This window comes from Marmota marmota, unplaced genomic scaffold (genome assembly GCF_001458135.2).
Source record: "Marmota marmota marmota unplaced genomic scaffold, marMar, whole genome shotgun sequence".
Lineage (NCBI taxonomy): Eukaryota > Metazoa > Chordata > Mammalia > Rodentia > Sciuridae > Marmota > Marmota marmota.
Window position 1 is genome coordinate 3,863,166 of NW_025999925.1, and position 72,089 is coordinate 3,935,254.

Here is a 72,089-nt window from a genome sequence, read left to right on the forward strand (position 1 = left end):
ATGGCCCAGGGCTGAACTAGATTTTTGTTCAGGGTAGAGTGAAAACTCTTATTTCGTTATTATGATTTATACTTTTATCCCTTCCAAGCCCCTGGCATTTCCTATGTAGAAAGATTTTTTTTTTTTAATGCCAGTTTGGCCTTGTGATGATCACTAATTCCTCTCCCATGTGACTGTCCTAAAAATATTTGAAGCAGCTGTTTGATGCCCTTAAGCATTCTTCAGTTCAGGCTAGATGAGTCCAGTTCTTCATAGGCCATGGTTGTAAGTGCTCTTCTTGTCCTGGACTCCCCCCACTGGGTGAGATTTCAGTGTATAAAGTCTGTTCTAACGGCAGGATACTGGGAGCAGAACATGGGACTCCATTGTGGTCTGTCCTTGCAGAATCCAGCAAGAATTGTCACACCGTTTAGTCAGCCTACCATGGCTCTTTAAAGACAGCTGAAGTCTTGTCAGTTATTTTTGGAGACCACATCAGATCATTGGCTCATTTTGAACCTGGAGTCTATTAAAACCACAGGACTTTTTCACACATGCTCCTGCTAAGCCACCGTGTGTATATAGAGCTGTATATAGTTATTATCTGCTGAGTGCTTATTATGGACAAGGCAATGTGCTAAATACTTTGCATCTTTTGCATCTCATTTAATCCTGACATCAACCCAATAAAGCAGCAAGTATCCTTAGTTCCATATTGTGGATAGGCAGAGGCTCAAACAAGTAGAGACTTGCCTAAGAGGTCTGAGCCCCAAACTAGAACTCTTGAACTTGATGTCATTCTGTCTTCTGTACTGACATGATGTCTTTGTTGCTGACCTTTCTCTAGAGGGGATGCAGAGGACCCAACATCAAAGAGAAGAACTATTAAATATAAATTGGGTTATACCTGTTTATCATTTTAGCCTGCTGAAATCTTTTTGGATCCTTGTTTCCAAATATACTTCCTGTCCCTTTAAAGCTTCATGTCACATGGATTTCATAAACCTTCATTACTATTCCCTTCAAATCATTACTTCAAAAAATAGTATCAGGTATGTGACAGAAACTGCACAGTCCACACCAGAACCTCCATTATGGTTGGCATTGATCACCACTCAGATAAGTCACAAATCTGTGGCACTGGGACTTGCCCTCATTTTCTCCTTCTCATATATTATGCAAAATCTATTGCCAAAATTTAAGTGCTGAATTCCTAAAGCATGCTTCTATTCAGTCTGGTATCATTGCTACAGAGGACAAAAGAAGTCCAGTCTGGCAAGATTTATGCATAGTGAGCCAGTGTTGGTTTTAACTGATCATTTCCTATGCTAAGGGAGCATGGACCAGCCCTAACTCTCCAGTCTAGGACCGATCAAGATCACTTGTTTCTAGTTCACAGCATTGACCATCTCCTCCTTTTTGAACATTTATTCTACATATGACTATGTTTATTTTTTTCTGAAACCTTTCTCATCTTTTGCAATTCTTGTAAGACCAGTCACAGTGGTTGGCTTTTCTCATGGACAGGATATTTTTGTGTTGGAAGGTATATATTTTTTTTCTTGGCAAGGAGATTTGAACATATTGAATACATATTACCATATTTGTCAAGACTTTTCTGGGCTATATAACAATTTTATTTCATAAAAGAGACAGAATTAAAATGAGAGTTAAGTAAATCTGTAGGGTTTTTCATTTGATGCATTTTATTCCATTTCCTTTTAAACTGTTGAGATAGATCCCTTTGCTCGATCAGTAAAGCCTGTGACATCATTACATCTCAGTTTGGGATCTCTTTAAAAACAGTATTCCAAGGTGTGCAGACACCCTTCTGATGTGATTTTAAAAGAATAAGATATTGATGTGGTACATATTACTTGTATTCTTGGAAAATAACAGATTAGGAGGTGGACCTCCTACTACACTGGATATTTGCCAGCTCTAACATATGGTACAGCTAAATGAAGAGAATAGAGCTTCTTCAATTTTTGTATAATGAATTCTTCTTTGATTTTTGTCTACCACACTGTCGCAATATTTGAGTCTGATACAATTTAAATGGTCTCTAAAGGAATTAGTGTCATTTAAATAAAAACGATCAGTCTCTGAAGCTTGTTTCAGGCTTTTCCCCTCAAGTTATCATCCAGTGGAGGTTGGGGAGGGATTTATGTATCATCATCACATTGTGCAAAAATGGCCTCTGACTGATTCTGTTTGTACTAGCTCATTCCTGATGGACCGCTAAAGTTATGGCCTGAAAAACTGGATTTGGGGTTTCCAAGTGTTTCTGTGGCTGCCAAAGTTCCTCTATATTACCAGTACTTGTGATCCATTCTCTTGACCTCACCTTTGATAACTCAACTATAAGCTCTCACAGGAGGTGACCCAGCATTTCTATGAGTTCTAAAGTCAGACATCTGAACTGGTGGTTCATCCCAGGCTTTCCTCCAAGGTCAGTTTGTCCCACACTCCTGGAATCCAACATGCAAAGGAACTTATACTGTTTGAATGTTTCCACCAAAACTGATATTGAAATTTAATTCCCACTGGGAGATATTAAGTTGCTTGAAACTTAATCCAACTATGTCATTTGAAGGAAGGAACTTTGGAAGGTGATTAAAAGTAAATAAGACCATAAATGTGGGACCCTAATTCAATGGGATTGTGGCTGTATAAGAAGAGAAAGAGGCCTGAGATGGGATGCTTTCCATTTAATATCCTGCATCTATGTGGGACCCAGCAGAGATCCCAATAGCAAGAAAGACCTCATTACATTTTGCTATTAGAATTTGAACTTTCCAGCCTTCAAAACTGTAAGTGTAAAAACCTCCTGTGTGTGTGTGTGTGTCTGATTTTATTTATTTATTTTTATTTGTTCCTTTTAGATATACATGACAGTAGAGTATATTTTAACATATTATGCATACATGGAGTATAACTTCCCATTCTTGTGGTTGTGCATGATGTGAAGTTACACTGGTTGTGTATTCATATATGAACATAGGAAAGTTATGTCTGATTCATTCTTTTGTCTTTCCCATTCACATCCCCCCTTCCTTCCCTTCATTCTTCTTTGTCTAATCCAATGAACTTCTCTCCCCCTGACCCCTAACTGTGAGTCAGTATCTGCACATCAGACAGACCACTCAGCCTTTGGTTTTTTGGGATTGGCTTACTTCACTTAGCATGAGTCTCCAGTTCCATCCATTTACCAGCAAGTGCCATAATTTCATTTTTCTTTATGGCTGAATAATATCCCATTGGGTATATATATTTTCTTTATCCATTCATCTATTGAAGGGCACCTAGGTTGGCTTCATAGCTTAGCTATTGTAAACTGAGCTGCTATAAACATTGATGTGACAGTGTCACTGTAGCTGATTTTAACTCCTTTAGGTATATACCAAGGAGTGAGATAACTAGGTCAAATGGTGGTTCCATTCCAAGTTTTCTGAGGAATCTCCATACTGCTTTCCATAGTGGTTGCACCAACTTGCATTCGAAATCTCATTTCTTTAAAATGCTCCAGTTTATATTATTCAGTTACAGCAGATGACTGACACAGGAACCAAGGGAAATGACCTTGCCTTTGGTTCTCCCCTTGATATATCTAATATCCCCATTCTTCAGGTCAGTGGATAGAGAGAAAAGGCTGTTGACCCCTGTGACTTGTCTCACTTCTTCTCTGTCCCCTTGCCAATTTCTACAAGGCAGGAGAAAAGAGCTGGCATTTCTTTGATTTCCCCAGCATTATGACCTACTTATTTGTCTCTCCAGCTAAACTCTTGTAATGGGAGTGAGAGTCTTTCTATGTTGCATCCGTTCTTTCTCTCTGAGCTGAGTGCACAGAGTACAGATGCTGATAGACTCAGGGGAAGACAGAGAATTGGAATAGTTTTGTCCCAAGGCAATGAATGGCCTGACTTCCATGGTTATCCTTCTGGAGTTTATTGTCATGGGATATGAATGTCCTTCCTTACTGTGACTCTCTCTGCCTTCTGTAATGATGCATCTGGTCTCAGATGGGGTGCTTCGGTTATATCCTTCTCCATTTCTGAGAATTAACTTCATTTACTTATGGCGAGATACTCAAAATTACTGTTAGGCAAGGAAGCAGGAAATGTCAGTGTCTTTTCTTTGGATGATATAAATGTATTTTGCTATCATAATTATTTCTAGTGAGTCACTGTGCTAGTTGAGGAAAATGCATTTGAATTCCAAATGTTCACTTCCGTAATCCCTAACAAGGTACATGTGATTGAACAGGAAATGGCTGTGGTTGAAGGCAGGAGAACGGATTTGGAGTTAGGAGGACTAGATTCTAAAACCTTGGTAGTAACCTACTGGATTGACTTGTGCCAGGCACTTAATCACTGCCTGCCTTATTTCTCTGTGTCTGAAGGGAGACAAGAAATGCTTACATGGCAAACACTTGCAAAGTAAGCTGACACTAGGGAAAAAAGTGACTACGGGTTGCTGCCTACTCCTATCACTTTTGACCTCTTTTCCATGTATACTCGGCCAGTTGCCTCTAAAAATATAAATCCACTGGTTCCACAGTTTTAGAACCATGTGACTGTAATCCAACTCCTGGATGAAGCAGAGAAAGGAAAAATATTCCCCTCACTGTTCTGTACCTCCTATCAGTGGGTAAGCAAGGCCAAGACAGAAAACTTCTAGGTGATAAAATCATCGCCACAAAATATTCTGAATATTTCTTCATAGTTTCTTTAAAAACAGAAATCTCCTATTTATTTATTTATTCATTCATTCATTTATTTATTCATTTATTTATTTAGAATTTGATACTGAACTCAGAGCCTTGCACATGCTAAGTATGTGTTTGATCACTGAGCTTCGCCCCCAACCCTATTTATTTATTTTTTAATTGTTAAAATTTGTATTTGACCTACATGTAAAAATAGAAATGTAGGAGATACCACCCACCCCCGCCCCATTATTTTCAACCTTTTGGGTGTGATGAACCACATCTCATCTGACAGTCTAGGTCACTGTTCTTGGGTCTCTTATAGCCCCTGGAACACCATCCTCATGAGACTGGGGGTTTTACCTCCAGATGGAAGTGTACAGAGCCCTGTGTTCTGTTGGCAGGACCCAACAACATCTAAATTTATCTTAGAACTGTCAAGGCCTGGAGTCAACTCCCAGGACACTTGCAACAGTCTAATCTTCTTGAGGAAATGAAGTCTGAGATGCAAGAACATCCATTTTTTTTTTTTTTTTTTTTTTGGTGGTACTCAGAATCGAACCCAGGGCTTTGTGCATGAGATGCAAGCACTCTACCAACTGAGCTACAACTGCATCCGAGGACATCCATGTTTTGCCTTGAAGTAAAATTTTAAATGTTGATCTCCAGGTTATTTGGGCTGAGACCAAATCTAAGGAGCACAATGTAGGTAGCAAAGATATTTCCTTCCTTTTAAGAAAGAAGGGACCTCCCCACTCTCACCTTTAGATGAAGTCAGTTACAAACCTTTCATCTCATGGCAGACTCAGATACCCTGAGTTGCTAACCTAGAGCACCTTACTAGTGGTTATTGGTGTAAGTCTGATCTTTTTTATGTCTCAATGCTCTATAGCTTTTGACTGATGGTAGAAGGGAGGAGGAAAATATTAGAGGTGTTGTTATATTTGGATATGAAATATCCCCTAAAGGCTCATGCAGGCTTGGTCCCCAATGCTGCATGCTCAGAGGTGGGGCTTTGGGGAAATGATTAGATTATGAGGGCTCTAACCTCATCAGTAGATCAATCAACAGGTAATCTATGGATGGATTAATAATTTGAAGGCATTATGGGAGGTGGTGGAAATTTTAGGAGGTGGGGCATCGTTGAAAATAAATCACTGCGGCTGTGCCCCAGGAGGATTTTTTTTTGTCCTCAACCCCTTTGCATGCACACACTATTCTCTCTCCTCACTCTCCCTGCTTCCTGGCTGCCCTGAGATGAGAATGTCACTCGACCATGCCCTTCTATCATGACGTGGAGCCTTACCTCAAGCCCAAATCAGTGAAGCCAGCTGACCATGTACTGAAACCGTGATCCCAAATATACTTTTCCTTCCTTAAGTTGTTTATGTCAAGTATTTTGGTCACCAGGACAAAAAGCTGACTAACACAGGTATATTTTTATATTTTCTCTTTCATGATCCTCTCTCTTGTCCTTATTCATATGGGGGTGATTATCCACTTCTTTGCTTTCACTCAAATCTCATTTATACAATTGAATGTCTTCATGAGGTCTTGCTTGACTACTGTGGCCAACAGTGAAATTTTGTTGATTTCTTAATTTCTCACTTATTCATTTACTTTTTTGATATTAAAATATTTATTGAAGTATAATTAAATATACTAAAATGCACAATTCTTAGATGTGTAGCTTTATGAGTTTTGACATATGTATATATCCAGACACCCAACACTTTAAACAAAATATAGAAAATTGCTACAATCCTTCCTAGATAATCTCTATAATTTATGGAAATTTCTTTTACCTGTTCTTACAGTATGAACTTGATTAGTTTGTTTTCTTTCATTCAATATAATTTTATGAGATTCATATTGTGTTTATCAGTAGTTCATTTATTTTTATTGCTAAGTATAATTATATAAATTTACTATAATTTATTTATTCATTCTTCCACTGAAAATATTGGAACCCTTTTTTATTCTTTGCAATATGAATGAAGTAGCAATAAATATTCTTATATTAGTCTTTTTTGTGAACATTTATTCTCATTTGCCATGGGTAGATATCTAGGAGTGAAATTTCTTGGTCATAACCAGGTATATGTTTAACTTTATGAGAAACTGCCACACTGTTTTCCAATATGTTTGTAGCATTTTACATTTCCACCAGCAGTGACCACTGGTATGGCCAGTCTTGTGAATTTAGTCATTGTAAAGAGTACGTAGTGGGTATAGTGGTATACCAATGTGGTTTTAATTTGCATTTTCATGCTAGCTAATGATGTTGAGCATCTTGTCATGCTTATTAGCCACTGTGTATTCTTTTTTGTAAATTAACTGTCCAAGTCTTTTGACATCTTTTAATGAGATTATTTGTCTTCTTATTACTGATATATAGTAATTCTTTTCATGTTTTGCATGTAAATCTTTGTGGGAGATATATATCCCCAATCAGGTAACTAATTGTTGATGAGCATAAGTCAAATTTATAAAGTTTTATCTGATGGTTATGTATTTATTTATTTTGACATTCTCCCAACAAATCTTTGATTATCTCATGTTGAGAATATATTTTCCTTTAGGAGGTCCCTAGTTTTAGCTTTTATGTTGGGGCCTACATTCCATCTGGAACAACTATTGGGTATAATGTGAGATGAGGATAAAGGCTATGATTTTTTTTTCTGAGTAGTATCTAATTGTTCTAACACTCATTGTTGAAAGCCTTTCCTTTTCCTCATTAAATCACATTGACATATTTTGTCAAAAATCATTTAACTATAGATGTGTGAGTCTATTTGTGAATTTCATATTGAGTTCAAGTAATCCATTTGTCTATATTTGTTTATACCCACACTTTAAGAGTCACCATAATTTTATGGTAAGTTTTAAAGTTTGTGAGTCTATGTTCTTTAATTTTGTTTTTTTTCTCAAGATTATTTTGTCTTTTCCAGGCCAATATAAATTTTAATCTCAGCTTGCAAATGTCTACAAAAAAAGCCTCCTAGGATTTTGATGGGAAATGCATTAAATTTGAGGATCAATTGGAGACAATTGACATTACAATATAGTCTTCTATCCCATGAGCATCTTTATACCTTGAGAGTTTGCTGATTTTTATTTATTCAAGCTAAGTCTTTCCGCCTTTGGGGATTCTTTGGGATATTCTTGTTATATAATCATATACTATATAAAGACTTCTAAATTTTTTCTTCTTTTTTATTTTTTATGCCTTTTATTTATTTTTCTTGCTTTATTGCCTTGGCAGTCAACTCCAGTACGATCCATATAAATGGTGAGAGCAAATATTCACACTTTGTTTTTAAACAGGAGGAAGGTGATTTAATATTTCACCATTATATGTAACATCATTTTTTAGGTTTCTTGCCTTGCTTTGCCTTGCTTCGCCTTTCTCTTCCCCTCCCTTTCCCTCCTTCCTTCCCTTCCTCCCTCCTTCCTCCCTCGTTTTATAAATGCTTTTTGGATATGTGGGTTGATTTAATTGATTTTGAAAAAAAATTGGCATTATTTCTCCAAATATTTTTCTGACCCAGTAATGTCTCTTTGGCAGTCTTCTTCCTCCAGCTGTTCTCAACTGTGTCCAACTCTTACCCCTAGGACACTGACACAATTCTCTGCTTAGTGATGAAATATTCTTCTTTGGCATTTCAGTTGATCAAGGCTTTCTTGCTTCAACTGTTTTCCAATAGTCCCATAGGAAAGTATGATTTGTAGTTAATCAGGGTTATCTTGCTATTCATAGGAGCAGAGACTTTTGTATCTAACTGACATGAAGGCAGACTTACACATATTCACTCCTTTACTAAAAGGAGTATACAGATTTGTGAAGGAGGTAACAAAACAATCTGGAGGAATTAGAAAGACTTCCAGGGTCATGATGATTGGTTGAGTGTTGATTTTTGTGTATAAGTAATTCAGATTGATTTGATGATTTCCAAGCAGAGGGACTGCATGGTTAAAAGCATAGCATATTAGGGGCATATGAGGCCAACAGCCTCCTAAAGTCCAGAACTCAAGTACAGGTAACACTCAGGGCCACTAAAAAGGAAAGTTGAAGAATTGTAGTCCAGATCGCTAACAAATGGGAAGAATAGTACCTATTCCATAGAGCTTTGCAATAATTAAATGATATAATACATATATAAATCTTGCTAATACCTGGTATGTACTGAGTATTTGTAAATAACAGCAATAGTTAGTTACAATTACTGATGGTATCTTGTAAGCCATGCTAGGAGGTTTATATTTAATTTTTGAAGGAAATAATTTTTGAAAAAAAATTATGATGGCAATGGAAGATAGAGTTTTTGTGTATGTTGAGTGTGGAGTGCGATTGGGATAAGAAAAAGGTAACAAATGATAATGATATAGGTTTGAGATGGAAGGAGTAGCATATTCTAGGCTGTGGAGATGCTATGTGAGATAGAGAATGAACTGTGCCCATTGGAATGGACAATTAGAATGTGATTTTAAAGGTCACATTTATTTCATAAGATACTCATAGACTTTGAGTCACTGTTAGTTCTATGGGCTGCATTGTTATCTAATGATGGTACAGTTATCCCTCAGTATCTGTGGGAGATTGGTTCCAGGACCTCCCATGGTTACCCAAATCTGAGGCTGCTCAAGTCTCTTATATAATAAAACGGTATAGTGTTTGCATACAACCTATATACATCCTCTTGGTACTCTTCACATAAGCTCTAGATTACTTATACTTTCTAATACAATATGAATGCTATGTAAATAGTTGTTACGATTAGGGAATAATGACAGGAAAAAGTCTATGTTTAGTATAGATGCAACTAAAAAATATTGTTAATCCATAGTTGGTTGAATACATGGATGTGGAACCCATGAATACAAAGGGGCTGTAAGTAATTATAGGTAGTAACTGCTTATAGTAGAGAATGCTCATTATTTGGTAGGCACTGGTCAAAGCTTTAAAATTGTATTATCTCATTTAATTTGCAAGAAGCCCTCACAAGGATCTTTTTCTGGATTTTATAGGTACACAGATAAGGCAAAACTCAACTAAGGCCAATCAGCAATGGCATAGTCAGGATTTGATCCCAGTCCCTTAGAGGGCTTATACTCTGGATTCCATGCATTTTCTTTTGGTCTTGCTCACATATTCACTACCTAAAAACCTTGTATTACACTTAGTAGCTCTTCAAATATTATTTGTATTTACTCAATACAAAGATTGAGGAAAGAGGACCTCTTCTTAAAATTATAAAATAAAAGGAAGAAAACAGGTAGAAAGCTCCATGATATGGATCTGGGTAATGATTTTTTGGGATAACCCCAAAACATAGACAATGAAATTAAAAATGGACAAATGGGATTATACCAAACTAAAAAAAAAAACAAAAACAAAAAACTGCCGCACAGCAAAGGAAACAATCAACAGACCGAAGAGAAAAATCTATAGAGTGGGAGAAAACATTTGCAAAGCATACAATTGATAATGGATTAGTATTTAAAATTATATATATAAAGAATTCATATAACTCCATAGCAGGCAAACAAAGAGTCTCATATATAAATGGGCAAAGGACCTGAATAAACCTTTCTCAAAGATGCAAATAGTCAACAGGTGTATATAAAAAATGCTCAACATCACTAGTCATCAAGGAAATGCAAATTAAAACCATAATGCAATATCACCTGATTTCTGTTAAAATGAACTATCAAAAGATGAAAGATACAGAGAAAGAAGAACCTTGTATACCATTAATGGGAATGTAAATTTGTAGTGCTCTTATGGAAAACAGTATAGTGGTTCCTTAAAAAACAGCAAAAAGCAAAAAGCAAAAACCAACTGTTATGTGTGTAGCAATCCCACTCCCAGATGCATATGAAAAGAAAAGAAAAAAAATCAATGTATTAAAGAGACATCTGCTTCCTGAGTCCATTGCAACACTATTCATAGTAGCCAAGAAATAGAAGCAACCTAGGTATCTATCATTGATGAAGGGATAAAGAAAATGTGCTACATACGCACAATGGAATACTATTCAGCCTTAAAATAAGAAGGAATTCCTGTCACTTGAGACAACATGGATGAACCTGGAGGATATTACATTAAGAGAAATAAGCCAGGCACAATAAGACAAAAACCAGATGAGCTTTCATAAATGTGGAATCTAGAAAGTTTGAACTCATAGGAGCAGAGAGTAGAGAGGTGGTCACCATGGGGGTTGGAGATAATTGGGGAGAAGTTGGTTAAAGGATACAACATTTCAGTTAGGAGGAAGAAGTTTCCAGGTTTATGGTACAACATGGAGACCATAGTAAATAACAATATATTGTATTTTTTTGTATTGTATTCTTGAAAATCCCTAAGAGAAGGCTTTAAGTGTTCTCATCCCCAAATCAACAAATATGAGGTAGTGCACATATTATTTGGCTCCATTTAGCCATTGGACAACATATGCATATTTGGAATTATTATTTTGTATATAGTAAATATGCAACTTTTACTTGTCAAAAAATAAAAGGAAGAAAACAGGTAGAAATTGCTTTCAAAATAATTTTCTTCAATGAATAAAGTTTGTGTGCTCAAACTTTAAAATTCACACTAATAATCCATCAATTTTTAAAATTAGGTATGATTTGACACTGACATATAAGTGAAAGATTTTTCTTGGGTGACATAACACCAGCACGTATTTCCTTGCTTATATCATCAACAAATATGTCCTTTGATCACCTTAACAGAAAAACTTAGACTCTGAAAGCAAAGGTAATTTTATTTTGTGGAAGCATGCACAGAGAATTCTGGAGCTCTCAGTGGCTTTTGTGGCTAGATGTGGTCAAGGTGACAAGAGGGTCTCTAGGACTCTTTAGGGATTAGTGCTCACTGGGCTGGTTCAGCAGTAGGTGCTGAGCTAAGGGACTTTGATTCCAACTATCCTTAAGTCTCCCTGGGGCAGAGTTCACCTCACTTACTCGAGCCCAGTTGATTTCTTGGATGAATGAAAGAAGGAAAAACTATTCATGTCATTGGACTGGAACCTGCCCATCCCCTTGCCCCTTGGACTCACTCTCCTCTCTCCCAATCAGAAGGCCCAATAACTTACTTAATCAAAACTGTAAAATAAATAAATAAATAAACAGGTGGATACCATCACTTAATGAATTCATGACAAAGGTTAAAGGGCTTTGCCACAGTGAAACACCTTGGTGACAATTTTGAAGCTTGAATCCTATTTACCAGCCATTTTCTATTCATGAGCAGCATTAGCAGGACTCACATACTAGGGATTAAAGATTCTTTACACTTACTTACCGGAACCTGAACTAGAAAATATTTGGTTCTAATGATGATGAAGTGGATCCAATAGGTTGCATTATGGTATAGATTTTCCTTTGTGGTGTCTTTTTTTAATTCACAAAAGAACTGTTTTAAACTTAAAAGTATTCACCAGCCATTTAGTATACTTAGACACATTGCATATTTAATGTTCCACTTTATTGCCTGCTGAAAGAAATAAATGCATAACAAAATGCTTTGAAAAAATGCTTAATTTTTCAACTGTTGATTTAATGTGTAACGGTTCAATAACGCGATGAATCGCCCTGGTCTACAACTACTGAAAAATAGAAAAATTACCCACACTGGTATGTTGAATCTGTGAATATTAAGTTTGTCAATGTAATTTATGACTCGGCAGGTAATATACCGGTAATTTGCATACTAATTGCTATGGTGGAAGCCAAATGACTTTAATTCAGTAAATTAGTCTGCCTAAGCAGAAGCCCACAATTGCCTCTCAGTGCTGGGGAGAGAGATGGAAGTTTGTTTAGGGTGAGAAAATGGAGCTCTGGCCAGGAGGCCTTTCAGAGCTGCAGAGGCCCCCTGCTGGCAGGCAAGCCACACAGCGACAAAGACACAGCCTTGCTGACAGCCCAGTCTCTGCTTTCCTTCAGATCCCAAGCCCAGTGGATTTTCTAAGCCATTCAAATTCAGAAAACAGAAGACTGAGGTCAAAGGAGTTCACTCTGGGCAAAAACAATGCATGTTTGTGTGTCCAGTAACAGACACAAATAGAAATCTGAAGGCAGAAAAATAATCCATTCCAGCTTCCTAAAAGAAGTGCTTTCAATATAGGCCTGTATTCTTTAATTCTTTCAAAAACAGGTTTGATTCTCTTTTTTGCACATAGAAGTTGGAGAGTGGGGTGGGGGCGGGGAATCGAGTGATGTTTTAAATGCCATGGGTGTAATATGTGTATGGAAAGATGTTCAACCTCCTCAGGAATAATGAAAGAAAAGCAAATCTAAACACCGAAGGATAATTTTCTAGCAGAAATTAAAGAGATTGAAAGCTGGTATTATTGTCAAGGGCATGGGGGAGTGAACTTCGTATAAACTGGCATATTTTTAGGAAAGAAATGTAGTAGTTGCCATCAGAAAAAAAAATGCATGTGTTCTTCTTTGTACCGATCCCCTTTTAAAAAGCACATCCTATAGAAATGTACAGCCTGGAGCCAATGAAATTACTGCTACTTGTTGGGTTTTGATATATAAAAACAGTAATTTCAAATGATTTAGCTCATTACAAGGGTGTTCATAGGAGAATTTTGTAATAATGACAGTTTGAGGAAGGCGTAAACATTCACCAAGAGGAGACTGATTAAATAAATGGTTATTTAAATGGTTTTATTTAAAGCTTTTAAAAATATGAGGTAGATGACCAAGGAAGATTAAACAGACCAAGTCATGTAGCGTTACATATAATCCTGTTTTTGTTTTTTAAAAATGTGGTGTGTGTACATGCATTTATATATTTTTATTTGTAAGGAGTATAGATACAGAAAAATATTAGGCCACTACCTTAGTGTTCAATCTCAGTGACATTCTGAGAGTGAGAAGCAGGATACCTTCTGAAAAAGGCATTTTCTTTGGCCTCTTTGTGTTGTTTGAATTTGACATAATCATTGCTCTTTTTATAGCATAAAACACTCTCCCCCAACACACACACACACACACACACACACACACACACACACACACATGGTAATGAAAATAAGGCATAAAAGCAACAAGGAATTTACCTTATTAAAAAATATACTTGTGAACTAAGTCAATATTCAATAATATAATATTTGCTCTGTTCGGTATATCAAACTTCAAGAAAATGAGTGGTGAGAAAAAATTAGGATGAATACTAATTTTATTATATGAATCAAATGCAGTGCAATAACTTACAGAGTATTGCACCAAGCTAGCTGTCAATTTAGGAAATGGGACTCGAGGTTTTGAAAAGGCACACAAGGGCATGAATGTCATAGATGCACAACTGGACTGGGTCACTCACTGAAGACACCATCACACCCCCCCCCTTTTTTTGCCACCAGTGCTTTATTGAAGTATCATTTATATACAGTAAAATTCATAGATCTTAAGTGTATGCTTTGATGAAGCTTGACAATACATTTAAGGGGGTATGCTGATAAACTAGCTCTCTAGGAAAAAAGAAAAACCAAACCTGATTTTGTGATATTTGCTGATTTCCATGGTGTAAATACTTCTGCTGTGGCTGATTTCAGGCTCGTGATGGTTTAATGATTAGCTCTAAAATCTTACTCATGGCTCAAGTGTTGCCTCTCCAGAGTGAAAGAGAGGAGCTCAGCCCCCTGCTGTGTTAGTGAACCATGTTACCACCATCCCCACCAAGATGGAGAACAATTCATGCTCCCAGAAATTCCCTCATCTCCTTTCCAGTTAATTCACCCCTTACCACGTCCTAGACAACCACAATTCTGACTAAGTTAGTTTTGAACTTCACATAAATGAAGCTACAGAGCAGATACTCTTTTGTCTGTGGCTGCTTCTATTCCACTTAATAAGTTTTGAAATTTGTCCACATTATTGCTGAAGACACCATTTTAAAATCATTGTATATTCCTATAAAGCATGTTTTGTGTCCTTAAATTGTTCTATTATTCTGGTATATTACCAGAATAGAAACTGTATTTTATTTTTAAAAAATATTTGTTTTTTAGTTGTAGATGCACACAATACCTTTATTTTATTTTTTAATTTTTATGTGGTGCTGGAGATCGAACCTAGGCCCTCACACATGCTAGGCGACTGCTCTACTGCTGAGCCACAACCCCAGCCCCTGAAACTGTACTTTAAAATATTTTTTTTTCCTTTAAAACTCCTCTTTCTTATTTATTTACTTTAGTTGCTAAGTGTATAATATTGGTCATACTGCACATAGCATGTAAAGAAAGTAGATTCTCTTGTTCTTAATACTGCTAAATTCTAGATCTCTATTTTATCAAAATAGAAAATTGAGTAAAAAAAAAACCAATGTCTGTCGTTGGAAGCTATTCACTGACTGATTTCAGTTGTCATGGTGTGTGTGTGTGTGTGTGTGTGTGTGTGTATGTTAGTTATATGAATTTCTGAATATGATTACATAAAATCCTGGCCACAAAATATAGCATGTGCACCAGTCAAACTCAAACCTGATTTAGGTTCATCAGCTCTGAACACTTTCCATGGCAGCTCCTCAGGCTCATCCTAAGGACCACATTAGAAATCAGAGACTAGGGATGAAGGTCTATAATATCCTGTCAGAAGCCCCAAAGGCTGAATGCAGGAGCTCCCCAAGATTAACTATGAGCTTGATCCCACCATGCTGTATACTATCACTAAGAATTTCTGAAACATTTGACAATTTTGTGGTATTTTTAGCCATTTCCTCAAGGTTTTCTAAAATAGCAGTTTCCAACTGCTGCAGAACAGCTATTGTTTTTACAAAAAAGAAAGGCAACAATGAGATCTCTTTTTTCCTTTCCACATTTTTATTGGTGCATCATAGTTGTACATGATGATGTGATTTATTGTTGCATATTTTTACATGCACAAGATTATAACATTATAACTGGGCCAATATCACTCCCTAGCGCTTCCCCCCTCCTTCTCTTCCTCCCAACCCTGATCCCTTTCCTTTACTGATCTCCTTTTGAGTTTCACGAGATCCCCACCTTTCTTTTCTTTTTTCCTCTCTAGCTTCCACAAATGGAGAAAATATATGACTCTTGACCTGAGTCAAGTTCTATCCACTTTCCTGCAAATGACATGATTTCATTTTTCTTTATGCCTGAATAAATCTGCATTGTGTATATATACCACATTTTCTTTATTCATTTGTTGATGGACACTTAGGTTGGTTTCATAACTTAGCTATTATGAATTGTGTTACCATAAATATGGGTATGCATATTTTATGTTACCATAAATATCATATATCATATCACTGAATATGCCAAATTTAATTCCTTTTTAAAAAAATATTTACTCTAATTTTTTGTACATGACAGTAGAATGCATTTCAATTTGTAGTACACATATAGAACACAATTTTTCATGTTTCTGAGTGTACACAAAGTAAGTCACACCATTTGTGTCTTCATACATGTACTTGGAGTGATGATGTCTATCTCATTCCACTGCCTCTCCTCCCCCATGCCCCCTCCCTTTCCCTCCCTCCCCCCGTGCCCTGTCTAGAGTTCATCTATTCCTCCCATGCTCCCCCGCCCCCACATCCCCATTATGAATCAGCATCCTTATATCACAGAAAACATTCAGCATTTGTTTTTTGGGGATTGGCTTACTTCACTTAGCATTGTATTCTCCAACTCCATCCATTTACCTGCAAATTCCATGATTTTGTTCTCTTTTATTGCTGAGTAATATTCCATTGTGTATATATACCACATTTTCTTTATCCAGTCATCTACTGAAGGGCATCTAGGTTGGTTCCATGGTTTAGTTATTGTGAATTGTGCTGCTATAAACATTGATGTGGCTGTGTCCCTGTAGTATGCTGTTTTTAAGTCCTTTGGGTAAGACCAAGGAGAGGGATAGCTGGGTCCATGCCTAGTCTTTTGAGGAAACTCCATACTGATTTCCAAGTGATTTTACTAATTTATAATCCACCAACAGTATAAAAATGTTTCTTTTCCAACAATGAGATCTCGAATGAGTGGGCATTTCAAGTTACCAGTTTCCAGTAGAAGACTACACCCTCTAAATTCTGATCAGTATTCATCTAAATGTCAGCTGGGACAAGGTGAAAATTGAAAATAGACTTGTCTGTTTCATTGCTTGGGTTTTTATTATAAGCAAAGCTAAATTTGGTGTTAAAATAAGATGCTGTAGATCTAGCCTTTACTTCTTCCCCTTAAACCTGGGCCATGTTGGAGTCCTGTGATTCCAGAATTTGAGTACTGTCAAAGATTTCCCCAAGTCCCCTATGGGAGCAGGAGTGAGTTTCTGTTGCTTCCTGGTTACCAGTCTTGTCCTCTCTCCTCTGAGCTGGTCTAGAATCACTTGGTGATCTCATGGTCATTTCTCCCTGTTCTGGGAGGGAGGGAGGGAGGCTGATCTAGGGTAGCTCCAACTGCTGGAACCCATGGAGTCCAGCTAGGGAGAGACAAACCCAACAGCCCTTCCTCTGTGGGCTGCTCCTGTTAGGGCTGTGTGTGGCAGGGATACTGAGGCAAGCCCATTCCAGGGATATGTAGGGCTTCTCTGCTAGCTGATTTGCTCTCAGGATTCTCCAAAGGCTTTACTAAACTTTCTTCAACTTCTAGATGGTTTAGGAAGGTTCTACCCAATCTTCCCTCCCTCTGTCCTTCACTTGGGGTTGGTCTTGCACCTTGGTGATGACTCTTCTGCCTTCTCTGGCTCCTTTCCTATTCCTTTCATTTAGCTATTTCCATTAACGGAGTCTTCGCATGTTCCATCCTGCATTGAGACCTGCTTTGCAGAGTATCCAGATAAATACAGGCCATTCAAGGAAGTTCCTCCTGGTTCCTGGGAAGGATAGCATAGGTGGGATTTGAATATCATGTGGGTCGTGACTTGCTGATCTTAGGTTCTCCTCTAACACTGGCACTTATGATTCACTTGTCTAAGTTCCTATGAAGTCCTTGCCTTTGGCCAGAAAAAGACTGAGCAGCAGCAGCAGCAGTCTGAGCAGCAGCAGCAGCAGTCTGTAACACCATCCATGAGGGGGACCATGGAGATGCATCCCTCAGCATGGCATGGGTTGGTGTTCTTGCCCAACAGGCATTCTCATCTCTTTCACGTCCATGCTACTTCCATGGCACACAGGACACTTCCATGCACAGAAGAGAACACTGAACTTGAGAGCAACAGTGAAGGTGGGAATGAGGGAGCTGGTCTGATATCTTCAGTGACTCTAGGATCAGCCTGAAGACAAAGGACGGCTGTTCAGTCACTGCCCCTTCCAAATGTGCACCAGTGAGGGTGATGAGAGTTTGCCAGCCAGGCCAAACTTCCAGGAGTGCATAGCAGAAGGAGCCAAAGAAGAAGAGAGGAGAGACTGAGGCTCTGCTTCCCCCTACATTTCTAGCTCCTGTGTTTAGCCAATGGTTGAAAATCTCCCAGGAAAAGAGCAGAGCAAAGATTCTAAAACCTGTTTCTTCTCTCCATCCTCAAAGGCCACTGACTCGTTAGGTCCTAGAAATGTGGTCCCAATCAAAGTAGAGGAAGGAAGGCTGCATTATCTTCTGGTGGCCCAGAGCTGGTCATTCTGGATCCTAGGATTCCTCAAGAACTGGTTTATTTCAGTCTGGCAGAGAAATCTAGTCTTTGGAGGTAGGCCCACCCTGGGTCTAGTTCAGTGCAAGGCCTTGCTGGAGACAGGCAAAAGAGGGCTGGACTTGGCCCAGCCTCTGAAGTCCATCCCAATCCAGATGATGCGCTAGGGACTGGGTGGAGTAGCATTAGCGTCTGAGAAGGAGCAGGATTTGGGACAAAAAATGGGTAATAATATTTTTTCAATGTTTGTGCTTGGATCTCAGCATAATTAGGCTTTGCTGGACCACCTGTCTCTCTCATTCTTGATGGATAAAGAGGACTTTGTGTCTTGGCCCCTTACCTTCTCCTTCTCTCACTGCAGATTTCATCTGGGCTGAAGCTGCCTGTGGGCCAACCATTACAGAAACATGTACAGCCAAGTGGTTAGTCTGACAACCATTTTTTTTTTGTCTTGGTTTTACAAAATGAATAGATATTTTTTCATCAAATGATAAGTTAGGAAGAAGAAATAGAGACATTTCCAAACTTGGGGGACAGAGAAGGAATATAGGCAAGACATAGCAGGTTGACACACCCTTGTTAAATCATCAGGCTCCCAAAACAAAATCAAACTGTTCTCTGAATCTAATTCACAAGGTCTCCCTAAGCACATGGCTAACAGAAACTGGACACACTAAATTAGCTCCCAGATGCCGTCTAAACTATAGGCACACAATCTGAACACCAACTTTCCCTTTGCCAAACCTCGCAAACAGCAAGCTTTATTGGGGAAGATGGTCTCATTTCAATTCATCCTGCTCTTGCAGTCTTTGTTGCCAAGAGAGACTTGACATATCTATATCTTTCATCCTCTCTGGGGAAAGAAGTCATTTCCAAAGCTAAGCCCCTTAGCTGGGGCCTCTGAGGTTGCTCTATTATGGGCTGTGGGACACAAATGAATTCTCTCATTTATATTCTGGACACAGTTGCATGCATATGAATTCCACAGGTGCATGCTTTTTATTTAAAAAATAGCAAGGGAAGTGGAGTTAGACCTTGGAACAATTTGTTCCATGGAACTGAGTGAATCATCTTCCATAATGAGCAGTGTTGGCCAGAGCTGCAGCAAACACTGAACGGTTCCTTTTATCAATTATTCAAGGACTCTCTGCCTACCAAGGACATTCATTAACATATTGAGGGCTGATTGGCTCTTTGCTCAGTAGTTCAGTGTCTATCGGAAGGATGTGGACTTGCTCGCCATTCTGACTCAACAATGGTGTGCATTTCCATGGAAAACAAGGGGCTTAATTAAGGAGAACTTCCACCAGAATTTCTCTCCCCTTGACTGAGAACCCAATGCCTTGTGATGTGGAGTCCTTTTGTCAGGACCGGGAAGCAGAAATGGGGGTGCTATGGGAGGCTACGTTCTAGGAGCGGTTCTTTGTCCAGTCAACAAGGGGTTGGTCTATGCTAAGTTGCTGATACTCAAAGTGGAGTCTGTGCCACGCACCTGGGACCTTATTAGAAATGCAGAATCTCACCTCCGCTCAGACCTACTGAATCAAAGTCTGCATTTTAATCAAAGTTTGAGAAGCACTGTAGGAAGCAACACAGGACTGAATGGTGGGGATATAAGGTATTCTGGCCTATGTCTTCCCAGAGCTGCAGGATGGGGGTGAATTAAAAAAAAGACTGCTGAATTAAAAGAGAACTCATTCCACAAGGGAGAGCTCTCCAGACGTCTGTATCAAGCCCTAGATAACAGAACAGAGGGTCTTAACTCCACAGGGAAAAATAGGAGCTCAGGGAGGAGATGGTTTGCCAGGCAGAATAGGGACAGTGAGTCTCCCTGCTCCATTGCTGTCACCCAGCTGCCTTAAGTCAGCCCTTCATTGTCTTGCACCTGAACTGTGGTGAGAGTCTTCTTGTCTGCACTCTTGGGAGCCCCTCGAATTAATTTCCTCCCTTGTCCTTTGAATAATCTACATAAACATCAACCAATTCATGATTAAAATTTATAATCTTCAGGTAAAAGTGCAGAGTTCAAAGCTGGCATTCCTTTGTTTTGTATCTGCCCCCCCACACACACCCTTCTGGGGCTATCTCCTGCCATTCTCCAGCCTGTGTCCTATCCCAGCTCTCCAGAGCTGCCCATGAATTCCCTAGTGTGTCTTTTGCTTTTGTGTGTGTTTTTTTGATGTTTATTCCTTCTGCTTGGATTAGTCTTCCTCCATGTTCAGTTGGTGAACTCCTCTTCATCCTACAAAGCCTTGACCTGTAGGATTCATCCTTTTATAAACTATTCCTGGAGAGAATTAATTTCCTGCTTCTGCACTTTTAAATGGGTCAGATTCGGTTGCTCTCTATCAGCTGATATTTTATATATCAGATTCTACTGTTGTCCTTGGCTTATGGAGAACTTCTCCTACAATGTGTCTCCAGGCTGGCACATAAAAGGTTTTCATTATTGGTTTTTAAAATTAATTTGGAAAAATATGAAAAGCATGAAGGCGTTGGGCATATTGACCAAGCTATAGTTCTTTTGGTCTCACCTAAGCACAGAATGAGTGAGACGATGCAGATATAAACTAGAAGGGTAAGTAGAGTTGAAATTAAGAAGGTCTTTAAGTGCTTAACTAAGGAATTTAAACTCTGAGAAATCACCAATGTTCTTTACAGCAGGGGAGCCATATGGCTAGGTTCTTGTTTGAAGAGTTGGCTGGGGACAGGGAACATAGGAGGGGCAGTGGGAAAAACAGAAAGCAGTGAGACCAGAGAAGCTGCTGTCATAGAAGCCCCTGTAAGAATGGCAGGAGCCAGAAGTAGAGCAAGGAATTGAAGAAAGGGGAAAGAATTAAGGCTCATCTCACAGAAAGCTACCTTAAAAATGGGTGTGAGCTTATTGTTCTGAGTCATCATGCTCAGGTCAGTGTGTTATTGGAAAGGTTAGCTGTGCAGAGCAGAAATTGGTAAAGCCAGGTCAGTGGGGGTGGGGTAGAGTAAGTGATAAAGAGGTGGGTTCTGATTAATTGAATTTTCTAGTTAACTCAGAATAACTGAAAACTGCTCCTTTTTTTGTTTTCACCAATATGGAAATTTTTCCTATGATGGCTACTTTACCGCTCCAAAGTATATGTTAGAAAGAGCTCATAGCATTGGCCTGAGGGTGGAACATGGGATGGTACAGGGAGTGTCATTGATGCCTTGCGAGACTTGATTTTAGAGCTCCTTCTGTTGTGACTTTGTGCAAGTCACATAATCTTCCTGGGCCTTAGAATCCTCACTTTGGGCTTTAGAATCCTCATTTTGAAACCAAGGTGTTTCTCCCATATGCTGATGGTGGGCATGCAAGATGGTGCAGCCACTGTGGAACCTGCCTAGTAATTTCTCACAGGGAAATGTGAAGTTACCATGTCACCCATCAATCCCACACCTGAGAGAACTAAAAACACGTTCAAATAAAAACTTATAAGTGAGTGTTCATGGCAACTTTGTTCATGAGACCAGAAAAGTGGAACAACCATCAACAGATGGATGGATAAGAAATGTGATATGTTCAAACAATAAAATCTTATTTGCCCATAAAAAGAAAGATGCAATCTGTATACGGGGTAAAAATGGGAGTTCATAACCCACTTGAATCAAATGTATGAAATATGATATGTCAAGAGCTTTGTAATATTTTGAACAACTAATAATAATAAAAAAAGATGTTCCGATATCCACCACACATGGTGAACCTTGAAAACCTTGAAAAACAAATGGAGAGAAACCAGACACAAATGGCCACGTAGTGTAGGAGTCCATTTGTATGAAATGCCTAGAACATGCAAATCCACAGAGATAGAAGGTGGATTAGTGTTTGGCAGGGGCTGGGTAGTGAATGGAGAGAAATGGGAAGGGATCGTTTACTGGGTCCAAGGTTTCTTTTGGGGGTGATAAAAATATCCTGAAACTAGGCAGTAGTAATGATTGCACAACGTCATGGTTGCACAACAACTAAAAACTACCGAATTGTAAAACTGGTCAAAATGGTGAATTTCATGTTATGTGAATTTTGTCTCAATTTTTAAAAATGAGGTTAAACTCAAATGTCTCAAAGATTTCTTAGAGCTCTAAGACTATGATTAAACCTTTCCCTCACACAGTAAATGCTCCATAAGTATGTGGTGAATTGAATTGAAAGAAACATAGAGTGTGATTCTTTAGATTCAGAATATTTTCCTACACGTGGAGATATCTGGACCAGATGACATGTGCAAGGTCCTCAATACAGTACAACTCTTGGGACAGAATCACCTTTAAATGAATGTGTTTCACCTGGTATAGACTTGAGCTCTCCAGGAAAAAGTTAAATATGTAATATATATGTATAAATGCTTATAATAAAATTTATTGATAAAGGCAATGTTTTGCACAAGTTACAAATGATAATAAAATATAGAATGCTTCTTACTGTGCATTTCACCTGGCCAATTGATTCTCCCAGAATGTTTTCACTGATTTTTGCTGAACTCTTGTATTTCAGCCATGTAAGGATTGCAACTAAACTACAATTTAACAAATGGGGTTGCATATCACTCCTCTTTTTTCCCAATAAATTTATTGTCATTACTCTGATATGTAATCTATTAGACCATTCTATTGTGTTATTTCTTATGCATATAAAATGATAACCATTAAACTGAAGCTTCTTTTGGCTTTGGCTCTGCACATTTCTGAACTTCACTTATTTTTCGGTGCTGTGAGCAATTTCTCTACTGACTTAGATTATAGGTTTTTGAAAGCTAGAAGGACATTTCCTCCGTTTGGGGGGGGGGTGTGCTATTCACAGAGCAGCAGTACAGAGTGACGAGTTTTCAGTTTAATCCTCGTTGTGAACATTTTGTATGTCATCTTAAATCCAGGCAGCCAACAAAACAATACATTAAGCCCCGAGTTACAGCACTATTTCATGGCTGATTATTAGCTCCCCACATAACATCGCTGAGTGTGGAGCAGGAAGAGAGGCACAGTAAGTGACCATCACATGGTGTTTTCCACATTCCTGAGACCATAGGAGCAAATCAAAGAAATAACATAGATACCAGCAAAATCACTTAGATTTTGCGTCATGACCCATTTGGAGTATTTATTTCCGATAAACATTTAATTGTAACTTCTTATGATTTAATCTTTAATAATGGTCGTGTTTTGACAACCAGCTCATAATATTCCTGTAAATTTAATGAGTGGGTGAGAGCTGGCTTCAGCACACCTGTGGATACAACTGCAATTAGCGGCTGATCATACTTTCATTGATTCCACACTCCACCAGAAACTTCATAAAAATACTCTCCTGGAGATTTCAACACTCTTAATTGCAAATTCTCTAGTTGAGAGTTTCTTAACCATCTCAGAGCAGTTTTAAGCAATGTTGAAGTATTTCTCAGAGCCTTTAATATGCTAGCACATTTGGAATCTTCCAGAAGTGTATAGAACATTCAGTTATTATATTGTAGCAGGACGTTCTTCAGAAAATGCTGCCCATCCCTGAATGGACTTTGGATGACACTGCATTTCACTATGACCCTTCCCAGCACTTTCAAGGCCCTCCAAATCCTCAGAGTGAAGATGGGACCCTGTTCTAGCATATCTGTCACCCACCACAGTCCTCTTCCCAGGTCTTCGGTATTCTGGAATTAACCCGTGTGGATCATATGGTCAGGGAATACTTGGTCATCAGCTCTGTGGACCTCGCAGGACAGGGCACAGGTTGAAATGATCCCTGCATCTCCTCAGGACTGACACATCCTGCCTGGACACCTCTTCGTCCTCTTACTGTATGTGCCGTGTGTGCAGAGCAGGTGGTGGGGGAAGCTGATTCTGTTCTTCCAGTGCCCTCTTGGTCAAGTTGCTCCCAGGTCCGTTGCCTGCTCTTCTTCCCCTGTTTCATGGGTGGGTGGGAATGACAGGGAAATGAGAAGAAGAGGGTGTCAGCTAACCATGCAGCCTCCGTTTTCCAGCTCCCAGCCTCCACAGTGGGAACATGCTTGATACTACATGCTTGGTCCTTGGTGAGAGATTGAAAGAATGAAGGGAGGGAGGGAGGAAGAGAGAACCCTAGGTATTTGTCCCCTATTTCTACCTTGGGCAGTGTTTCTTGCAGCAGACACATCTCCTCTGGTGTCCTGTTTCTGCAAAATCATTGTTTATTTCATGGTTCCAGCTGCTGCCATGTGGCCCCAACCCCTGGGCTGTAGGAACATGGCTTCCCAGCCTAGAAGTGGCAGACACTTTCTGCTATTGCTCATCTCAGAGTGGCTTCCCTGTTTTGTTTATTTGGCTCCTCAGCTCTTCCACCACCCATGCAGGAGACCTATTGTGCCCTCCCAGCATCCTCTAGGTATTCACTTTACAAGCCAAAGGCGTCTTAATACACACCTGATACTCCCTGCTGAGGGCTTTGGTTCTGGCCATTGGAACATGTGTAGCCTGTGTTCAGAGCAAGCTGAAGAATTAATGTCCCCAGAAGCAGCTACAACTCTGAAGGCATGTTGACAAATAAATGCCCCAGCTCTCCTACTCCTAGGGGAAGCGGGACCCTGAGGCGTATTCTACAATGGCTCTAGGGGACTCCACAGGGTAGCGAACTCCAGTTCCATAGTGGGAACACGCTTAATATTACACATTTAGATTGGTTTCCTTCCAGCAACGGTCTCACAACTCCTCTAGTAGCATCTCCTGGCTTTACCTCCCAGCAAGGCTACTTGTATTGGAGTCTTTGTCTGTGGGTCTCCTGCAGAACCCAGGTGGAGATGTCCGTATAACCTAGTTGCTGCATTCAACGCTCTCTGGTTTAAGTGCTTGCCTGGTTTCTGTTTTGCTGCTTAGTCTCCAGCTGCTACACCTCCACTCTGATGCAGACCCCTCCCAGGCTCCACTTCTCTATCTTGCTGGGAAGGAGGAGGAGGCCTGCTGGGCTTTTCCTCCGAGCAGCCCCAAAAGGTAGGTCTGGGCCAAACAATATAAACCAAGAACCTATAAGAGGGAGAGAATCCCCATCACTACCATATAAGGCATCATTAACAGTTTCTCAAGACTGAATCTAGCCTGTTTCAAGTTTAGATTCTTTCTATGGAGATTGATTTTTTTGTAGAAGGCAAATCTTGATGCTGGTCTCCTCTTTTTTCACAGGATGAAATATGTCCATTAGTTCCCTGGTGCATGTGGCACCTGCCAAAACTAGGAGGTGCAGGAGCCTTCAGGTGGACTGCTCAAACGGTTCCAGCTCACTACTCACGAGTTTATGGCACCAAACAAAAGTGCTAGAGGGGCATTTATATTTGACATTTCAAAATAAGCATCAAAGCCATTTCCATGAGAAGAAAATGGAAGAGAATTTGTTGTACTTCATTGCCTTCATTTCATGGCTTAGCATTGTGCTTGTTTTACATGACATCTGTGCATGGTGTTGCATGATTATCAGACAGATGCACAATCTTATGTAAACAATCAATGCTTCTGCAGTTGTGCAGTGTGGCAGCACCCGGAGAAGGAGGTGTGAGAGTAATTTTTATGCCGATGGTCTCCATGGATCTCAACCTGCTCTTCGGTCTCTAATAAACGGGGAAGCCAGAAATCTAGAAGTTTTCAGTGGCTGCATGCCACCTGACTTCTAGAAGGCCAAAGGAAGCAAATATCTAAACTAACAAAACCTCACGGTGTCTATTTCAAAGAAACCCTCAGACAAATGGGAAACAGGCTTGGTGGGATGGGCCCAGAAAAGTCCCCTGCCTGGAGTGTTCACATGGCACCAGGAGAGCTGAGGGAGGAAAGAGCCTTTGGCTCGTGTAGCTAATTGTAAGCAGAAGGAAGAGAAAAATAACATGATTAGCATGTTTCTCTCCTTCCCTTGATGAAGATGACAGAAGCAGGCAATCTGCTGTTTGTGCAGAGGGGCACAGGGAAGGAGAGCTGAGAGCATCTGTTCTCTGAAACTGCTGCTTAAAAATGCAGGAAGTACACAAAGCCAAGGAGGAAACTCCTTGGTGCAGGCCACAGGCTCTGAAAACAGGAGAGTGGAGAGGCATGTGCAGAGAACACCGCAGGTTTTCCTGAATTTGCATCTGGGGACTGGCTTGGGAGTCCTTTGGAGGGCCAGGTCCTCTTTCCTACAGGGCTGAGGCTCTGGGCAGTGGCCCCTGCAATGACACCTTCCATAAGGACAGACATACCACCTACCTCTGCAGCCAACCGTTTTCATCCTTACTGACTAGTGCGGCCTGTTTTCAGCCAAGTTTCTTGACCACAGGCTGAATTAGTCTCCATCCCCATACCTCCTCCTCTGCTCCCTACCTGAAGGGCAATGGTAACTACAGTGGTTCTCCTTATACATGGGGATACATTCCAAGACCTCCAATACCTGCTTGAATCTGCAGGTAGTAGTGAACTATATATATATATATATATATATTTTTTTTTAAATTAATATAGTAGGCAAGGTAAGAAATTGACCAAATTAACTAATAACAAAATAGAACATTATAACTATTTACTGCAACAAAATTCCCAGCATCACTACTCTTACAATTTGGGACTATATCAAATAATATCATGGCAGTCAACCTGATAATCAAGAAGCTAACTAAGTCACAGGCAGGCAACATACAATGTGGATGCACTGGACAAAGTGATTATTCATGTCCCTAGAGGGATGGAGTGGGACAGCATGTTTTATCATGCTATTCAGAAAGTCATGTCATTAAAAACTTATGGGTGGGTTGTTTCTGGAATTTTCCAACTGTGGTTGGCTGAGGGTAATTAAAACTAAAGGAAGTGGGACTGTTGATAAGGGAGGGCTACTGTGCTTTTGATGAAAAATAAGGGGAGTCAGAGTCTCTAATGGTTGATGTCCTTCGAATGGTGACATCACTGTGGACCCTGAGGTTTGAAAGGTTTCTGTGCATCCAGGAGAATCAGGGAACTCATTCAAAGGAGTCAGCAAAATGCTCTCTTGGGGGAGTAGGCAGGAGCAAGTTCCCCTCATCTCACATCTCTGAGTGCCTTTGATATTCAGGTTCACCGCCCAAAAGCCTGTTGGTTAGAGGGCTGTAAGGTGGTAGGTGCCCTTCCATGGTATCTATGTTCTACCTCATTTTATGTGTAGAGCAGACAAAATGGTATGTGATCATAGCAGCCATCTTTGCATCCTCCTGCCAATTAGGTCAATGCCACTCCGATATGTACTTAGGACTCATTCGGATTTGTGAATATTTGACTCTCAGATTTTGCATCTCTCCCAGTCAAAGTAGGCCAGCCTTGCACATAAGAACAGAGAATTGAACAATCTTCTTTCGTGGTATCAGGGGGCTTTTCCCCTCTTACTCACCTGGAAGACAGGATCATTTTCAAATCTATTTTCTTGTAGTCAAATGCCAATAATAATAGAATTTTCTCACAAGAATTTAGTGAGGTCAGGCATATAAAACAGCACCATATATAATGGTAGCTGCCATCTTTATCATTCTTAGATTGTTATTTTTAATAGTTTTTTTTAATTTTTTACTTGTACACAATACCTTTATTTTGTTTATTTATTTTTATGTGGTGTTGAGGATCGAACCCAGGGCCTCACGCATGCCAGGCGAGCATTCTACCTCTGAACCACAACCCCAGCCCCAATTTTTATTTTTAAAATAAAGAATATTTTCTTGAGGAATTCTGTGAGAGGGTGAGTGAACTCTGGCTCTCCCCTATGAACAAAAAAAAGCACTATACAAACGTGGCCAATGCACAAGGAACCTAGGGAGGGTCATGCCGATATTCCATCAGCTCTGTTATGGTTTGGATATGAGCAAAAGCTCCTGTGTTGATGCAGGAATGTTCAGAGTTAAAGTGGTTGGATTGCCAGTGCTGTAGCATAATCAGTCCATCCTAGTTTGAATGACTGGATGGTAACCACAGTAGAGAGACTGTGGCTGGAGGAGGTGGGTCACTAGAGGGGTGCCCTGGAAGGGTGCCTTCCCTCCTCTCTTTCTTCCTCTTGATCCCTCATGAGTTGAGCAGTTTTCCTTTGCTGGGCCCTTCCCCAGCTGCCTCCCTTTGGTCCCAGAGCAAAGGACTGGCCGTCTGAAACTATGGGCTTCAAATCAACTTTTCCTTTTCAAAGCCATTTTTGTTAGGTATTTTGGTCACATCAATGCAAACACTAACTAAAGCAGGCTCCCTGCAGCCATTTCTTAGTGACTCTGTGGTTGCATTCCATAGCCTGTCTGCAAATTCAGTAGGATCCTTTCTTTCTCCTGGCTAATGTTGCTAATTCCTTGAGAGAAGTATGGCCTGCAACCCTGCCATGGGTTTGGATGGACTCTGGCGCTTGCTTTTGGCTCACTTTTAGGTTAAGGCAATAGATTCTCAGTTGCAGGCTGGGGGGCAGCACTCCTTGGCTTACATGTACTCTGAAGCCATGACACCCACAGCAGGCCCTGACCTCCATCTCACCTGAGAAGTCCAAAGGGGCCCATAGGATGACTTTGCCTTTATGACCTGCCTTTTAAAAAAGCTTTCACTTTACATTTTAATATTACATTTTAATATTGTATCTTAGTCTTTTGAACACAAGGGTAAATATAATAACAGTAATTTTAAGAACGTTTATGCGTCTTATGTAAAACCATTAACTGTCGGTGCCACTAGTAATGTCTTATTTGTAATGCGTTATTACATGACAAATCATCATATATGAAAAAATAAGGCCACAGAGGTAGAATGATGGTGAAAATGAGGCTCAAAACCCCATTTAAGCTGTCTGAGACCATGTCCAGCATCCCTTCGCACTGGCTAGCAGGCTGTTGCAGGCATGATGAACCACAGGATCACGTCCTCTAAGAATAGGGTTCAGGAAGAAAGTTTCAACTGCCTGCTTTCATATATTAGATCACATTTTTGTTTTGGCTTCAAGCTAACAAAGAGTTCAGAAGCAAATGTCAAGATTAACCACCACTGCGTCAGTTAAGGCTTTTGGAGTTCAAACTTGCTTGACCCTTTCTATTTCATTTGATTTTCTATTTCTACTTCAATGGTTTTATCGTGTGTGCCTTTTGTTTCATGATACTTCAATCATTTGGGAATTAAAAAGGGAAGGCATGTTAAGAAAGACAAATCAAATGAAACAAGCCCTTCACAAAAGAGGAAATATGATTGGTCAACAAATATATATATATATTTAAAAAAGTTCAACATCTCTAGCAATTGGAGAAATGCAAATTAAAACTACACTGAGATTTCACCTCACTCCAGTCAGAATAGCAATTATCAAAAATACAAGTAACAATAAATGTCTGTGAGGATGTAGGGGAAAAGGTTCACTCATACTTTGCTGGTGGAACAGATGGAGATTCCTCAGAAAACTTGGAATGGAACTATTATTTACCTAGTTATCCCACTGCTCAGTTTATATCCAAAGGACTTAAAATCAGCATACTATATGACACTGGCACACCAGTGTTTATAACAGCTCAATTTACCATAGCTAAACTATGGAACAAGCCTAGGTACCCTTCAACAGATGAACGGATAAAGACAATGTGGTATATATACACAATGGAATATTACTCAGCCATAAAAAGAAATGAAATTATGGCATTTGCCTGTAAATGGATGGAACTGCAGACTATCAGGCTAAGTGAAATAAGCCAATTACAAAAAACCAAAGCCAAATGTTCTCTATGATATACTGTCATGTATATCTAAAAAGGACAAAAAATTTTAAAAATGAATATTAAAAAAACCCCAAATCCTTCTATCAACCATTCATTTGACTTGGTAGAAAGAGGGACCACAGGAATTTTCTTTGTTCCAAATGTTTTACTATCTGCATTCTAGGGAAAGAACTATTTTGATTAGGGTTGACATGAAATAGAGTATGTCTAGTTAATTTGAACTTTATGTAAAGAATAATTTTAGTAGCTGTCCTAACTATTGCATACTGATTTTTATACTAAAAAATCATTCATTATTTATTTAAAATTCAAATTTAACTGGATGATCTGTGTTTATCTGCCAAATCTGATGGCTGACTTTGTAGTAATTCAGAGATCCAACAGTCCTAAATGTGTACCCTGTGCATAGAACTTGGCTAAGAATAAAGGTGCAAAAGTAAAAGAAATTTGTAATAATAGTTAAAAACCCTGAAGATGAGTTGAGCACCTTTAAAGTCAAATTTTGAACCTGTGGCCTTTGGAAACAGGCTCCATGGCTGGAATTTCATTGTTCCTACTCAGAAGCAGCCTGCTCTACTGAAGCTGGATCTGATTTCAGCCTGGGACCCTTGAAGACCCCATGGAGGGTGGATCTGCCTTTGGTGTCCTAGGGGCTGTTGAGCCGCATTTGCCTGGGCCTGCTTCTGGAGACTAAATCAATGTTTTGACATTTCCCCAACCTTTTTTTTTTAAATTTTAATTTGCTGTCATTAGTTATACATGACAGTAGAATGCACTTTGATATAGCATATATAATAGAGTATAATTTCTGATTCTTCTGGTTATACATGACGAAGAATCTCACCAGTCATACAGTCATGTGTGTACATAGGGTAATAATGTCTGATTCATTCTCCTCTCCTTCCTACCTCCATGACCCCTCCCCTCCTTCATTCCCCTCTACCTAATCTAAAGTACATCCATTTTTTCCTAGTCCCCTCCCCCATTGTGAATTAGCCTTGATACAGACATTTTTAAATTGCAAAATTCAGGCCCATTGTCCCAGGATAACACTAACCTTGATATTCATAATTCACTGATTTCTTGAATCCTGCCTCCTTGACTTCCACCTCCATGCTTACTCCTCATTTAAGAGGCAAATTCCCTCTCTGTCCTAATCAACAATGTCTGCTAGTTACTCTGGGATACTTGAGGGTACTGTATAAGAGTTCCCAGAGAACTCTCATGGTTTCCTGCCAGTCTCTTCACCATGGTCTGCAGACTTCATCAGTACAAGGGGATCTGGCCACCACAACATAGTTGGCCAGCAAAGTGGGCATGTCTGCTGGCTCCCTCCTCCACAGACACCCAAGCCTGGAAAGCAGGAGAGGACCATTGCTCCTGAGCGCCTGCTGACATGTGGACCCCAGAGCAGCCCTGCTTGGGTCTCCCATGAGTCAATCAGAGAGCGCTTTGGGAGGACACACAACATCTTCTACCTTGCCCTGGAGTCCTCAGCCCTCTAGACAGGGCTGAACTAACCCAGCCTTTGGGCCTGGTAGGTGATAGATGCCTCACATCTGCCTGCTTTCCAACAGAGAGCAAAACGCAAAGCTTTCTCCTAATAACAATAAAATCAGATTATGATACAGACTGATCTAGGAGCTTTTCCAATGGCTTGCTAAACATGCTTAAGCTTAACTCCTTTGCAGAGAGCAGAAAATCTAGAAGGGAGCAGACTCTAAAGTTCACCCTGTGTCTTCATGGCACAAAGCAAGTCTGACACAGGGACAGGAGATAGTTTTGGATAAAGATGTGGTTGTGATCCTAACCTGCTTAAAGCTGCATTCTATAACCTTGGTAAAGAGCACTAGGCTGCCTATCAGATCCTTATACACTGCTCCCATTGATGCTGCTCTTTTGGGGACATGAAGTCCATATGCTTCAAGTTTCCTTCAATTAGACCAGCAGCCAGCACCCACTATGCTACAGTAGGGGCAAAGGGCTCTGTCTTTCCTCCATGCAGGTGACGGATGATATTTGCAGAGCACTTAGAAATTCTATCTCCCATGCTGTGGCCTGGCTTTGCCCTCAGGTGCCCCTGGGTCTTTGTTCCAGTAGATTCTTATCTAAAGGCACAGAAAGGAATAGTCATATATTTGTCCTTCCTAAGGAAGGTGCCTCTGATTTTTCTTAGTATGTTTTAGCTAGAGGAATCTGAGGCCTCAATAGTAATGCATATATGTCCCAACCACTGGATTGAAAACCTCTTACAGACAAGTTTCCCTCAAAGCACAGCCTGAGGCTATGTGTTCAAGTAGTTCATTTAAAAAATTATCCCAAGAACAGTGAGGGCTTGAGGGAGAGAGACAGGGCATGAAGGGAACAGCATCGGGAACATCAGCAATGCTCCTGCTGTGGTCCTAGCACCGGGCCTCAGTGCTGCAGGGAGCTCTGGACAGTCTGGAAAGAACACACCTCACCATCATCCCACTGGAGGGCAAGGACAGAGCATACCCACCAACTCCTCCCTTTTCAAGCTGAGAAATGTTCTGGAACCAGGGTCAAGCATGCCATGACCAGAGAATACCCTCAGGTAGAAACAGGCCAGACGCCTTTGGCCTGTGCGGCATCTGTGTGCTGGTGACCCTCAGGATAAGGGGCTGCTACTGTGCTGCAGTCTGGCTGGGCACAATTCAGGAGCCACTTGTCAAAAGAAGCGAACTTTATTTTTAGAACCACACACGCCAAACAAAACAGCTCCTCAGGAAAAACCTTCAGAGCCCAACTGCCACCACCGGCTTCCCACAAGCCTCTCAACCTCCCCCACTCCTCCTGCTCTTGGGGCCCATTGGCTGGGTAGTGTGGGCGGATCCAAAAAAAGTCCCCCAATGAGCAGCTCCTAGTCTGAAAGGGCGGGGAAACAGCCCAATGAGCATCACCGCAGAGGAGCCAATCAGCTAGAAGTTGCTGGGGCCTCTGTGAGCCAATCATCAGCTGGCAGTCTGAAAGTTTGCTGGGGCCCTTTTGGCTGTGGCTCTCAACACTGCGGGGCTGTGCCTTCTTCCTGCGTGCATCCTCAGCACCTGGACAGCACCTGGCATTTCACAAACAAGAAGTAAATGTGAGCTGAATGAACTCATGAATGGATGGGTGCGTGCACAGAACTAGAGATTAAAGGGGCAGCAAATGCTGCTCAATAGTAAAAAACAACATTGGCAACAAAAACATTGAGGACCTCTTAAAACCAACTAAATATCAGTGACATTTGTTTGTTTTCAGTTGGAAGCCCTTGGCCAGAGTGAATTAGGAAGCAAAAAGGGGAGTCTCCCTAGAAAGCACCTTGGAAATGATAAATTGTGTTGGAAATAAAAGATATTAATGCCTTTTTTCCAGGAGATACCTGGGTGCTGGGGATCCACAGGGCAGCCTGTTGCATTGCTTTGCAGCTTGGTAATTAGATGAGTCTTTTTATATTGAATCACAATTGGCCTCCTAGTTGTGCCAGTGGCTTTTGATTCCTTTTTTGTCTTTCTCATCTGTGTAATTGTGGAGCAGTGGCTTATTTTTTCTGTGCATTATTTTTCTCACCTGCAAAATGCTCAGATAATCTTTTAGCAAAGTGCTGAAGAGCTGGACTCTGATGTCCAGAGGCCTTAGCTCAAATTCAGGCTCCAATATATACTAGCTTGCCTTAGAACGGGCTGCTTTCGCATCTCAGTGCCCTAGTTTCCTTTTCTGAAAAATGGGGGTGATATTAGTACTTAGATTGTCAGACTGTTTAAAGAACTGAGTAAGTGATATCTGGGTGAGTTATTGTTTTATCTCTTTCTGATTTTGCAGGTGTTAAATGAGGTAATATGTGTAAAGCTTCTATAGAATGCAGTGCCTGATAAATACATGTTGGTCCTTTTTATCTTTTTAAACTGCAGTCATATTAAAATACCTTGTCCGTTATTTGTACCCCTATTTCTTCCCAGACTAAACATCCACTCTTCATACTACACATAGGTAAGTTTCGATCTAACTTGTGCAAATGCAGTTGGGCCATCACCCTGCCCTCTATACTTTGTGCAATATAAAATTTCTTTGGTCCAGTAAAAGGTGACCTTTATTTTTATTTATTTTTTATTGGTTGTTCAAAACATTACATAGCTCTTGACATCTCATATTTCATACTTTAGATTCAAGTGGGTTATGAACTCCCATTTTTACCCCATATACAGATTGCAGAATCACATCGGTTACACATCCACATTTTTACATAATGCCATATTAGTAACTGTTGTATTCTGCTACCTTTCCTATCCTCTACTATCCCCCCTCCCCTCCCCTCCCATCTTCTCTCTCTATCCCATCTGCTGTAATTTAATTCTCTCCCTTGTTTTTTTTTTCAAAAGGTGACCTTTAAACCTTTCTCATTACTCAAATAACAATTACCACCAGCAAACAACATCACATTTAAATATTCACTGAAAGACTAGAAAATCAGACTGCATTTTCTGTCTGCAGAGACCCAGTGTTGTCTTCTGGTCAAGTAGCTCCACTTTCTCTCTACCAAGTACTTCCCCAGTGGCCCAATTTCAAACCAAACAACAGGATCTATGGTAGGAACCGATAGATGGATTACATGCAAGAGTGAGCTGGACTATGGCTGAATTGTGAGATTAGGGGAGAAGGGAAGGTGTGGGTCAAAAGAAGAAAGAGGAAAAAGTTTGAGACTCTGGCACAGAGACAGCGTGCAGGGACGAGATTTCACCGTTCAATTTCAGACAGTGTCCCCTGTGGCCACCTTCTAGACACTCTCATTAAGCTGACATAGCTTTCTCTGAATTACAATCACCAACCACCCACTTTTTAAATTCCCTTTCTCCAGCTTTTTGATCTCTTTGAGACCTTGGACCTTCTCACCTGTATGATCCCTCAAGGTGTCACCCTGGATTACCTTCTGCCCCTCTAAAACTTTTCCCTGAGTTTTGCCATGGGCCTGCCTTGCATTAGAACATCCTTCTTTATCCACTCTTTCTCTTGACAGTTCTTGGGTGTTCTCATTGACACCCATGTCTTTAATCACCGTCTGTGTCTGACAAACCCAAAGTCTAATTTCTAGCCTAAACTTCCTCTTTTAAGTTTGGCCATTACATTTATAAATTATAACTAGCTATTTTGATGCAGATTTCCAGCTGTCTTCAAAACCTAAAATGTTCAATGTAGAACTGTATCTCTTTGCACCTCTTCATCATGCTATGTTTTCTATTTTGGATAATGACACACCTGTCCAAGCCTGAAACCTAGGAGTCATTGCAGAATCCCTTCCTTCCCACTCCAATGGGACCCCACTGATTGCATTTACTACATCTCTTGCATCTGGCTCATCTTTTCCCAGGTCTCCATGATTGGACATTTTCCCACTTGGATCTTCCAGCAGTTTCCAAAAGCTCTCCCTGCTGCCACCATCTCTTGCTTCTTTCTGCCCCATTCCAGCCTCATCTTCTATTCAACTTCAGAGTCATCTCCCTAAGCTGCAAGTGTCATCCCCTTCTTTGACATATTTACAACTTTTATCAATGTGCTCTTTCTTACCTTTCCAGCTCTTTGTTAATATCTAATGATTAATATTTTATTAGTTGAAATTAACTAAGGAAAAAATATTTCTGGAATACCAGCTACTTGCTGACGATTGTTTTAGGTCTCGTGGAGGACATGAAAGAAGTTTTGCACATCATCTTCTACTTGGAAGGGTTTTCAAAACTAACATGTGAAAAGAATTATTGCATAATTAAATGCTTAATTGTGTGGTCTAGACTATAAAAGTAATATGAAGTATATTTCCAGGTTGGTTTTCTAAGGCTCATAAAAGCCTGCAAGCATGTACACACATATAAATTATGTATGTGTAAGTCCCTGGTAAAAAGTTTATGATATGGATTTGCTTTGGTAGCAATAGTCATTTACACTATGAAAGGGGAATGAGGTCACCTGTATCAGATCACACACCTTCCTCAGTTCATTTCACAAAACTACTTATTTTATTGCATATTCATTCTACTCTCTCTTCAGCAGGAATGAAAATGGTTTCTGTAATTGAAATCAAAAAACGGACCACTGCTTACACTCTTTAGAATGATATAATTCAGACAGTCAATGTCAACAGCCAAGGCAAAAAAAAAAAAAAAAAAACCACTCATAACTCTTTAGCATGACCACCTAACTCAATGTATTTCCCAGCTTTCAGTTAAAGGCATTTGGTTCAAATGAGCCAGCCTCTCAAACAGATGAGCCCTTTGCAATTGATTATGGGTCTGGGTCTTCCATGATGAAGGCCAGGTGGGCTGGCTCATTGTGATGTCTCTTTCCACTTGCCAAACTCCCATGCAGAACTCCACAGGGAGCCACAGACACCCAGCATTCCTTCCTAGAGAAATAGACAAATTTGACCTTGCAAAAAGGAAACCAATTTAGAGAAACATGGTGCCCTTACTTTTTCTGTTCCTCTGCTCTGAGTTGAGGTATTGGAGTCCAGGGGCGTGTGTAACCTCTCCTAGTTCTTGCTCTTAACTTACATGGATTGAAACAAAGAAGTCATGGGTTTAAATCATGCTGGAGGCCTTTCCTGCAATGGCTGGAGCTTTAGACTAGGAGCCAAAGGGCTGGGGCTCTCATTCTGGCTCTGCTGCTAGCTAGCTGTAGAGTCTCGGACTCCTCAATACTCATGAATTCTTGCTAGTGAGAAAATATCCTGTGTGAAAGCATTTTAGGAACTGTGGAGTCCTACAACACATAGGGTGTCTGAAACTCCCACTGAGAGACTTTGAAGCCCCATGGCCATTTATACCCATGAGCATCATCCCTTCGTGACACACTCTGCACCCAGTTTACCACCGTAGTGAGCAAAGCCACCTGATTACTCATTCTAGGACTAAAATTAGTTTTAAAAGGACCCATTACATTAACATAATGTTTTGAAAGTTTGAACAAAAGCATTTTGTTTTTCCAGTACTGGGAATTTTGAATTCAGGGGTGCTGTACCATGGAACCACAATCCCACCACTTTTTATTTTATTTCGAGACAAGGTCTCACTGGGTTGCTAAGGCTGGCCACGTTCTGGCCTCAGCCTCCAGAGTAGCTGGCATGATAGCCATGCACCACTGTGCCCAAGCTCTTTGGAAGATTTGAAAACACTTTTGCATCTACCATTTCACTGAATCCTCACCAACTTTTTCAGATAGGCAGAGGAAGTATTCCAAGTTCTTAATTCAGGGATGAAGGGATAGAGGCTCAAAATCCAAGAGACTTTGCTTCTTTCACCTCCTCCCTCTCTCTCACTTTTTGGGTTCTCATTGTCTGTTTTTCAGATACTTCTCCATCGTCTGCACCTTCTGGACTTGAGCCTAGAAGCTTGGATCAGTCTCTCCTAACCCAACCTGGAAGGTAAGTTTTCTCTGCTTCTCTCTCTGTCTCTGTCTCTCTTTCTCTCTCTCTCTCCTCATATATGTATGTTGCCTATGGACTTTATTTTTTTATTTGTATGTGATGCTGAGAATCAAACCCAGTGTCTCACACATGCTAGGTAAGCGCTCCACCACTGAGCCACAACCCCAGCCCCTCTGCTGCTCTTTTTAATCCCAGTTTTTCCATAATTCTTTCAGTTTTGGTCAGCTTTTTTCACATCTGAGACTGAAAAATCCAACCAGAAAAGATGAGAAAAGATTTATTTAGGGGCTCAAGGTTTCAAAGGTCTTAGTCCATAGAAGGCCGGCTCCATTCCTCTGGGCTTGAGGTGAGGCAGAACATCATGGCAGAAGAGAGGAAAGCAGTTCACATGATGATCAGAAAACAGAGGGAGATTCCACTTTCCAGATACAAATAGGTACCCAAAGCCATGCCCAATCCCCACCTCCTCCAGCCATGCCCAACCACTTCAGTTACCCCTAGGTTAATCCCTACCAGGGGATTAAATCACTGATTGGATTGAGACTCTTACAACCCAATCATTTCTCCTTTGAAATTTCTTGCACTGTCTCACAAGTGAGATATGGGGGCACACCTCAGATCCAAACCATAACACTTTCTCTACCTGAAAGGAACAGAGAACTCCAGCCTTTTCTATAGCACATATCCCCTGCCCACCCTCTGCCATGTATCCTGCTCAGTCTCATCCTCTGCCTTCTTTGACTCTCTGCCACCATGAAAGTCATTTATGTATTCAACCAAGGTTCTCTGAGCTCCTACTTTTTTTGCAGGGCACTTTTCAGATAACTTAGGAGTGACAGTAATACAAAAGGCATTAGATGGGGTGGGGACAGGGTCCCTGCCTTTCACACTTGCTGCTAATTGGTATATGGAGAGAGACACCTCAAAAGGACAATTTTTGCCAACCTTATTTTTTTCCCCACTAATATAAAAGGTCAGAACTGCTGGAAACATTAAAACAAAAGAGTTTCACCTCCAGAGAGTTAGCTGAAGAGATGGTGGCAAAGCCAAGAGTGTTTTAATGATGGAACTGTGTATGTTTTTTGGTCATTATTTATAAGACTACAGAGATGCTCCTACATCTGGCTGCTGGGTGAGTGGAAATTTTCTCCTAAGAACTGGCTATATTTCCACATGCTCATTTGTGCATCTGCTACGGGAGGCCTGGAGTGAAGTACGAGTTCCGGGCCTCGTTAATTCGTTAGTCGGCAACTTATTGATTCTGAAAGCGACGGCCCCTGTGCTTTGTCATCATTTTCAATGAAGCACTCCTCAGGGTCGTGTTCACTGTAAAATATTGAGCTTATTAAGAGTTTTTGGGCCTCTGATTAACGTTCACAGCAGAAGCTATGTAAAGTAAATTAGGTACTAAATAAATCTAAAATGATTGTGGGAAGTCATCAGCTAAATTAAGACGCTGACAGCTCACATAACAAGATGCAAAGCAATAGTAATTAGGAAAAATAATCACCTTTGCTGCGGAGAACACAGGTTTGGCCCCAAGTGAAGTAACTCACTAGGTGTCTGTTTTCTAAAAAAGCACATCTTGCTGTTTTGTTCTTCTGTGAAGGGGGCAAGGGGCAAGAACTCCTCTTCCATATTCCAATATTCACCATGTACTCTAATGGAGAGTGACGCTTGGAGAATAATCTTGTTTGAAGAAGAAGAAAAGATTGACAGAAACATCCAGTTTTTTCTGGTAGTCTCAGCTATGGACTAGACCATGGTGTGCTGACCCCAGTGCATTTGTACTTCCCTTCTCCCTGCTCTCCTCTATTGATAAGGTAAGAAAAGAAGACTCACCTTTTTTAGCCTCCTTCACAGGTAGTGGAGGTCCTGTCTTGGCCAATGAATTGTGGGTAGGAGTTGCTGGGTACAGCTTCTGGGAAAGCTTTGGAAAAGGGACAGATGGGATTGGATGCCCATTCTCCCTTTTTACTATCTGGTTCTTCTTTCTACTTGGAACATGATCAGGATGTCTGCCTGGACGTGACAGCCATGCTTGAAGGATGGCAAGACTAGAAGTCAGAGGAGCTGGGTTGCCAACTCCTGGCTGCCTTCCCACGTGATGGAGGAACCTTGCCTCTTGAAGCCGTTTTCTTTCTTTTTTTTTTAAATTGATTTTATTATTTTTTATTAAATACATGACAACAGTGGAATGCATTACAATTGTTATGATACATATAGAGCACAATTTTTCGTATCTCTGTATATAAAGTATGTTGAAGCCATTTTCAGGAGAGTTTTTTCCTTGTCGTCAATTGTAGGCCTGACTTCAGGACAATCTGGTTCAGAGGATAATTCCTCAGCAATGTTGTTGAGTTTAGTAGAAGTTAAATAGCAACAAAACCCAACAGTTTTATATCTTGGGGGGTATCAATTTCTGCTCACTGACATGAGCTTCTCTGGAGAGCTCAAGGCCAGACCTATGAAAGCCGGTGCCAGGTAAGTACACTTCTCAGTAGGCCTTCAGCCCCAATATGGTGGCAGTTCTCTTCTCTGGGGACAACATTCCATCGATCCTAGGGGACTAATTTAAGAAGCAGCATTCTATCTCCCTTGCTGGCTCCCTGGAATAGTGCCTCCGTGTTAGCTTGATGGGGTTTGAGCATGTAAACCCCTCCTGCTCCAAATAAGGCTTCCAGATGCATAAAAATAAGGTAGGGGTTCCTCTGATGTCCCTTCTTCTTAGCAGACTTTGGGTCTTTCCTATTATCCTGGAAAATAAAGCAATGATAACAAAGGTAAATTCAGGCTAAAGGAGATGGAAGGAGGGACGATGAGTGTGTGATGAACCCTAACTATCATAGGTCAGCATCTCTGGGATCACGTGATCTGTTTCCCATGTCGTTCCATGAACATTCAATCCAGAGGCAACAGTGTATGTGCTACATTGGTCAAAGTGGGGTGGATCACAGAGACTCTGCTTGCTTTCTCCTAGATTATGGGCCTATAAAGAGGAAATGTAATGGTTGTTTTAGAAGTCACTTTTTATCCCTACCAAGAGCCTAAGAGTACACATTTCATGGGGTTTTGGGGTTTAATTACTGAGCACACCAGTGACTTTATTATGTTCTTTCTTGAGATATTATCTATTTTATTTGCCTAACAAATATTTATTAAACACTATCTTAGTTTTCTATTGCTGCATAAAAATTGCTACAAAACTTCATGGCTTAGCATAAAAATGCCAATTATCTCACAAGGTGTCTGTGGATCAGGAATTCAGAGCAGTTGAGATGTCACTGGGGCTGCTGTCATCTGAGAGCTTGACCAGGGCTGAGGGATCCACTTCCAAGATGGCACACCCACAAGGCTGCTGGCAGGAGTCCTCCCTCAGTTTTTCACGGGTGGTTTGTAGGAGGTCTCACTAGACCGTGTTATTTCTTCCCGGAATGATTCTTATTAGTCTTGGCTCCCCGCTCTGAGACACCTTTACCTTTCCATAAAAGGTAGCCTGCATTTGCAGCCTCATAGTGTTCTCCGCTCGTTTCCTGTCTGTACATGCTTGGGGGGTCCAGAGGCCACTTTTGCTTTTGTACTGTCTCTGTCCCTTTTAATACAAGCTTGACATATCTCTGACAAAACTTTGTAGGTTTTCAGTAATCGTATTGGGACTCACATCCTCAGATCAAAGCCACATCCACGAGTTGCTTCAAGATCCCTTTTTCTCTATGTGAGCTTCTCTGAGGCTGCTGAGAGATATGCTCATAAACTTCTTAGAAACTATTTTTTGACTGAATAGTTACCTGAGGCACAACCCCGATCTTTCTGAGATCTTAACAAAGGATGTAATAATCATTTCTTTGGTTTTATTTTTGGACCATGTTTTCCTGAGACTTCAGTCTTTGCTCAGAAGAGAAAACTGGGAAACTTTAAATATAACACTTCCTGAGGTCTTTTTGTTTATCAGTCTTTCCTTTAACTCATCTCTCCCCTTTTACATTTTACTATTAGCAGCAAAAAGACACCAGGTGGCACCTTCAACATTCTGACTGGAAATTTCCTTAGGTAGATCTGCAAGCTCATCAGGTATATTTTCTATTTTCTACCACGTCACTGAACTTTTTGCCTCTTCGTAGGAAGAATTCACTTTCCTTGAGTTTTTAGTCACATTTTCCTTTAAGCTTCCACCTGTAGCTGCCTCAAAGGCCACTAAGCTTCTACCATCAGACCCTTTAAGACAGCTCAGTCTTGTCTAGCAGTTTTTCTTCTTCTCTCCCTGCAATGGGGATGGAACACAAGGTCTTGTGCATGATAGAAAAGTGCTGTACTACTGACTACGTCCCCTGCTCTGGCAGTTTCTTCTACTTTTGCCGGCTTCCTACTTCCAAAGCCACTTTCATGTATTAGGTTTTTGTTATAGCAGCAGGATTGCACTTGCAGTTACTAAAGTCTGAATTAGGTATCTACTGTTGTATAATAAAATGCTAAAAAACTTAGCATCTCAAGACAAGAAATAGGTATTATCTCACACCGTCTCTGTGAGCCAGGAATTTGATAATAGTTTAATTGGGGGGGGGGGGTTGACTCATGTTCTTTTATAATATTGTAGTCAAGATGTCAATTAGGGCTGCAGTCACCAGAAGGCTTGACTAGGATTAGAAGATCCATTTCCAAGATGGCTCACTTGGCTTTAGCATAAGGCCTTCGTTATAAGGCTGTTTGAGTGTCATGATAACCAGCCTCACCTAAAGTGATCCAAGAGAGAGCAAGCCAACTCGCATGTCTTTTATAACCTAGTGCCAGAAGTCACAAACCATCAATTCCTTGACATCCTATGGGGTGCACAGACCAGCCCAATTCAGTCATGAATACCAGGAGGTGAGATTCACTGGGGTCATCTGACTCCCACAGAAACTCATTATGGGCTGGGCTCAACTAGGGACAAAAGGCAGGATATCTTCTCTCAAGGAACTTACACTCTAAGGTAGGCAATTAGACACGTACACAAATAATGTGCAAAAATATCATTAAATTATGTAACCAAATTGCTGAGATTATAAGGAAAAGGCCTTCACTGGAGGCAATTCTGTGTTTGTTTCTACTACTAGTTCGCAAGCTCTTGGCAGGGTATCACTCATCTTTATTCCCTACAGGATTCAGTTCAGGGCCCTGCCAAAGTAGCGTTGAATAAATATTTCCTGAGAGAACAAAACTCTGTGGCAAGTTTGAAAAAAAAAAAGATTAAAATCTAAGAATCGACCACTGAGTCTAATGACCACAGTTTGATTGATTTCTCTCTAAAGATGATTTCAGAAGACAATTGGAATAAAATTGAGATTGCAAAGACTGAAGGAGGCAGAGAATACAGATCATTAGAATTAAAAGGGAAGGGAGCGATGGTTTCAACGTGAGAGGAATCAGCTAAAACATTTTTTTTAAGGTTAAAGGATATTTAGGTGTTTTTCTAGGCAAGAAGAGTCAAAAAGGGGAGAAAAGAAAACAAAACTGAAGGAGTAGACATTGGACATTGATAGAATGACGTCTTGGGAGAATTCTCAAAGGCAAGTGGAGTTCTAGACTCTGAAAAGGAACATTTCTTCCTTTGAAACAGGATAGACGTTAGACACTTTAGAGTAACAAAATAAATAAATAAAAGGGAATTTTGTTAGGTCATGTTGAAGGACCTTGATTTTTCTCAGTGAAATTGGGGTTAAGATCTTTCTATAGCTGAGGGGATCGAGGAGAGGTTGGGAGCTTGAGACTTGAGGACGGACGATGGACGTTGAACAGCTATTGGCAGGAATTTGAGGGTGAGCGTCCCAAATACTTTGGGAAGTTCGAGAGGAGCCAGCTGAGGTTAGAGAGTCTGGGTTTCTAAGAGAACCAGTATGCGTGGGGACATGATGTCCTCTGGCATCACTCAGCACACTGTGAGCAGGACAGGAAATGGATGGAGCAGAACAGCTGTTGACACAAACACCCACAGCTGGGAATCTCAGGAGACCTGGTCCGACTGATTTTCATCTGGAACTGATTGTTCCCGTTACATGATATGATGACTTACCTTTGAAGATGGCTATGAACCCTGGGCTGACAAGGAATGGCACGACTCTCACTTAAATGCGTGGTGCGTAATGAGGAAAATATGGAGAGGTTTCAAATCTTTTGAACAATTCTTAATTCAAGTGACTGCTCAGCGCTGCTTCAGGTCATGTGAATGATGTCAACACCTGCTTTATAACTCAGTTCATGTGAAATAAACGCCTATATCTTGTATTTTTCCCTAGGTCGACCCTGTAACAAACTACCTAAGGCCGATTGCAGTTTTGGAAAAATATTCTCAAGAGATAGAACCAACCTGGGTCAGACCTGGGCTCCGTTCCAGCTCTGCCACAATCTGTGTGATCCCAGGAGTCACCTAATCACCCCCAGGCTTTGATCCCTCCCTTGTGAGGGGAGGAAAGGAGACTGAGTGTCCTCTAATCCCTTCCAGCTCACTCATCCCCTGGTTCTACAGTTGGCCGCCCTCCAGTCCTCCAGCCTTTCCTCCAGGAGTGCCACACAAATTGGACACTAGGGGTCACATTTAGATAACCACTGATAAACACATCGGAGACTGGTAAACGTGCTCATTTCCTTGGTACGAAGCCCTCAGCAGCTAGATGATGACTGGCCTAGTTTCTCATTAAAAAAGTACTTCAATGGGATCATGTGGTTTCTCTTTGGGGCTGGCTGAGAATTTGGTGGTTAAGTGAGAAGCACAGGTCCCTCTGACTCAGAGCGCTCCTTTTGGCTCAGTGCTGCTTTCTTCCTTCACACATGACCCCAAATTAGGTCAATCTTTCACTTGTGAGGCCGACAGATTCTTCCTGAAGTTTTCACATTTTTCTTCCCATCATTCCTTCTCGTCTGGGTGTTTGGTATCCCCAACCAGGTTACTTTAAAAAAAAAAAAAAATTAGAGCTGCTTTCATGGAAAACCATTTTTGGTAGCTGCTCATTCATTGAATGATCAGTTCCGTGGCCTATTCTGCTCTCTGAAGGACCTGGAGAAATGGGCTTCAACTTTCATTTCTTTGCAATCTTTCTTTACTATGCTTCAATGTGAGCATCCCCATGTCAAGCCCAACTCCCCGTTAGCCCTATCTTAATAGTCAACTCTCAGGGAAGGTGGGAAATAAAAATGATTAGTCATCATGGAAAAGACAGTGTGATAAACCATTTCCATGCTTAATAGTAATACTTCCTAGTATCTATGTAGCTTTACGGTTTTCAAAGTGTTTTTATATATACTGTGTTCCTTCCCTACTCTTCTCTCGTCTGTCCTTGGCCAAGAAGTAAAGCCGAAGAGGGACGTGGAAGCTGACAGTAGAGAAGGCAGCCAGCCTGTGAAGAGTATGGAACATTCTCGTGGCAAGCTGGAGTACAGTCCTGATTCCGTTTCTTAAGAGCTGGGTATCTTTTGGCAAGTTCTACCCAATGTCTGAGCTTGGCTCAATCCTCACTTGAAAAATGTGGATATGTGCCCATTCTCCCCAGGAGCATGAGGTTAGTGGGAAGATGGTCATTTCTCACCTTTTTGTAACCAGGCCACTGATGCTCAGCTTCCTGACAGTGTTACGCTCCCAGCTAACCCCCAGCCCCAAATCCTAGTATGATGAGCTTTGTGGACAACCTGAAAGAAAATCAGAGGGGTTTTTATTTCCTTCTTTCAAGCCTAGATTCAACCAGAGCAGGGATCCTGCCTTGTCTCTTGGGATTGTCTTCCAAAGCACAAAAAGATAGTCCTTTACCCTCCTGTTCTTTCCCCCAGGAGCCCCAGTGCCTCCACATTAGAGGCGGCTCCCTGCCCCTGGTCTAGTCTCTCAGATCAAGGGCTTGCAGGTAGGAGCTGGCCCAGGCTTGAGGCCTATGAATTCCCCAGATGCCCTTTCTCCTGCTGAAGTTTGGGGCTGATTCTCCCAGGATGGGGAGTTAGTCAATTTCCTGCAAATCTTTCTAGACTTAACATACCCTCTTTTAAACCAAAACCTGGCCCAGGCCTTGACTTTGGAGTCAGAAAGGTTTACATTTGATCTCAGACTTTCTGGGTTACCAGCTAGGCAGTGGACTAACTTCCCCAAGGCTCCTCCTGTCAGTGAAGGACAGGGCATGGTGTGGACCCTCAGGACTTTGAGCTATACTTTTTCTCTTGGGTCTGAATTGTGACTAAACCAAAGCTAAGCCTGATAGGCAATTAGTACTCTGCAGTCCAAGTTCAGTGGGTAGCCAGGGAGTTTGGAAGAAGAGGAAGAGTCCTGGGAGGGCATGAGGTGGATTCCTATGTCCGTGCAGAGAAGCTCAAGGATGGTGGAAAGGCAGGATCTACAGAGCTGCCAAACGGCCACCTCCAGCTTATATGACTGGATGTCCATCCAACATAAGAGTCCCATTGTGTCCTCCCAGGGGCCTGAGGGGAGATGGAACTACTCTCTTTGGTGAAAGGGGATCCACAATGGAGGGCTCTGATCACCACCCTAGGAGAACCTTGGGCACCTTTTCTGAGCAGAACACCCATCTGTAGAGGCCACCAGAAGTAGATAAGAGTTGGGCCCAGAATCTGAAGGGTGGAGTCAGAGAAGGGCCAAAGACAGAGAAAGAGAGCACAACGAGAAGAGCAGATTTCATTTACTTCCAGAGCTGAGGGAACGAGGAGAAATGAGTGGGAATGAAGTTTTAAAATAAGTAAGATGGAGTCTAAATATAAAAAGAGACAGTTTCAGAAACCATAAGTGATAAGCGCTTTAAGAGATCTGGCCAAGAGCTATTTGTGGCCAGTTATCCCATGGGGAAGAGGGTGTCAGCGAGACTATTTGGGAGTCAGTAATTAGGAAAATTAAACATTTAAACTCTTCATACTCCAGTGAGCGGAGAGTAATCTTTGGTAATCCATTTTGCCAGTAATGGGTAGTTCATTGTTTTAACGACTCTTCAACCCTTTCTAGTTACTTCTTTCCTCACCTGTGGGGAGATCTCTTCATATTAAAAAAAAATTCTTTTCATTAAGTTTTCTCATTTTTTAAAATCTTTCAGATCTACCTGCTCTTTTCTTTAAAACATCCTATTTTGTCTAACGGGACCTAGTCTTATCCTCATCTTGATGAACATTTTGAATATATTTATTTTAAAACACTTTGAGATCTGAAGACTCTTTACCATCCCCCTCTTCTCATTCTCTCTTGAACTTCCTCTTATCAAGCTCTTGGCCCATCACTCCCACAGAATGGCTACGGTGGAAGTCATTTGTCTCGTGGCTTGATACTACAGTGGTATCCTGAGGCTCCAACTCTTCTCTATCCACTCCAGACCTCTCCTCTGAACTCCAGATTCATATATCTGTGTGTCCATCATCTTACTTGAATGTTTACTAAGCATTTCAACGTAACAGATGCAAAACACACCCCTAAGTTTTCCTCCTCCCTACAGACTGATATCGTGCAGCCCTCTCTATGTTAATATTTTTTATAATTTTTTTTTTTGGTACCAGGAATTGAACCCAGGGGTGCTCAACCACTGAGCCACATCCCCAGCACTCTTCCTTTTTTAAAAAAAATTTTTTTTGAGACAGGGTTTTGTTAAATTTCTGAGAGCTTCACTAAGCTGCTAAGGCTGACTTTGAACTTGGGATCCTGCCTCAGCCTCCTGAGCTGCTTGGATTATAGGTGTGTGCCACCATATCTTGTCCCCACTTTAGTTGATGGAAACTCTGTTCTTCTGGTTGCTCAGGACAATAATTTGGAGTCATCCTGGGCCTCTCATATTCTCTCACACCCCACACACGATTATCAAATTCTGTCAGCTTGGCCTCCAAAATACATCCAGCTATATTGCCTGTGCTGCTTACCACTGTGGTCCAAGCTATCATTACTGCACATCTGGATTCTCCCAATTGTCTCCTTCCTGCCCTGATTCTACTCTAACATCCTGTGATGGCTAAATGTACGTGTCAACTTAGTCAGGCTGTGGTGCCCTCTAAGTTTTGATTAAATGCTAGTCCAGGTATCATTGTGAAGACATTTTTGAAGATGTGATTAACATTTCAATCAGTACATTTTGAATAAAGCAGATTACCTTCCATGATGTGGCAATGTCCAATCAGTTGAATGACTTAAGACTAAAGACGAGGGCTCCCCGAAGAAGAAAGTCTACCTCTAGACTGCCATGTAGAAATTCTACCTGCAAGTCCAGGCTTTGAACTCAAGACTGCAACATCAACTCTTCAGTGAACCTAGTCTGCCTTGCCATGTATATTTTAGCTCCCACAATTGAGTAAGACAATTATTTAAAATCTGTCTATCTGTCTATCTATCTGTCTGTCTGTCTATCTATCTATCTATCTATCTATCTAATTTCCAGTTGACTCTGTTCTCTGGAGATCCCTGACAAATATAACTCCTTATGACAGTTTTCTCTATACAGCAGTTACAGGGAGCTACTTAAAATGAAAATCAGCAAGCCACTCCTCTGATCAAAAACTGCATTTGTCCTTGAATTTCAAACAGATCAGAAACTGAAGAATATAGAGTGGCCTGCAAAGCCTTTCATGAATTGGTCTGCCGTTTCTTTTCTAACATTGTCTCTTTCAAAACCAGTTCAAGTTAAATAGTGCTATAGGGATAAAGTGGGTCCTATTTTGTACCTACATGGCCAATTCAAAGACAGGAAACAAATTACATGTCAGAGGCCTAATAGAAATCATAAATCGGAACCAGAGCCTCGAGGAGCAAGGCCTTCTGTCTCTGAGGGCTTCGTATTTTCTCCTTGCTCTGCTTCCTGCCACTCCCACCACACCTCATAGGCGTCTGCCTCTCCTTTGCAGCATCTGCTTACTTCTGTGCAAACGGCCTCCAAATCCTTGGCTCATACTCAGGTCATTCACTCATTCAACAAGCATTTAGTGAGTGCCTACTATATGCCAGGCACTGATCAAGACCCTGTGAATAAAGCATGGAAGAAAACCAGCAAAATCAACTGCCTTTGTAGAGCTTACGTTCTAGTGTAAGTGTGTGGGATAGGTATATGGGGGGGGGGGTATAAACTTGATGAATGTGCAAATTATACATTACATCACAGTGTTAAAAGTGCTTCAGAGAAAATAAAGCAGAAGAGAGGATTGTAGAACATAGAAGGGGTGCAATGTTAAATTAGGTGGAGGAAGGCCACCTGGAAGAGATGGCCAAGAAACCTAAGAAGATAGCAGGGGGCACAGGGTGACTGGGGAGAGAGGTCAGATTGATGAGGGGTAGACAGCTGGTTAGGAAGGGCCCTGCAGGTCATCGAAGTCTTTGTTTCCAATTTGGGTGAGATGAGAAATTATTGGAGGGTTTTGATCAGAGGAATTTTATGATCTGACTCACTGTTTTAAAAATTGAATTTATTTTTAAACTGATATGTCAAAATATAAGATTTCATGTATTGATGGGGCCGACTCACATTTTACCAGGATCAGTCTGATTGCTGTGTTGAGAATAGAACGTAGGGAGAGAAGAATAGAAAAAGGGACTCCATCTAAAATGTGATTTCAATAACTTCAATAATCAGGGAGGAAGATCGAGATGGCTAGGACCAGAGTGGAGGCAGGGGGAGCTTCCCACTGTTCTGGCATGGGCCAGAGTTCAACTTTTGTAAAGGGTTTGTAGAATAGATAGGATAGAGACCAAAGTATAATTTAAGTCCTTTTCTAAAAACCCTCCATGTGGCAGACATACCATCTGTGAGCAGATGATCATCAAATTTGGTCACCAAAAACTCATCTGTCACCCACTGTCCCATCTCCTTGAGGACTTAGCCCTTGTTCTAAATGGGAAAGCTCAATTTTAACCAAATTTGTTCAGTGAATCATTTAATTAGAAAGGAGCCTTTGCATATTTCATAGTCTTTTATCTCTATTCTGAAATTAGTTGATAACTCCTTGCAGGCGACTAGAGGCATCCTGTTGGTATGAGACAAATGACAATGCCCTGGTGGGACGCTGAGAGAGACAGTGCCACAAAGCATTAACCTCTCATAGACCTGACCATTTATCTAGTTGATGCAAAGGGCCCTGAGGTCATTTTTAAAACTTTTTTTCCATCTTATCTAAAGCAGATAAATGAAATGAATTGAAATGTTGCAAAACTTATTAAGATAGTTTGAGGATTATTGTAAGTGGAAAAGTGAGATAACCTCCAGGAATCTCACTTTGGAGTGCTTGTTTCTCCTCTTCATCCCTTTAGTGCACAGTAGGGCCTCTCAGGGAGCAGAAGAGGAGGGGGAAGATGCTTGCCTGGAAACACATTCTTTGTAGCTCTTCCCTGGGGAGGGTGGAGCTGATTGGGCTTGGCACCTAGAAAGAGCAGAAGGCACAGGCCTGGTCCTCCACCCTCGATGAGCCAGAAGCCTGCCCCTGACTCACAAGGTCACTCCAAAAAATGCTTTAGAGGTTGGAGTTTTGGAAAAAGGCATGAATGGGGCTTGGAATCATAATAGATCTGGCTTCATCACTAAGAGCAGGTGAGGGATGGGTGCACATAGTAGCCAGTGAACTGCTGATCCTCTCCACTCAGGATGCATGATCAGAAAGCTGTCTCCAAGTCACTGCTTCTCAAACATGTGAATGTTAACTTTTGGTGCCCTTATTCATTGGTTTTATTTACCTTATTGGTTTTATTTATCTTATTTATTATTATAAGCTAAAATGAAAGAGCACATATTCCCACAGGAATCAATGAAGCCATACTCCTTTTAAATGAAATATAGGTTGTAACAATATATAGCTTTCTTGGAACTGAACCATGAGTAGAAAAACCACTGCTCACCACGGGTTTAGACAAAGGACCTGAAGATAGCAAGGAGGGTCAGTGCTGACCGGACCATAGGGCTGTCTCTGATATGGGGTTGTGGCAGAGAGGCTGTTCAGCCCCATCTCTGCTCTAGGGGGAGGGAAGGTTGACATCCAGTTTCATCCTCAATGACAACTTGGGTATGTGTGTGTAAAATGATTGTCAGCTGGAGCTGAAGGGACTCTTTGTGGTGACATGTCCCACAGAAGAGAAGTCAAACCTAAAGGTCTACAGTGACTATGAAAGGAGTTTTGGAAACCACTGGGACAATTTTGACCACAACTGGTGGTAGCCTCCTAGTTTGGGTGAGAAAGACAGAAAGTAGGAGGGAGAACTTCAGGAACTGCAGGTCAAGTTCAAACCCTGGCCCCAACCCTTGCTTCCCCTTTTGGGTTGAATAACCAGGCCAAGTGTAATAGGAGGAAGAGAGAAGCTTGACCTTCTCCAAAGGGGTCTGTGGGGAGTTCAAAGGCAGTGGTCTCCACAGTGGGCATGATGCTCTAGCCCTGGCTGTAGGATCGAAGTCAACTTCTTGATTTGCCTGGAGAGAGAAAGAGATTCTTTTCTTGAAGACTTGACTAAAGACTGCCTCTTCTGGGGCTGTGTTCTGCCTCTCTTGGAAAGAGTTAGAATGTCTCAAGGCAGCAATAGCTCTTGGAGTCCTGGAGCTTGGAAGAAACTGCTGGCATCATGTCAGATCTGAAAGACTGGGACTAGAGACAGAGGAGTGTATCTGGAAAAGTTTGGAACAAGCAGGTCTGAGACATATGGGAGCAAGCTGGAAATGTCCAAAAGGTGGAGAAGGCAAGAGCAAAAACAGGTGAGCAGGTGAGTGAGGCAGACACCAGACAGCAGGCTCAGGCCAGTTTTCACATGTTTTAGAGCCTAGCTAAGTGGCTGGTTCAGTCTGTTTAGAGACCAGGGTTCAATTATCAAGAATACAAATAACAATTAATATTGGCGAGGATGTGGGGGAAAAGGCACACTCATGCATTGCTGGAGGGATGCAAATTGGTGTAACCACTATGGAAAGCAGTATGGAGACTCCTCAGAAAACCTGGAATGGAACCACCATTTGAGCCAACTATCCCACTCCTCAGTTTACACCCAAAGAACTTAAAAACAGCATACTACAGGGACACAGCCACATCAATGTTTATAGCAGCTCAATTCATAATAGCTAAACTATGGAACCCAACTAGATACCTTCAATAGATGCACGGATAAAGAAAATGTGGTATATATACACAATGGAATATTACTCAGTCTTAAAGAAGAATGAAATCATAGCCTTTTAAAGTAAATGGATGGAGCTGGAGAATATTATGCTATGTGAAATAAGCCAATCTCCCCGAAATCAAAAGCTGAATATTTTCTCTGATATGCAGATGGTAATTCACAATAAGCGGGGAGGTGTCAGGGAAGAATAGAGGTATTTTGGATTAGGCAAAGGGGAGTGATGAGAGAGGAGGGGGTATGTGGGTAGAAAGAAGAGGAAAATGAATAGGACATTATCACCCTATGTTTCATATATGATTACATGATCAGTGTGATTCCACATCATGTACAAGAAGAATGAGAAGTTATGCTCCATTTATGTACAATGTGTTAAAATGTGTTGTCATGTATAACTAATTAGAACAAATTAAAAATAAAGAAAAACAAGAAATGATAATTGAAAATATGGCATTAAAAACAAGAACAGCAACAGAAAAACAAAACTCAGTGAGTTCTTATTCCTCTTGGAGCAGAGTAGGTATTAAGAACAAAGCCTCCCAGCGGCTCCGGAGGCTAAGGCAGGAGGATCGCGAGTTCAAAGCCAGCCTCAGCAAAACATGAGGTGCTAAGCAACTCAGTGAGACCCTGTCTTTAAATAAAAAATACAAAATAGGGCTGGGGATGTGGCTTAGTGTTTCAGTGCCCCTGAGTTCATCCCCGTTCTCCCCAACCCCAAGAAAAGAACAAAGGCTTACTAGTCTCAGTGTCTACCCACACCTCAGGAAAGAAGGTCTAGTATCATGGTTCTAAAAATCTAAGGCTTCACACAACAGCTTGCACCAAGAGAACTCAAGCACAAGTGCTCACACCCCCCCACACACATGCATACGTCCCTACGTTTCTGGGAGGGGAAGTAAAGAACTCTCATGCTTTCAGGTCCTTGAGGAAGTTTAAACGGTAGCACCTCTGCAAGGGTAAGGGTGGATAGAGAGCGGCCCCTGCCACGGAGATGAGGGTGGCTGGACTCAAAAGGCAGGGCCGAGGGAGTTCCCTGAGCCTGGCAGGTGGAGGAGAAGCAGATGGGGACTCGCAACATGGGAAAGCTCCTTACTCACCCGAGCCAGCAACCTCCCTTCCCTTAGGGAGCTTCCATAGCCCACTCCAGACCAACACCTTCTCTAATTTTGCCCCTAGAACTCAACTTCCTTAGTTAAGAACTTAGTGAAATAGCCTCTTGGGAGCACAGAGGCTTAAAATAAATCTCTTCTAACCACCCTTCCGGGCAGACCATGTAAGTCCTGCTTTTGCATCCAAGTATCAAGACCCCAGGACCATGTTAGTGTAGTAGTGATACTTTGAATTCAATCTCTTTTTAATAATCATTGAAGATAGAGTTCAGGGTTGACATAAAAGAGAGCCTCAGTAAAGCCAAATCCACACTGACATTTTCCAGAGTCTTTTCCTTTTTTTGCCTTTATACCGTATACCTGTGTTCACATTATCTGACAGAAATATTCTACATGAGATTACCGCTTGTTTTAAGCAACATTGTAAATGTCTGAAAGCCTGTAGACTTCCCAACCACCAACTCTGAGTTCTCTCTTCATACATAAAAGGGGAATTTTACCTAATGCAGTCTCAATTCTTCACAATAAAAACAGTCATCTGAATTGATTGACTGAAGTAGAAAACTAAATGTTAGTTGATTTGCAAAACAAGCTCTTCCCTCTCAATTCCCATTGTTCATGTGTAATTGTATGCCTTATTGTGAAATAAAACTAAAAACCAAAATCCCTACAAACCCTATTAATTCCAAAGAGTAATTATAGCACAGTAAACTCCTGGACATCATCTTATTACCCACTAAACTTGAAATAACTCTTTTTATAGTTTTCTCATAAGTCTTCTCCTCCATTTTCTAAAAAGATCTGAGATAGTCCCTTAGAATATTAATAAGCATCTATTTACATCTCTCAGATAAAATAATAGCTCAATAATAGTACTGCTAATAATAGTACTGCTAAGTCTTCAAAAAAATTAATGATTTGCTAGACATAAGGTGCCTGCCTATAATCCTAGAGATTCGGGAGGCTGAGGCAGGAAGATCACAAGTTTGAGGCCAGCCTCAGCAACTTAGTGAGACCCATAGCAACTTAGCAAGACCTTGCTTCAAAAAAAAAAAAAAAAAATTGAAAAGGACTGGGGCAGAGCTGGGGTTGTGGCTCAGCAGTAGAGCACTCGCCTAGCACATGCGAGGTGCTGTGTTCTATCCTCAGAACCACATAGGAGTGATAGGATAAAATAAAGGTATTATGCCCAACTACAACTAAAATATACATATATAAAAGGACTTGAAATGTAGCTCAGTGAAAGTGCCCCAGGGGCTGGGGATGTGGCTTAAGCGGTAACGCGCTCGCCTGGCATGCTCAGGGAGCTGGGTTCGATCCTCAGCACCACATAAAATAAAATAAAGATGTTGTGTCCACCGAAAATTGAAAAATAAATATTAAAAAATTCTCTCTCTCTCTAAAAAAAAAAAAGAAAAAGTGCCCCAGGGTTCAACCTCCAGTATCAAAAAAAAGGAAAAAAAAAAGATTTTATTAAAAATTATATGGTAAATATATTTTATATTATTTAATATAATCAACTATAATTTTTAGATTGCAATTTTCTTGAACAATTATTAGAATCCTATGGAACATGAAATTATTCAGTTGCCACAGTCCGGCTGCAGCAAAATAACCGGGGGGGCGGGGGTGACGAGCAACTTGTGTAGATTGATACAGCAGGAGTGGGAGCCACTGTCTATTGTAGGACAGGAGGGGTATATATACATTCCACACAGCTTATCTTAATTAACATAAACTAGATACAGCAGTCAACCAATAAGGAATCTCCACACTTAATGGCTCGCTGGCGTTACTTCACAAACCACTCCCCCTGGCAAAATGCCAGGTGCCATCTTGACTTGTTTACAGACCCTAACATTCAGTTTTCACATTATCATGAACAAATTAGCTATATAGTTGTTATATCTGAAAGTTAGACAGAAATCCCTAGATCAACACTCTTCCCCCTATTGCCCAATAACGGACGCCATATTGGTTCTTACTCAACACTATATCAAGAAGAATCTTACCAGTTCTCTTTTTACTCTCTTGCTTGGCACGGATTCTACTTTAATTGGAACTCTATCCTTGAATACTTGATAAGCCAGCCTTCTTTCTCATTACTCTTTTTTTTGCATGTGGTGTCTTCCTCGGTTACTCTTATCCTTACTATCTCTTCCAGTGTGATTATTTCACTCTGAAGTCTTGTTACAATTTTCCACTGCAGCTCCCAAGACCATTCAAAATCTGTTCTTGTGAATTACCACAATGCTGTATTGATCGAATAAGGGCAGAAATTGTAATTCATTCTGCTTGACTTTTCTCAAACTCTATTCCACAGAACATTAGTTCTTCCAGGTGGTAATGTGTGCTAAAGTCCCATGGTTAACATAGTTTGGTAAATGCCAGTGGCTATACACATTAGCCTTCTAAAGTCTCCAGGAAATCCTTCAGTAAAGAAATTTGCTTAACTTGGTTTAATCCAGCATTTGCTAAATTAATTTGCCACAGGATCCCCTGCCTCCACCACTTTCATAAAATATAGTTTGGCACATACATATTCATGGATCATACAGACTACTGGAATGGAGAGTCATCATCCAAAGAACCCAGATGAGGAATTTACAAGCTGAGCTAATTACCATTAAGGAAAGGATGGTGGTTCTAATTGAATAACAAAGATCCTGACTTAGACCGAGAGCTGGACAGCATTTCTCCAAGGATGCCACTCTTTTCTGAGAGCTGAATGGTGAGTGGGAGCTAGCTACTGCTGGTGGGGTTGGGGTGGGATTAGGGACCTTCCTTCCTCATATAGACCTGCCTTTTGAGTAGAATGGCTGGCTTCTAGTTCACCTTGGAAGAGAGGAATTAGGAAGAGATTCATTCTCTGTAACATATGGCCATCCATTTTAGTCTCTGTTAACACTGAGATTTCCTTAGAGAGAGAAAAGGAAAGAACACAGAAATCACTAAAGTTTTGGGGGAAATAGAAACCCTCACAGGATTAGGCGACAGCTGGGATGTGGGAGGTGGTAGCTGGAAGGAGCGTGGAGGGAGATGCCAAAGATAACACCCCATTTCTTTAACAAGACTTGGTTATTTTTACAAATGATCATGCAGATTGTTCAACTGTGGTCTATGAACTATAGACTGTCACTCTACAGTAGTATGGGATATTGTATAGTACAAACCTCAAGAGTTTAATACATTTCCCATCACATACTTGTTAATTGAATGCTGAAATTATGCACCTTTACCACAAGTAGTCTAAACTTAGAGTTTAAAGGACTGAGACCAGGTGCAGGAGCCATTTGCAATTAGGGAAGCAATCATGGGTTTATTTCAAGATTATAAAGTTGATTCCTCTTTCTTTGATTTTTTTTTCTTTTTAGATTTTTCAGGGAAGATGATATAAATCTTCTGCTTCTTCTGGAGGAGCATTTAGTTTTGAAAAAAAAAATCTGATAGTCACCCTCTTCCAGGTTTCTGGCACAGAAAGCCAGATCTTAGTGCAACATTAAACAGAGGATGACAGCTTTTGGGGGTGATATTGACCTTAATGAAATGACCACATAGGAACATTAATATAATACTAATACATGATCTACCATAGAAGACACTTCTGGCTTTGGAGGTTAAATAATCAGAAATTCAAGAATCTTGTAGAGGGAGAGGAAAAAGAGAGAGGGGGGAAGGGGTGAAGAGAGAGAGACCTGAAAGTGTTAAGAGGATAGGTCATCCTGAAAGGACAGAGTCTCCAAGGGTTGAAATTAGGGGAGAGGCGGGGAGCCAAGAGTACTAGCAAGAGATTGTTCATTGCTTTTAATTAGTGGCAAGCCTATTGAGCAATCTGAATTTCAACCTGCCACAGTGCCACACTTGGTGCCAGGGGAATTCCTCATCTGGTAGCAAATCCAGGACTAAACAGATGGACCCTGAGGATTCAGGGAGCAGAGTCAGAACAAAGCAAAGGGATGTAGTACCAGGTACCATCCTTAGACATGAACTCTACTAGCCCCATTTTAGTCTTTAGAGTTGTGGCGTTATAAAGTCAACTCATGACCATGAAAACACAATGTGGGAAGCTCTTTGGGCTTTCTCTGGGGGAAACATCACTAGTTTGCAGTGGACATTCAGAGAAATCTCTCTGTGATTTGACTGTCAATATAATATGGACTTATGATATAGGTTTTAGAATCACACAGACCTAACTTCAGCTCCTCACTGGGCCATTTAGTAACTGCTATATCTATGCTAGTTAACAGATGAAATTTAACATGGAGAACTTACCAATGGGTTCAAGGGGTGAAATGCTAAACAGGATAGAGTGAGGTCATCCAAAGATTTGTAAAATCAGGAAAATGCTCTCACCCCTAACCCTGGAGAGTCAGGAGCTGCATGGTGAGATCCGGGAACATCAAGAAAAGTTCCTCTTGTGGAATCTGGTACAAGAAGAATATGCGGCCATTGACAGAGCTGCTGTCCAAAATATAGGGGGAGAAATTCTCTGGCTTCCCTTTCCTCCTGCTCTTCAATTTCATGCCAGTAAGCCTCTCAGTGAATCAGAAGCCCACTGGCAAAGAGAGTCTGGAAAATGTACTGTGCACATTCCCAGCAGCTAATAAGGAGCCAAAGTCTCAGGAAGGGCCCAGATTCTTGTAGAGTGAGAGCTCTCAAGGCTGAAGTCAGAAGTTGGGCTCCACAGTCCTTCACCAGATCCTAGCAGTGGGAGTTGCAGAGTTTTGCTTTCCTTCTCTCCCTGAAGATGACCCCAAATCTCTCTATGGATCTGGTTCTCTCTTTTAATTATTGACTGGCATTTTCATTCTTCTATCTGGAGCTTTTCTCTAAAGCTGGTAAGTTTTGCTATTTCAGAGCTATGGTTTGAATGAGTCCTTCAAAAGTTCATGGGTTGGAAACTAAATCCCTCAATTATGTTAATGCTATTTGGAGGTATGGCTTTTAGGAGATAATCAAGAGTAGATTTGGGGCTAGAGATGTGGCTCAAGCGATAGCGCGCTCACCTGGCATGCATGCGGCCCGGGTTCCATCCTCAGCACCACATACAAACAAAGATGTTGTATCCATCGAATACTAAAAAAAAAAAAAAAAAAAAGAGTAGATGAAGTCACGGGGATGAGGCCCCCATTGTGGCATTAGTGGCTTTGTAAGAAGAGGGGGAGCGACATGAAATAGCACACTTGCCCTCCACCACGTTACAATTCAGTAATTTCATTGGAATAAGAATCTCATGGAACCAACTCTTTTCTGTTTGATAGAACTTGCCATTCTAGGACCCTCTTAAAAGCTATGGTTGGATGACCTTGGGAGAAGCATCTTGGTCTAATCAGTAGCTTTGGAGAGAGTGGGGTAAGGTGATGTTCAAAATATGGCTTTCTAGCACTGTTCCTTCAGAAGGGGCTTTGGATAGCACCTAGCAGAGGACCTTGCTTCTGTCCTCACCTCTATTCCCATAATCCTACAGGAGCTGGAACGCCTGGCCACCTCTGTTCACTCCAGGTTCAGACCCTAGTGATTCTAGATTCCACTATTTTTTCTCTTTTGATTGTAGTACATTGAGATATTTATCTTCTTTTAACATGATCATGTCCTTTTCTTTTCTCTATTTTTTATGTCACAGCAATGCTTCTGGAGCAAAACAAAGCCTCAAATTTTGGATTCACAACACCATCTTGACTGGAGTTCATGCCAATACTTTTTAAGATCTATGACTAATACAAAGCTGCTGGAAGTTACCAAAATTAAGTTTGTTTGAGAAGCTCTTTTAAGAAGAACTGGTAGATGAAGAAAAGTGGAATCAATCAAAGATAATCCAGCTTTCAGACTGAGAGAACAGGAAGGTGATAATATACTGAGGACACCTGAAGAACTCTAGTATGAAAAGAAGTTTTAGTTCAGGTGCAGACAATTTTAGAACCTGAGGTGAAGGTGGACTCCTTATTTTTAAAATCAATAATCCTCCCACCGGGACCAAAATGAAACAAAGCATAAAACCCTTGAACACAATAAAAATAGAAATCAATAAAAATCCAAGTACCAGTATTGTTTATTAGATGAGTCAGAGTGATGAGGGAAAACAAGTTTAGACAAAGACAATTTGAGAGATTGAGATAAGAGATATTTTTATCTTAAAAATTATCAACCCCTACCTGTCTTTCCTTTCCCTCTTGTCAAAAATACCAAAACCACCAATACAAATTCAAGAGTAAAATGGGACCATGTGAAAACAATGAACTCCCCATGAGCTTTATTGTGAGGGAATAGAGTTTCTAGAGAGAAAGGGATCAGAGCAAAGGATTTCTCCAGCATTTCTCAGATTCTGCAGTGGAGGTGGACAGAAAGGAGGGAAGGCAGAACTAACTGGCTCAGCTCAGACCTCAGGGTCTGTCTGTATGAGACCAGAGCAGTGCCCCAGGGTGGCCATAAAGGACGACATGGTCTTTTCCCAATACTTTCATGGCCCACCAAGACTTAGCTCTATTGTATGCTTCACCAAAGCAGTTGTGGGAGACCTTTCCTTCTGGGGGTGGAGAATTGGGCAAAAGAAGACTAAAAATGTTCTGGCCTTGGCGGTGCCAGGGAGAGAGAGCCAGGCTTCCTGATTAGGATGGTGGGGAAAGCCCCACACCTATTTCCACCACTGAGGGTCAGACTTTGGGAATGAACCCAGATTGATGAAGGACAGGAGAGATTATCTTTGAGGATAGTTGGAAATATTCTGGCTGGATGGCTACTTGGAGAAAAGAAGGCTCGGTTAATACTTCCAGAAGGAACACTCTCTGCTGACATCTGTGATGTAGTTCCTGGCTTCAAAGCAGACAGAACCTGGACTAGCTTCCTCCTGAACTATTGTACTGGGGTTGGAAAGTGGGTGAGCCCTGATGAGTCAGGAGGGGCTGAGTCCAAGTGACTCGAATTGACCATGGAGGAGTGGGGGGTGAGCCAGGAAGTCTAGAGACCTAGGATCCCTTCTGAGTTCAGTCTCAATGTGGCTGGACTTCTTTTTTTTCCTCTTGAACAAAAAGAAAGAATTGAACAAGATGATTTTCAAAGTCCCTCCAGCTCCAAGTTGTTCCTACAGGTGGGGAGGGCATGGGGCACAGAGGGAGCAGACGACATTTCAGTTGGAAGCCAAGGGAAGGGAACAATCAAGCTTCAAAATTAATATGACAAAATTGTAGAGAAGAAAAGACCCAATTTCTTTCCTCTCAGAAAGATCAAGAGATTTTAGATCTGATCTCATCAAAGTTTTTTCTTTCTCAGAAAAATAATTTAAAGAAAAACCCTACTGTACTTTATTTTACTCACAATCCTTTGTGATGACTTTGAAACTTCAGCAGGCTTTGTGTAGCTACTGGTTTTCACATTTAAGGTGGAAAAATCTTCATTTAATGATTTTAAAAGCCTTGCTGGGGACCTCACTAATGGCCATACTCTAGGAAATTGCAGAGGTTGTGATTAATGTTTTTGTTCCTTTTCTATTTATTCAGATCCATCCCCTTGCCTTTTCTTTCAGATAAAATAGTCCAGAGGAAATGCCTTTTTAGAACCAAGATGTTAAATTCATTCAGTATTATTTCAATATTTGTTGAGAGCTGCTTATGTGAGACAGACGCTCATGACAAGTGGGGAACAGATAAATGTGGTTCCTAGATCTTCTAGTTAGTTCTGTGGTGAGGGGGTCACAGCCTGGAAACAGGAAAGCGGAAAAATGAGAGCGATGATCGTACGCTGTGGTGAGGGTGTGAAGTCAAGTACAGAGGTAGAGGAAATGGCAGAGTGGTGTTGTGCCCACCTGGGTCCTGGAGAGCAGGAGGGGAGATTTTAAGGGTGCAGTCAGAGAAAACCTCGATATTAAGGAGCAGGAGCTAGGCCAAGAGTGGAAAGCTGATTCCAGGCAGAGGAAAAGTGCTGAGCCTTGGGCAGGCAAGAATGACCAAGGCCAGGAACTGCTGGATCCTGAGAGTGGCGGGGTAGGGGTCGGGGGAATGGATGCTCATTTTCTTCCCTACACCATGGATATATGGAAGGTTCATCTGCGAGATTTAGACTAGCTATTAAGAAACGTTCCCTAAGTTCACATATATGAAACACTGGCAGTCTCCTGAAGGTGAGCCTGGGCCCTTGGCAGGCTTGAGCTTCTTTATTTTGTACAGGCCCTGCAGAACACAAGTGGGCATAGTGTGTTGTCTCTTGGAGCAGTGAAGACCAACCAGAGACACTTTTTTTTGGAGGGGAGGTACCAGGGATTAAACCCAGGGGCATTCAACCACTGAGCCACATCCCCAGTCCTATTTTGTGTTTTATTTAGAGACAGGGTCTCACTGAGTTGCTTAGCACCTTGCCATGCTAAGGCTGGCTTTGAACTCAGCCTGGGATTACAGATGTGTACCACTGCACCCAGCTAGAGACATTTTTTTGAGAAAAAAAAAAAGATTTTTTTTTCTTTTCCTTCCACCTCTTCTTCCTCCTTTTTTTTTTTTTCTTTTGGCTATCATTCCATCAATAGAAGATCAAAGAATGGGAAGTAGAATCAAATGATAATATGGTAATAGTTCATTTTCATTTAACCTAATTGATGCCAGGCTCTTCCTAATTGTTTTACATGTTTACTTTAAGCCTTCATTCATTCCTTTATCGTTAGTTATTCCAATTTGAGGCAGAGAGGTTCAAGTGCCTGCCCAAGGGCCCGGAGTGTAAGCCCGAGTGGTTCCTTCAGCAGAGGCAGCACTGCAGGGAGACTTGGGGCACTGTGCAGTAGGTAGCAAAGCGTCATAAAGAAGGAGGTGGACGTTCTCTCTCTTTCTGGAGCTAAGAGAATGTCAATTTCCCATCTCAGAGTCAGATTTCTAGCCCCCAGTGTATCTATAGAATCTCTGCATGTTGGAACTCAGGAATTTGCACTTCTCAGTTGCTAGCCAGTTGATGTGAAATGCTGTTTGAGAAGCAAGGGTGTGGGCATTCACAAGTAGAGAGCTAAGAGGCTGGACCCTGGATTCCTTCAGTGATATCAACAATAATCATAGTGATAATGATGCCATTTCTTCAAAGCCTTCTCTAGGACATGCATTATTACAGTGTTTCTCTGTGTAACTATATTTAATCTCATAACGCTGCAAGGAACACATAACTTCACATTGTACAAAAGAGGAACTCTAAAGCCAGATTGTTAAGTAACTTGCCTTGTCACGAAGTGAATCTCAGATGTGAAGGTCAAATCCATCTGCCTGTCTGTGTTCTATGACATTGTGTTTGGTGCCCACAATTTCGTAGGGTTATTTTTAGAATACAAGGTAGCTGGACAGACTTCAATTTTTCTTTCTTCTTATCTTAAAACATAACCAAATGATTCATGAAGTCGTTATGGGCATGTGGCTCTTGGCAAGTTGTTTAGCCTCTCATTTTATTATTTGTAAAATGGAAAATTAAAATGGTGCCTACCCCATAAATTCATTGTAAGGATTAAGTGGGATAATCCATATAAAACCTATAAAGAGGTGCCTAGCATTTGGTAAACACTCAGTAAGTGTAGCTGCTATTATCATTAACATAATTACACTGCCCAGCTCTTCCTATAAAATGGGTTTATGCAACTGTTCCATGATCAGAATCTGTGACCACTACCATGATGGCAGGTTCCTTCTTGCTCATCTTGAACTGAAAAAGATCAACATATTATCCAAATGTAAAAAAAAAAACAGAGTCCTTCGATATTGCCTTTGACTATCCCTCAGTGTTTAAACTACCCAGAAAGACAGAGGGGGCAGAGCTGCATAAGACCTATAAAGATAGGCCACCATCAAAGCTTTATTTGGAGTGAGATAGGGTGCCATAGAATTCTGAGCTGAGAAATGTTATGCCATGGTTGATGTTTAAACAAGAATATTCTAGCTACTTCATTCAGAATATACCAAAGAAGGGCAGGATTGAAGTAGAGAGACAACTGCGTGACTGTTGCAATAATCCAGGATAATTTAAGGAGAAAAGAAAAATTTTATTGAAAGGATATTGGGTAGCTCATTAAATATCTCACAGGGCTGACAGCTAGCTCCATTATAGGTAGAACTGTCTCCGCAATGCTTCCTCCACTGCCATCCTGCCCGAGGTGGCAGTCTGCCCCCAGAGCCTCAGATGCGGGAAACACCTGCCACTGTTGCATCAGACAAATAAAACCTGCTGCCATCTTGCATCACTGCTGATCAGTGAGCTTTGATTGCAAGTCTAGTGGTTGTCTGTGATTGGTGGGGCCTATTTCTGTAGCTGGGCCCATGCCTCAGCTTCAGGGGCAGCAGGCCAGGTGAGAGTCTGGCACTCTTAGCATCTGCCATTTGGGAGATGGGAGACTCCAACCCAGATGTTGTTTGGACAAAAAAGAATGACAAGGTCCCCAGTGGTGGGGACTTCAGCATTTCTACAGGTTGTACATCAAATGACAGTTTGGGGTAAGGCTTGTTATGACTTTTTAGAAGAAGAAAGAGGAGGAGGAGGAGGAAGAGGAGGAGGAGGAGGAAGAGGAGGAGGAGGAGGAAGAGGAGGAGGAGATCAGTTGTCTCCATAGTGATCACCAACCACTCAAAACACTGCTGACTTATATATGTAAAGTGAGTCACACTGAGATGTCATTTCCACATTTTTCCATTGTTCTGTAGCATTTTAGCTATGCCATCAGTGAAGGCCTATCAATTCCTTCTGCTCGTTTCTTATGAGTATAATTGACAGTTTGGACTGATAAATAGATGGGAAAATTGATAAGAGATATCATGGAGCCAGGGACCAGTAATAAACCCCCTGGTATTCTCACAGTTGTCAATACTTTTACCTCAGTCACTTTATCATTAGATGATTCATGTTACTGAACAAACCAAATATTTGAAGTAAGCAGAATTGAGAATTTGTCATTCCTCACTTACCTTAGAGAGATTGGACCACCAGGGATTGTGTCACATCCCTTAAGGACTCCTTCTCCCCTTTTCTATTTAAATTCAATCTGAATAGGTAACAACAGCCTCAGAGGGATCAATGTGACTTTCAAATCCAGAAGCTGAAGTAAACAAAAAGGCTCATTCACAGCTCCTATTTGCAAAATGTTAACTCAAAACTTAATATTTGCAGATAGTTAGGAGAGACTGGGAGTACGTTACCCTCTTGTTTGATACAATATGTTCAATTTTAATTCCTTGCCTAAAGCTTTTGGTGTTGGAGGAAAAACCTTGATGGGATTTTAGAAGACAATTCCCCTGATAATTAAATGGGGGAGCTGTTAAAAATGCTCATACCTAGGATTACTCGGGACCAATTAAATCAGACTCTCCAAGGCCCAACCCCTGCACCTTCTAATGTGCAGGCAGGGCTGGGAACCACTGATCTAGCCTTGGAGGCATTAGGGTATTGAACCAAAGAACAGCCAGGTGGTGGCTCAGCTGGTAATGCAAACTTGACTCAAACAAGAAGTGGGAATTTCTCAGGTGTTCCAAAGATAGTCTAGGCTTCGAAACAGGAAGAAACAAGGTACTAACTTAGAGCTGCAATGGGATGGAGTGGTGAGGTTACAGTGCCTTCTGCCAAGGTCACACCATTCTGTTCCCAAAAAAGAGGTGAAAAGCTAATTTCACCCAGGGGCAGAATTAGTCTTAAAAACAGATGGAGGATTGTCTCGAATGAATCAAACAAAATGAAGAAAAATAGCTTCCCAGGACCAGAGAGAGATCTGAAGGAATAACAGAGGACACTGTTAGGTTATGTGAGCCTTTGATTTGGAAGGCAATGCTGCAAGAGGTAGTCTGAGAAGCCTTGCTGGTGGCAGCAGCAGCAGAGCCCTGATAGACACACTACAGACCAGGATAGGAGCTAAAAGCTGTCTGTCCCAAGCCACCTGCAGAGGCAGATGTTATTTGGGAAGCCTTTGTGGCTTCATGGCCTCCAAGCCTGATTCACTGGCTTTCTCAGGATTGTGTGGAGCATCCCTTAATAAATTGCTGTTATGCTGAACAGGGGTCAGTTCCATGTATATCATTAAGAACTCCAAATGATTCACATTTATTCGCCTTTAATATTAATTTAACCCAGTGGCACAGAAGATATTATTTCTATTTAAAAGAAAAGAAATGGAAATCAGAGAAGTTAAGAAGGCTGTCCTAACTCTGACTGGGCAAAGGGGAGGGGCCATGGGGGCAGGAAAGATGGTGGAATGAGATGGACATCATTACCCTAGGCACGTGTATGACTGCATGTGGTGTGACGCTATATCGTGTACAAACAGAGAAATGAACAATTGTGCTCCATTTGTATACAATGAATCAAAATGCATTCTGCTGTCATACATACCTAATTCGAACAAATAAATAAATACGAAGGAGATCCAAAACAAGATGGCCAAAAAAAAGGGCAACACTGGAATTGAATTTGCATGAGAATGATCTGGAAGCCCAAGCTTTTTCCTCTGTACAGATCCTAGAAAGGGCTACATATACTGCATGGTGATGGTTTGAATTCCTTGGCCTGGGCACCCTTCTCTTCATGGATCAGTTGAGGGAAATAACCTGGGACTCTAGGTTACTAAAATTTACTAACCAATGTCTGCCTTTTATTAAAGTCATTCACAAGAATGTGGGCTCTGACTGGATGAAGGTAGTTTTGTGGTTTTGGACTTCATAATTTCCTAGCAGAAGTTCTTTCTGAAAAATCCCCCCTTTCAGAGTTGGCCTTGCAGTAAAAGAGATTTTTTCCCTGCACCTCAGCCACTATCAGAGTGGTTATATGTATAAAGAACTGGGGCAGGTAGTGTGTACCCCAGAGGGGACAGACCAGGCTGACTGCAGGGCTCTCTTCCTGCTGGCTGCTCACAGATGCCCAAGGGGAAGCCCCATCCCTGCCTCTGTCCCAGAAACTGCATTTAGACTTAAAACCACGGTAGTCAGGACAGCTCTAACTAATAAACCAACCCTAGGACTCCTTGGAAAGTCTGGAATTTAAAAGCGTCAGGGACCTTAGAAATCTCATTTTGTACAGGAGAAAACTTACTCCAGAGAGTGTTTTCTTGAGGTCACACTATTAATGGCTGGGCAAAACTACTGCTTTGGATTAAACAGAATCCACGGAAACACTTTATAATCAGAAGAAAAAATTTAAAAAGGAAAAAGAGAAATAAAACTTGGGCAAAGAGAATAAGGCTCTTCGTGTGATTTACAATTTGTCCAGGGAAAGACCTGAACTAAGAGATGCAATGTCGTGTTTCCTGCGGGAACTCGGGAGTGGGGATCACAGAAGTATGAGCGGTCAGAAGACTTCGGGGAATTGAGGGGCTGGAGTGGGCACCCCGGAACTGCAGGGAAGGGCGCAGCTAGAGCAATTGGGTTCCCTCTGGGGGGTCCCTCTATGCCCCTGCCCCTCACTCCCCGCTCAGAAACCTTGGGTTCTGGAGCAGAAAATGTGAAAAGGCAGAAACCAGTCTGCATGGTGAAGCCCCACTCTCCCAGGGCGCATAAGCACCCCCGTGCCCACGGGGGAGGCAGTCTAGGGATCCTGGCACGCTCGGAGCCTGCAGGGAGGAGGCTCTCCGCCTGCTGTGCCAGCCCCTTGGGGACCTCTGGTCCCTCTCCTCTGCCTGGCTCCATACTGTTGGCCCCCAGTGTCCTCTCCACCCATTTCCTTTGCTGTATGCTGCTGCTTTGGCTCAGCAAGGCGCAACCCCAGCTGCCCTTTGTAGGCGCTTGGGAGCGAGGGGAGGACCCTGGGCCGCTCCCTCCTCTGCCCGCTACAGCTCCGCCTGTCCTGGCAAAAGAGATGGCAGCCCTGCAACAGCCCTGTCTGCCCGAGCTCTTCTTGTCTGCCTTCTTAGAAACAAAATCTTAACAACTGAAGGTGGTGCTTTCAAATCCCAGTTTCATTATATGTTTGCTATCTGCGGAATCCCAGCGAGGGCTACTTAGGCTGGGTGTGTATGATGTGGTGTGCGTGTGTGTGTGTGTGTGTGTGTGTGTGTGTGTGTAGATGCATTCAGTCCTTCAATACACAGGGAACATTCCAGAAAACAGAAGCAGCACTGTCCCTCATTTGCTTCCCCCACCTTTCCCACTCTCCTTTCCGTGTACATGGAAACAGTCTCAGTGAGTTGTCCAAGTGTGAGTTGGTTTTGCCTTCTGGAGTGCTGGCTAAGGGCCACAGGACTTCCAGGACTGGTAAGCAGCTTTTCCTCTGTGGTTTTCATTCATTCGTTTGAAAAATATTTACTGAGCATCTAATATAGACCAGGCAGAGTGGTAACAAAATTTACATCTTTGCCCTCATAAGAATTTACATCACCATGGAGGAAAGAGAAATGAAGAATGAGCATAATAAATACATGAATTATGGGTTAGATGATGGTAAAGAAAAACTAGAGTGAGGTAGAGTGTGGAGGGGTCCAGTATTAAGTAGGGGCCTAGGTAGGCCCCAGGAGGACTCAGGCTGTGGAAACCTGCCTGGCAGGAATTAGTCTGTGCTCAGATTAGCAGGTGACACTTTGAAGAGCCCTCCTTTGTGTCCATAGGTTTGCACAGACCTGGAGATGCCTTTTACTGCTGGAATGGGATGGAAGGCTGGACATGGATTGGTTATATTTTAATAGAGCATTGCAGCTTTGATGACCCCAGCTTTTCCTTTCCCAGCTGCTGCAGAGCTGTAAAGTGGTAGTGACTTTTGAAAACAGAAAAGTAGGGGAAGGGAAAGCTCATAAAACACAGGGAGGTCTGTGTTTTGGAAGAGGGTCACAGAGGTCCCAAGGATGGCTCTTGAGAAATTTAGTGGAAGGTTAGTCCATCTTTTAAGTGGGAAACAGGGGTGAAGTCAGGGGTATACTTTAACAATCCTAAATTAGGTTTTTCAACTGGAGTAATAATGACCAGTGTTAAAGTAGCTGGTGTCTATTGAGTGCTTACTGTGTGCTAGGCATTGTGCTTAGTTTTCACATGGAAACTCTTTCTTGGTCTTTGGCTTTTCTTCACTCAGATTATCAGTAAGTTCCCTGAGAGTGGAGACCTCGATTTGTTCACTGCTGCACCTCAGTGTCTGGCACATAGCTAGTGCTTGGTGGACACATGAAGGAAAGGTTGCATCTTCAAGAAAAGTTTCCAGGTGCTTTTGTTCTGAGCCAGTGAGGTGTTGGGGAGGCTCAAGGCCCTTCATATACTTCAGAGTGGGGCAAACATAATGCATATTTCTTTTTCAACTCCAGGCCTTATATGGATGACAAATTTCTTCCCTCTACTGTGTTCATCACCTTCTCCTTCTCTAGAGTGGATAGAAGATGAAAAAGGAGAAGGAATGAAGGCCAAGAAGACCTTACCTTGTGATGCATCCATCACATCATTCAGTTCTCAACAAGAGTCCAACTCACAGCAGAGAAAACTGAGACTTAGAAACGTTAAATTATTGTCGATGCTTTTTGGCAAATTGATATTAAGGCACCTGATTCTAGAGCGGAGCTCTCACCCATTGCACTGGCTGGGAGGACAAGAGTGCCTGATCATGATCTTGATTTTTCCCTATTGTTTGGTTCTCCATGGGGGCCATTTTTAGGACAAGTTCTCTGCCATTTAGGGGAGTATTTAAAAGTGCCAGTGACAAATATCTTAACAATGAAGTCAAAGCAAGAGACCATATTATTATTTCTTTTTTTCCAGAACTAACGATTCACTATTACTTCCATTTCACTCAGTCTTCAAGGAGTATTGGGCTGTGATGATAATTTGGGCACAAGCTATTGTTTCTCACTGTTTGGCCTATTTACCTCCTTTCAGGTTGTCAGGGAACAAGGGGTCACTAATGACCATGATGCTTTGGTGCTAAGCAAGTTATTGATAGGAAGCAGCAGGAAGGACTAAAATTGCAACAAAAGTCCTCCTACCAAGTTGATTACACTGATACACTGATGGTTGGCAGTTACTGAAGAAAATAATAAAAAAGTATATGACCTAAAATGTTTTCACTATACACATGCATGTAAATTAATATGTAAACACATAAATTCAAACAAAATGCAAAAAAAAGAATGTAAACTCACTTGCCATTTTTTCATGGCAGGTTAAGACCTTCACTTTAATTCAGGGACAACTGACTGGGGTTTCATATTATCTTTCTGGAATAAATCATATCTGTAGTAAATCATCCATGATTTCTAGTTTGGGGTTTTTTCAAGTGAATGAACAACTTAAAAACAGTTTTCAAGTAAGTTGAGTGCAGAATACTTGTAGATGTGCAGGTACTCCTCCCATTTTGAGTTGTCTTTCTCACATCTTATTTGATGGTGAAACTTTATGGGTCTTTTCAAAGCCCTCAAATTCATCTTTGTAGAGATAATTCTTTTTTTTTTCAATGTACATGCTCTGAGTTTACCTATTCATTATTTAATTATACAATTATAATACAAGCACCACTAGTGTGAACAGGAGCAGGGCCAGACAGGCTAATGTGTGGCAAGCTCACAGCCCAGCTGGCAAGGGCAGGAGTAGACAGAGAGACTGAGAGACTTCTCTATGCCAGGGCCATCATGTGGCAGGTCTTCTAGAGGGAGTGGAGAGCAGAAGGAAGTTTGGAGTCATCGAAGTGAAGGCCGACAAAGAGAGTTTCTACTTCGTGTATGTCTCAGATATGCCACCACCCTACCCCTCTAGAATCCTGCAACCCATTGAGAATGTGTCCTAGAAACATGTGTTCTCCTCATACATAACTACAGTCCACAGGTCTCCTTCCGGAGTTCTGCCCCCATTCCAGGTCATTGGAAATTAACATTTGACCCATATTCTTTTTTTAAAAAATATTTTTTCCCTTAGTTGTTGATAGATCTTTATTTTATTTATACATGGTGCTGAGAATCGAACCCAGTGCCTCACACATGCAAGGCAAGTGTGCTACCGCTGAGCCCCAGCCCCAGCCCCACAACCCATATTCTTAAGAGACTTTCTGGAAATGAAAAGCCAACTCAGATTTCTCTAATAAGGAATTTACATTTAGGAAACAGAAACTCAATAAATTAATGATAGGTGCTTGAATGGGTGTTTTAATCAGCTTTTTTTTTTTTTGCTGCTGTGACTAAAAGACTTAACCGGAAAAACTGTAGATAAGCAAATGTTTATTTGGGGGGCTCAGGGTTTCAGAGGTCTCTCTCCATGGACAACAGGCTCCATTCCTTGGGGTTTGAGGTGAGGCAGAACATCATGGAGGAAGGGTATGGCAGAGGCAAGCAGCTCACATGATGATCAGAAAGCAGAGAGAGAGAGAGAGAGAGAGAGAGAGAGAGAGAGAGAGAGAGAGAGAGTCATTTGCCAGATGCAAAGTATATACCCCAAAGACACCCTCCCAATAACCCACCTCCTCCAGCCACACCCTGCCTGCCTTCAGGTACCACTCGGTAATTCCATGAGGGGATTAAGTCACAAGGGCTCTCATAATTCAATAATTACTCCTCTAAACCTTTGTCTCACACATGAAATTTTGGGGGACACCTCACATACAGATCCTTAACATTAGGAGAGAAAGTAAGAACAGGTGAGTGCTAAACTGTATGATAATTGCATATTAAGAACTTCCAAGAGTGCAGAGAATATAGGTCAGTTAAAATCTTGATTTTTTTTGTCCTTCTCTTTTCTGAACTTGGAAAAGTTCCAAGTTACCTGGCCCCTTGGTTCTTTCTACCCTATTTCAAACTTCATACACTGCACCTGTCTGGCCTTGCCCTTGGCCAGAATGCTGGCTCAGATCCCATTATTCTTTCTGTTGTTCCAACCCTGATTTTGGATTCCAGACCAGTATCTCTCTGCCCTGTCCCCAACACCTTTCACTGGCCTGGAAGTGAGATGTTCTTTTCTTCCCTCATTGTAGCATCTAAGACTGATCCTGCTAAAGTAGCTACTCCTGGGGGTAATTCTAGCCACTAAACTAAGGCTTCTTCCTGATATGAACTGCCTTTTCCCCTGCAATCTCTCTTTATTCTTGCCTGCAGGAACCTTTCCTAGTTACCCAAACTACTTCCCAGGATTTTGCCCTTCTGTCTTTCTTCCAGCCATTATCCCAGGAATTTCAAAACAAGAAATTTTGTTTAGCTGGACTTGGAAGGACAAGTGGGTGTGGTTTGTCAGAGGGGCAGGAGAAAAGTACTCTGATTAGGGAAATTGCTAATGGTTTATACTAACTTCATTCTCATTGGATTTTAGACTATGGCCATGTTTTTAGTAAGAATATGATATCATTATGTAGGGGTGAAGAGACATCTGTTTACCATTTTGCCCAGGGACCAATGTGTATTTTTTTTTTTAGCTATGTCGTGAGAATTTTTAGAGTCAGCACTTAGACCTGATGCCTAAACTCCAACACATAAAAGACCTAAGAAAGACATGGCTCATGTTTCCTGTGGTTGTGGCAAGCTCTGGGATAAATGGATTAGAGAGTATTGGTAGGAATACTTTCCAATAGCAAAAGAGAGCTAGCTGTATTCAACAGAAAACTGACTGAACATAACATCCCAATAGCCACTTTAACACTCCAGGAAGATGAAAAAATATTTACAAATCCTCCGTATCATCTGAGAAAGAATAGTTAATTACCTCTCTGTTGTATGGTACTCAGGATATGTGAACTTTCCACATGATTTAAAGTTATTATTTTAAGAGGTAAAAGTTTTCATTGGAAATCATATCAGGTTTTCCTGCTTTTTATTAAGCCAAGAATATTAAACCAAATTGATACTCCTAGATGGTTCAGGGTCTCACTAAACATATATTATATATATATTGCTTACCACAATTTCTGCTAATGGGAAGCTCTAGAGTAGCCCTGTTTTGAATCACATGTCTTTCCCAAACCCACTTAATAATTGGTGGAATCAAAATGGGCACCTGTCCCAAAAGTAGCCAGTCTACAAGCTGGTCAATGAGTCTTGGCCCGTAGTTTGGCTTCAAAAGTCAAGTTGGACAAATAGGATACTCAGAAATTCAAACCAAACATGGAAAGAGGTAGAGTGTTGTGAGATGGCAGTGTAAGTAAACCATCTGTGATATAAAAGTTGGGATGAAAAGCCCCTGGTGGTATGCAAGTGGGCAAAGTAATGAGGAGCAATAGCCATGGTGGAGCAGGTACACGGTTGACTGAGGGAAGATTGAGGAGCTGATACACAGAGGTGTCAACTCCTTACAGTCAAAAGGGTAGGTACAGGAGGAGGACCCTTGTGTTAATACCATGCACAGGCCCTCAGAGGTCCTGAGGTGTCTGGGGTAAGGCAGCTGATATTGTCCCTATCTGCTGCTCTTCTCTTTGGAGTGATCAAACTTCTTCTTAGTTGTCTTTGGGGTTCCCCGAGTCCCTACTCTTCATTCTTGGGGATCCACTTCTCCAGGCTTCTGGGTCTGGACTGCTTGTTGGCCACCTTCTTCAGACCTCAGAGGTCTGCATTGCTGGGTGTGCAGTTGTCCAAGGGAACAGTCGGTTTCCTCTTTTCTTCTGTAGTTTTCAAAGTGAGAATCTTCCCAGAGTG

General features: G+C 41.3%; 2 long non-coding RNA genes across 4 annotated transcripts in view; both read right to left on the reverse strand.

Annotated features, from left to right (window-relative positions):
• Positions 1–32,673: 32,673 nt before the first annotated feature.
• On the reverse strand, positions 32,674–57,640 carry LOC125615813. 3 transcript variants are annotated; one of them, XR_007346404.1, is made up of 3 exons: positions 57,589–57,640; positions 39,236–40,149; positions 32,674–33,055 (listed from the first exon to the last, which is right to left on the reverse strand). It is a non-coding gene; the product is annotated as an uncharacterized LOC125615813 (long non-coding RNA). The 3 variants fall into 3 exon arrangements; XR_007346405.1 differs by lacking the exon at positions 57,589–57,640 and adding an exon at positions 44,953–45,052; XR_007346406.1 differs by lacking the exon at positions 57,589–57,640 and adding an exon at positions 43,737–44,488.
• Positions 57,641–70,826: 13,186 nt separating this feature from the next.
• LOC125615814 overlaps positions 70,827–72,089 on the reverse strand; it is a 75,385-nt gene continuing 74,122 nt past the window's right edge. The window contains exon 4 of the long non-coding RNA XR_007346408.1: positions 70,827–72,089. This exon is cut by the window's right edge and continues 54 nt beyond it. This is a non-coding gene — a long non-coding RNA (uncharacterized LOC125615814).